The sequence below is a fragment of the Argopecten irradians genome, chromosome 9 (genome assembly GCF_041381155.1).
Source record: "Argopecten irradians isolate NY chromosome 9, Ai_NY, whole genome shotgun sequence".
Taxonomy (NCBI): domain Eukaryota; kingdom Metazoa; phylum Mollusca; class Bivalvia; order Pectinida; family Pectinidae; genus Argopecten; species Argopecten irradians.
In genome coordinates this window covers 34,148,843-34,220,538 of record NC_091142.1, presented here as the reverse complement: position 1 = coordinate 34,220,538, position 71,696 = coordinate 34,148,843, and the positions used below count along the sequence as shown (strand labels likewise).

General features: G+C 35.8%; 7 protein-coding genes and 1 long non-coding RNA gene across 9 annotated transcripts; 5 read left to right on the top strand and 3 right to left on the bottom strand.

The window, feature by feature from the left end:
• Positions 1-18,783: 18,783 nt before the first annotated feature.
• Positions 18,784-21,676, top strand: LOC138331050 (uncharacterized). The gene is made up of 4 exons (XM_069278506.1): positions 18,784-19,453; positions 19,777-20,211; positions 20,400-20,538; positions 20,798-21,676. Exons 1-4 carry the CDS (start codon positions 18,857-18,859, stop codon positions 21,469-21,471), a joined length of 1,845 nt encoding a protein of 614 aa, XP_069134607.1. The 5' UTR covers positions 18,784-18,856; the 3' UTR covers positions 21,472-21,676.
• Positions 21,677-22,638: 962 nt separating this feature from the next.
• Positions 22,639-30,596, top strand: LOC138332142 (uncharacterized). 2 transcript variants are annotated; one of them, XR_011209783.1, is made up of 6 exons: positions 22,639-23,260; positions 23,588-24,022; positions 24,211-24,349; positions 24,609-24,668; positions 26,580-26,701; positions 26,977-27,109. XR_011209783.1 is itself a non-coding variant. In XM_069280123.1 (5 exons), the coding sequence occupies exons 2-5, from the start codon at positions 24,666-24,668 to the stop codon at positions 28,447-28,449; spliced, it is 1,170 nt and encodes a 389-aa protein (XP_069136224.1). In that variant the 5' UTR covers positions 24,270-24,349; positions 24,609-24,665; the 3' UTR covers positions 28,450-30,596. The 2 variants fall into 2 exon arrangements, 1 of the variants encoding a protein (XP_069136224.1); XM_069280123.1 differs by lacking the exons at positions 22,639-23,260; positions 23,588-24,022 and adding an exon at positions 27,605-30,596 and having other exon boundaries at positions 24,270-24,349; positions 26,977-27,176.
• A 14-nt stretch (positions 30,597-30,610) lies between these two features.
• LOC138332140 (ATP-dependent DNA helicase RecQ-like) lies at positions 30,611-33,101 on the bottom strand. Its single transcript, XM_069280122.1, has 2 exons — positions 32,574-33,101; positions 30,611-32,043 (listed from the first exon to the last, which is right to left on the bottom strand). The coding sequence occupies exons 1-2, from the start codon at positions 33,011-33,013 to the stop codon at positions 30,855-30,857; spliced, it is 1,629 nt and encodes a 542-aa protein (XP_069136223.1). The 5' UTR covers positions 33,014-33,101; the 3' UTR covers positions 30,611-30,854.
• A 2,932-nt stretch (positions 33,102-36,033) lies between these two features.
• Positions 36,034-38,504, top strand: LOC138330952 (P2X purinoceptor 7-like). The gene is made up of 4 exons (XM_069278422.1): positions 36,034-36,301; positions 36,805-37,050; positions 37,521-37,769; positions 38,079-38,504. The coding sequence occupies exons 1-4, from the start codon at positions 36,272-36,274 to the stop codon at positions 38,340-38,342; spliced, it is 789 nt and encodes a 262-aa protein (XP_069134523.1). The 5' UTR covers positions 36,034-36,271; the 3' UTR covers positions 38,343-38,504.
• A 3,035-nt stretch (positions 38,505-41,539) lies between these two features.
• LOC138331048 (uncharacterized) lies at positions 41,540-49,669 on the bottom strand. Its single transcript, XM_069278505.1, has 12 exons — positions 49,599-49,669; positions 48,932-49,150; positions 47,472-47,534; positions 46,619-46,702; positions 45,942-46,242; positions 45,238-45,520; positions 44,214-44,450; positions 43,687-43,763; positions 43,347-43,451; positions 42,829-43,046; positions 42,387-42,551; positions 41,540-42,123 (listed from the first exon to the last, which is right to left on the bottom strand). Exons 1-12 carry the CDS (start codon positions 49,667-49,669, stop codon positions 41,853-41,855), a joined length of 2,094 nt encoding a protein of 697 aa, XP_069134606.1. The 3' UTR covers positions 41,540-41,852.
• A 431-nt stretch (positions 49,670-50,100) lies between these two features.
• LOC138332139 (uncharacterized) lies at positions 50,101-51,299 on the top strand. The gene has a single exon (XM_069280121.1). The coding sequence runs from the start codon at positions 50,316-50,318 to the stop codon at positions 51,156-51,158; it is 843 nt and encodes a 280-aa protein (XP_069136222.1). The 5' UTR covers positions 50,101-50,315; the 3' UTR covers positions 51,159-51,299.
• Positions 51,300-53,185: 1,886 nt separating this feature from the next.
• LOC138332138 (ATP-dependent DNA helicase RecQ-like) lies at positions 53,186-55,780 on the bottom strand. Its single transcript, XM_069280120.1, has 2 exons — positions 55,187-55,780; positions 53,186-54,656 (listed from the first exon to the last, which is right to left on the bottom strand). Exons 1-2 carry the CDS (start codon positions 55,624-55,626, stop codon positions 53,468-53,470), a joined length of 1,629 nt encoding a protein of 542 aa, XP_069136221.1. The 5' UTR covers positions 55,627-55,780; the 3' UTR covers positions 53,186-53,467.
• Positions 55,781-64,698: 8,918 nt separating this feature from the next.
• LOC138330951 (uncharacterized) lies at positions 64,699-68,531 on the top strand. The gene is made up of 4 exons (XR_011209634.1): positions 64,699-64,902; positions 66,330-66,440; positions 67,395-67,505; positions 67,999-68,531. It is a non-coding gene; the product is annotated as an uncharacterized lncRNA (long non-coding RNA).
• Positions 68,532-71,696: the final 3,165 nt, after the last annotated feature.

Sequence of the window (71,696 nt, the reverse complement as noted above, 5' to 3'; positions counted from 1 at the left end):
TACACTGAGAACTGGTCTTCCACACAACAAAGTTCATTTTGTTTCCACAGTTCTGGTAGAAGCGATTCGCCAAGTACAATGGACTTCAAAATTGTAGGCAGAAATAAAAATGACATCGATTGCTCCATGCAAGAAAGTTCATCTCTTCCATACTACATAAGATAAGCGATTCACCAGTACTGGCAGACGACCACTTATGTACTCAACAATACTGTATCCGTACGATTACCACGCAAGTTTTATGACAATAAGGTAATTTTCTCATAGAAGACACGGTTGTGCCGATTTCAACAAAAAATGTTGCATGCTATGGCGAAAACTCCACTGGTCGTCTGCAAGTAGGACTTTCAATATGGTAGGCATAAATAAAAATGACAAACTACTGTAGCTAACACAAAATACCAGTAGATCCTACTGAGTAGGCATTGGATCATCATAACTACAAAGGTGTCCAATTACCTTAAGTTGTATTACCTGTTACGTAAATTATCTACTCTTGTGCTGGAATCTTCACCCTGCGAGTACGACGAGTGAAATGTCGTCTGCTCTCACACCATCCGGAACTTCTCGGGGGGAAAATATTATATCTGCGATAATATCCGATGAGTTCGCATACTGCTGGTACTATACCGGGGGTAGCTCACAATCAAAATTTTGTAGATATTGATATTAATAAATATGAAATTCCAAATATACAAACTATTTTATTTGTTATCGTCAAAAATGCATCATTTAAAATATTTGTTTTCTAGTACTTATACGCATGTAGGCGAAAATATTACACTGTGTAGCTCTACCACCCCTCCAATTTGATAATGACATCTTCCAATTTTACATCCACAGTCGTCTGACTCGCGATTATCAAATTTAGAATTTGGAATCAAATCACAGAAATTAAACATTTATTTACCAAAATCATAATATTTTCCTGTCGCAACTGTTTAAGGATATTCTTATTGTCTAGTACTGTGTTTTATACCCAAGTAATGTCGATATTAGTGCTGAAAATGAATTGTTTATTGATATTGTTCCGCTTCTTTTGTGAAGTTTAAATTCGCAAATTCGAAGGGCGTCAGAACGCTTGTTTTCAACAGGAATTAACACTGTAGTGATAAAGACCTTCCAAGTGAATATTTGCGCCAGGGAAACGGGAACACAAAAAGTTGATTTTCTCCAAAAGTAAGTAAGTTACACTGCATTAATTTTGCTGGAACACTAAAAAAATCATTCTGATTTCAGAACAGTTGGAATTATGAAGATACCTCCCACAGTATTTTTATTATTATTATTATATATTATAAAAATTTAATATGCGTTGTACGACGCTCAAATACAGGTACAAGTGTTTGTACTTCTCACAGACGTACACAATCACCTTGACAATTTTAATTATATATGGTGTCACTTTGTCAGGATCATTCAGGATCAAATTTCTTTCAACAAATTTTATTTCAAACAAATTGGCCCAAGGGCCTTATAGAGATCTAAGAAATGTATACAAAATTGCCACGCGCGTGATGCATGCTGGAAAATGTCCTTGTGACTGCATATCTGGTGCGACCTAACGGTGTAGTTTGCCAGTGAACATTTATTCAATTTAACGTAAAAATTATTTTTGATTATCCGAATGTAAGTGGCCTTGAAGAAGAAGATAAACCTGAGAGTCTGGAGTTGAAAACTAGAAATGTGTTAAACTCTAGAGAAAGACTGCGAACAAAAAGAGTATATTTTAGCGTCCAATGCATAACACTGGGATCCGAGATATAGTTACAGTTATTACATACATATATTTAGACACACCAGAGTGTCCACACTCCCTTTTTAGATGTGTAGGAGTATAGATAAAAATCAGGAAATTTCATTCTCTTCGTGGTGTATTATACGAGTACAGTGTACATGTCGAATACGAATTTTACCGATTTTTATCTAGATAAATGATATATGGACACTCTGTTAGGTCCAAATTGATATACATTGTACACTGTACTGTTTCTCAGACCCCTGCGATTCATAACTTCAGGCACGCCATTTAAAAAGCGTGATTAGAAATCGATCTGCAATAAAATTGAAAGAAAATTTATCAATATCGGTCATAAGTGCTTTAATATTTATCAAATCCGCGACGACGACGCGACGATATTACAGGTATGTCCCGATCGGTACACCTTAACCACTCGGTCATCGCGGCTGCGTAAGTTCCAGTAAGCCTCAATAAAAATAGTGAACATAGTCATGAGGAAATTGAAATTAACTCCTACATGTATATGCATAGCCTAGCCTGTACATGTTCGTTATTTATAATAGTGTATCATTCTTTTATTAATGGTACATGTATATTTTGGATAACGGTAATACATGAATTATAATGTTAACACGTCAGAATAACACCGTCAAAACGACGTCATTTATGTGTTACGCAATATGTCACCAACATCGCGCGTTACGTCAATATATTATATCTGCGATAATATCCGATGAGTTCGCATACTGCTGGTACTATACCGGGGGTAGCTCACAATCAAAATTTTGTAGATATTGATATTAATAAATATGAAATTCCAAATATACAAACTATTTTATTTGTTATCGTCAAAAATGCATCATTTAAAATATTTGTTTTCTAGTACTTATACGCATGTAGGCGAAAATATTACACTGTGTAGCTCTACCACCCCTCCAATTTGATAATGACATCTTCCAATTTTACATCCACAGTCGTCTGACTCGCGATTATCAAATTTAGAATTTGGAATCAAATCACAGAAATTAAACATTTATTTACCAAAATCATAATATTTTCCTGTCGCAACTGTTTAAGGATATTCTTATTGTCTAGTACTGTGTTTTATACCCAAGTAATGTCGATATTAGTGCTGAAAATGAATTGTTTATTGATATTGTTCCGCTTCTTTTGTGAAGTTTAAATTCGCAAATTCGAAGGGCGTCAGAACGCTTGTTTTCAACAGGAATTAACACTGTAGTGATAAAGACCTTCCAAGTGAATATTTGCGCCAGGGAAACGGGAACACAAAAAGTTGATTTTCTCCAAAAGTAAGTAAGTTACACTGCATTAATTTTGCTGGAACACTAAAAAAATCATTCTGATTTCAGAACAGTTGGAATTATGAAGATACCTCCCACAGTATTTTTATTATTATTATTATATATTATGTAAATTTAATTATTTCCCCGAAACCTTCTTAACACTTTTTCTCACGAACGGAACAAGGTACGACGCTCAAATTTGGACACGTTATGTATGTACATGAGAGCTTGAAACGTAAGTTCGAGTTTGTACGATAAGGTTCAAGGTCACAGACGTAAAAAACAAATTTTTGGAACGAAGTTTAAACGCTCATTACTTCATTACCGTACGCTGTACAACACGAACATACAGTACACTCACCTCGCACAACAGACACGCAACACACCGCATACATGGGAGGCCGTCCTTACATGACCATAGCTGTTAATAGGACGTAAATAAATCAAACAAACAAACAAACAAACAAACATGGTTCACGTTTAGTTATTCAGACAGATCTTGACATTGCGCGTGCTTTTCCCATGCCATGTTATCAGATTATGTCAAGGTCAAGAGTTCGCTACGGGGTCAAACAAAGGTCAAAAACAAAATTTGTCACAGAAAAGTTTTGAATAGCGCATATGACAGATCATGCTCTCAGGAACATAAAATGACCAATTTCAAGGTCATATGATCAAAAATGGCGGAGATATAGGACATCAAAAATCGAATTTTTAGTTTATATTTGTCCTTGCCCGAGACGTTTCAGCGCCTTTAAACCTGTATGTACAGTGTTGATTTTTCATACCTATGTTGTATGAACTTTTGTCTTCAAAAGTTATTTATTTTTAAGGGGTTATAAAGAAAAATGGCGAAAATATAGCTCTCCAAATATGGCAATTTGTTTCATTTTCTTATTTTTGTCCGTTATTTGTGAGCTCGTAGGGCCTTTGTCGTCTCATGTAGGGTGTTGATTTTTTGTAAATGTAAACTTTAGCCTATTGTCTGTAAAGGTTTTTAATTTCAAAGACAAGCGGAAATATAGCCCTCCGAATATGGCGTTTCGTTCATTTTTTAACGTAAAATTTAGCGTAATTCATGAAAATTCAAAGAGAAATGTTTTGAATTGGATGTGAAAGAGCATGCTCTCAGACACATAAAATGACCAAGTTCAAGGTCATAAGATTCAAAATGGCGGAGATATAGGACATCAAAAATCGAAATTTTAGTTTATATTTGTCCGAGGCACGCGTTTCAGCGCCTTTAAACCTGTATGTACAATGTTGATTTTTCATACCTATGTTGTATAAACTTTTGTCTTCAAAAGTTATTTATTTTAAAGGGGTTATATAGAAGAATGGCGGAAATATAGCTCTCCAAATATGGCAATTTGTTTCATTTTCTTATTTTTTTTCCGTTATTTGTGAGCTCGTAGGGCCTTTATCATCTCATGTAGGGTGTTGATTTTTAGCTCACCTGGCCCGAAGGGCCGGTGAGCTTATGTCATGGCGCGGCGTCCGTCGGCCGTCCGTCCGTCAACATTTCCTTTAAATCGCTACTAGTCATAGAGTTCTGCATGGATTGTAACCAAATTTGGCCACAAACATCCTTGGGGGAGGGGGAACAGAACTTGTATAAATTTTGGCTCTGACTCCCTGGGGGCAGGAAGGGCGGGGCCCAATAGGGGAAATAGAGGTAAATCCTATAAATCGCTACTTGTCCTAGAGTTCTGCATGGATTGTAACCAAATTTGGCCACAAACATCCTTGAGGGAGGGGGAACTGAACTTGTATAAATTTTGGCTCTGATCCCCAAGGGGCAGGAGGGGCGGGGCCCAATAGGGGAAATAGAGGTAAAACCTTTAAATCACTACTAGTCATAGAGTTCTGAATGGAATGTAACCAAATTTGGCCACAAACATCCTTGGGGGAAGGGGAACAGAACTTGTATAAATTTTGGCTCGAGTTCCCCGGGGGCAGGAGGGGCGGGGCCCAATAGGGAAAATAGAGGTAAATCCTTTAAATCGCTACTTGTCATAGAGTTCTGAATGGAATGTAACCAAATTTGGCCAGATACATCCTTGGGGGAAGGGGAACAGAACTTGTATAAATTTTGGCTCTGGTCCTAGGGGGGAGGAGGGGCGGGGCCCAATAGGGGAAATAGAGGTAAATCCTATAAATCGCTACTTGTCCTAGATTTCTGCATGGATTGTAATCAATTTGGCCACAAACATCCTTGGGGAGGGGGAACAGAACTTGTTTAAATTTTGGCTCTGATCCCCCAGGGGCAGGGCCCAATAGGGGAAATAGAGGTAAATCCTATAAATCGCTACTTGTCATAGAGTTCTGAATGGAATGTAACCAAATTTGGCCACAAACATCCTTGGGGGAAGGGGAACAGAACTTGTATAAATTTTTTCTCTGGTCCCCCGGTGGGAGGAGGGGCGGGGCCCAATAGGGGAAATAGAGGTAAATCCTTTAAATCGCTACTAGTCATAGAGTTCTGAATGGAATGTAACCACATTTGGCCACAAACATCCTTGGGGGAAGGGGAACAGAACTTGTATAAATTTTGGCTCTGGTCACCCGGGGGCTGGAGGGGAGGGGCCCAATAGGGGAAATAGAGGTAAATCCTATAAATCGCTACTTGTCCTAGAGTTCTGCATGCAATGTAACCAAATTTGGCCAGTATCCTTGGGAGAATAAGAACTGAGTTTGTATAAATTTTGGCTCTGGTCCTAGGGGGCAGGAGGGGCGGGGCCCAATAGGGGAATTATAGGTAAATCCTATAAATAGCTACTTGTCCTAGAGTTCTGCATGGTTTGTGACCAAATTTGGCCATAAACATCCTTGAGGGAAGGGGAACAGACTTTGTATAAATTTTGGCTCCGACCCCCTGGGGGCAGGAGGGGTGGGGCCCAATAGGGGATTTAGAGGTTATTATTAAAATTCCTTCAGAAAAGAAACAATGAACCTGTATTCAAAACATTACTTGGCATTACAAACCAGGTGAGCGATACAGGCACTCTGGGCCTCTTGTTTGTAAATGTAAGCTTTAGCCTATTGTCTGTACAGGGTTATAATTTCAAAGACATGAATTTGAAAATGTCGGAAATATAGCCCTCCGAATATGGCGTTTCGTTCATTTTTTAACGTAAATTTTAGCGTAATTCATGAAATTTCAAAGAGAAATGTTTTGAATTGGATGTGAAAGAGCATGCTCTCAGACACATAAAATGACTAATTTCAAGGTCATATGATTCAAAATGGCGGAGATAAAGGACATCACAATCGAAATTTTAGTTTATATTTGTCCTTGCGACACGCGTTTCAGCGCCTTTAAACCTGTATGTACAATGTTGATTTTTCATACCTATGTTGTATAAACCTTTGTCTTCAAAAGTTATTGATTTTAAAGGGGTTATATAGAAAAATGGCGGAAATATAGCTCTTCAAATACATGTATGTCAATTTGTTCCATTTCCTTATTTTTTTTCAGTAATTTGTGAGCTCGTAGGGCCTTTATGATTTAATTTAGGGTGTTGATTTTATGTGAATGTAGACATTGATATATTATCTGTACAGGGTTATAATTTCAAAATCAGGAATTTTAAAATGGCGGAAATACACCCCTCCGAATATGGCGTTTCGTTCACTTTTTTAACGTAAATTTTACCGTAATTTAAGAAATTTCCAAGAGAAAGGTCTTGAATCGAATGTGAAAGGGCACGCTCTCAGACACATATATTGACCAATTTCAATGTCATATGATTCAAAATGGCGGAGGTATAGAACATCAAATGTCCTTTCAGCGATTTTATTTTGTGCGTTGGGTGTTGTGGCCTGTGGCCAAAGGGAGCTAATCCGTATCTAATACTAAAACTCTAATTGTACGAGTTATTCCCACGAGTTATTCCCATTGGTCCATGATCTTCATAAGAAAAGGAGAATTTTTGCACTTTAAAAAAAACCCTGAAATTCTAATGTTGTTACCTAATCATTATCAAAATTGATATTTTGAACCTAAATCTCAATCTGAATTACCACATTCATATCATGGTTATCAATGAATAATTACCTTTCAGAAATAATTTTTACTTTTGAAATTGAAGATTAGCCAGCCAATCAGCGGCCGGGTTAAAATTATATCCTGGGCTCAATCTTCTATTCACACGGGCCGTTTCGAAGGTCTTTTTTTCATTTGGCTGGTTGTTACCTAACCAAACTTTAAAACTTTAATTTAGAGATGTTTTAAGTTCTACATGAACAATGTACACAATCGCCATGTTTGCGTTAATACACGTACATGTACAAGTGAAGCTACACGGCATGCATGGGAGGCCGTCCTTACGTGAACCTAGCTATTAACAGGACGTACATTTAATCAAAGAAAGGTAATGCACAAACCCAATTACTGACAGGTTCAAAAACTTTTGTGTGTGGCAGAGCTGTCACCTGTGACACCGGATGTTTAAGCAAAACCGTTGCTATGTTGGGGAAAATACCCGGCAGTTTTGAAACCACAGAACCAAACAAATTCACATCAAAAGTCTTATTAAGTCAAAATTAATATTGAGTGAGATCGTCCGTTCGTTCAATCAATCGTCTGTTCGCTAACATTACTTATATCATTACATAGGTGGAAATCCCGTGTTTTGATCGCGATCAAATCTAGTTTTGATTGAAATTGATTTAAATTCTGTTCCAAAATCATTTATAATATATTTTCACTCTATGTTTTAAAGATGATATGTGGAATGTTCAAGATATGTTGTCACATGATCAGTATGCTTCTCTTTTACTGAATCTAGTATATCTGTATTTTGTGGTGGACACTGATATGCATTGGCATTCAAGATTTCAGTGAACTGTTCTGGCACTCCCAGATAAGTAAGCTTTTTTTAATAGTAACGGTCGAGCCGAACTTGCACTGAGTTGAGCGTTCCCCCCTGTGATGAAGGCTTTGGATTCTGTCCCCTGGCCGAGACACACCAAAGTAGATAAAGGTGGTACTTTCTGCTCCTACTCAGACACTACATGAATATACTGCAGTCTCCCAAAACACGCACCTCACGCACCTCGCGCACATACACGCAACACACAGCATACATGGGAGGCCGTCCTTACATGTCCATAGCTGTTAATTGGACATTAATCAAACAAAACAATATTGCATATCGTCTGCTGCTGCCTGGGGCGATGTTTACAAATGAGGGTTTCCACTGACCAATAAACGTGAAAGGCTTTACGACTGCATGTATGCCACTTCAAAGATGAACAACGAACATGACCTAACCCGCTATCTGGAAATTTATGCTGACCATAAGGCGAAGCTGGCAACGCAGGACCTGGTGAGAGCACCCTTGGATAATACCAACTACTGCAGGAAGTCCTTTAGTCCAGTATACACAGAAGAAGGTATTCACTATGTCAAACTGTGGACAGTGACGGTGACATCTGTATGCCTACGTTAGACGATATTGATTTGGATTGTTTTGATATGACCGATTTGGAAGACGTCAGGCAGGTGGAGGCAGTTGCACATACCATGGATGCACAAACGCAGACGGAACAACAGGACAGCATGTTTAAAACTGTATCACATCTAGCAAGTAGACGCCAATAACACACAGATGCTAATGGAAATGGAAAAGAACTTCACTCAATCAAGAGGAACCAAGAAAGGGTAAAACAGGAATTGGTCAGTTTGATTTTGTTTGTTTGTTTGATTAATTAACGTCCTTTTAACAGCTATGGTCATGTTAGTAGGCTCCCCCGAAGGCTCTGGGTTCTGTCCCTGGCCGAGACACACCAAGTCTAAAAAGTGGTAGTTTCTGTGCCTAGCGCTCAGTGAGTGGGACGACTGGTTCGCCCGTTGTCATATAATGTGCGGTGTCTTCGGCGGCAGGTGATATAGCACTGGGCAAAAGTTCCACTTGGAACAACATGAGCACTCCCGAAACGCACCTCGCACAACATACACGCAACACACCGCATACATGGGAGGCCGTCATGACATAGCTGTTAATTGTGTATGTGGTGTGTTGTGTGTATGTTGTGCGAGGTTGTTTTGGGAGACTTGTATAGTTGTGTCTTCTTGTAAGTGGAACTGTTGTCCTTTTTATAGTGCTATATCACTGAAGTATGCCGCCAAAGACACCAAGCAACACACCCCACCCGGTCACATTATACTGACAACGGGCGAACCAGTCGTCCCACTCCCTGTATGCTGAGCGCTAAGCAGGAGCAGAAACTACCACTTTTATAGACTTTGGTGTGTCTCGGCCAGGGGACAGAACCCAGAGCCTTCCTCACAGGGGCGAACGCTCAACTCAAGGCCAAAAGTGAGGCGGTGCCAAGGGAGGCATTAGGGAAAATAAAGTCAGTTAGGAAGAAGAGAAAAGATAAGGTCCTAAATTTAGTCGCCTTTTACGATCATGCAATAGGGGCAACAGGTACAATTCTAACGCCCTACCTGCAGGGCTGGGTCAGTTTGATGATTTATTTGTTTGTTTGATTCATTGTTTGTTTGTTTGATTATTTAACGTTCTATTAACAGCTATGGTCATGTAAGGACGGCCTCCCATGCATGCTTTTTGTTTGTTTGATTAATTAACGTCCTATTAACAGCTATGGTCATGTAAGGACGGCCTCCCATGTATGCGGTGTGTTGTGTGAGGTGTGTGTTTTGGGAGACTGCGGTATGTTCATGTTGTGTCTTCTTGTATAGTGGAACTGTTGCCCTTTTTATAGTGCTATATCACTGAAGCATGCCGACAAAGACACCAAACAACAAACTCCACCCAGTCACATTATACTGACAACGGGCGTGTAGCGTGTGTGTAGTGCGAGGTGAATTCTAACGCCTTGTTTGATTCATTAACGTCCTATTAACAGCTATGGTGATGTAAGGACGGCCTTCCATGCATGCGGTGCGGTGTGTTGAGTGTATGTTGTGCGAGGTGCGTGTTGTGGGAGGAGACTGCGGTATATTCTTGTAGTTTCTTCTTGTATAGTGGAACTGTTGCCCTTTTTATAGTGCTATATCACTGAAGCATGCAGCCGAAGACACCAAGCAACACACACCACCCGGTCACATTATACTGACAACGGGCGAACCAGTCGTCCCACTCCCGGTATGCTGAGCGCTAAGCAGGAGCAGAAACTACCACTTTTATAGACTTTGGTGTGTCTCGGCCAGGAGACAGAACCCAGAGCCTTCCGCACAGGAGCGAACGCTCAACTCAAGGCCAAAAGTGAGGCGGTGCCCAGGGAGGCATTAGGAAGGATAGTCAGTCAGAAAGAAGAGAAAAGATACGATCCTAAATTTAGTCGCCTTTTACGATCATGCAATAGGGTCAGCAGGTACAATTCTAACTTTGTTTCTTTGTTTGTTTGTTTGATTAATTAACGTCCTATTAACAGCTATAGTCATGTAAGGACGTCCTCCCATGTATGCGGTGTGTTGCGTGTATGTTGTGCGAGGTGCGTGTTTTGGGAAACTGCGGTATATTCATGTTGTGTCTTCTTGTATAGTGGAACTATTGCCCTTTTTATAGTGCTATATCAATGAAGCATGCCGCCGAAGACACCAAGCAACACACCCCACCCGGTCACATTATACTGGCAACGGGCGAACCAGTCGTCCCACTCCCCGTTTGCTGAGCGCTAAGCAGGAGCAGAAACTACCACTTTTATAGACTTTGGTGTGTCTCGGCCAGGGGACAGAACCCAGAGCCTTCCTCACAGGGGCGAACGCTCAACTCAAGGCCAAAAGTGAAGCGGTGCCAAGGGAGGCATTAGGAAAGATAAAACAATTCTAACGCCCTACCTGCAGGGCAGAAACGTCTCGATGATGAAAGTGGTATCGCGAATTGTTTCATCAGAATATAGCAAAATGGCATAGATCGTGCTACATAAAATACAATACAAACGAAGTGAAGCGAGCTGAAAAAAGGCATAAGTAAAAAGACATTGAAGTTAATGGTCCATCTGAGAAAAAAGGTACCAGAAGTAGCATGTCATGTAAAACCACCATTGGCACATCGACCCGTTTCTTTTGTGGTGAAAAGCCTAAAGTTGCACAACTACACCAGGCATCGACTTTCGGAATCGATCAACGTGTTCGCGAGTGTGCTATAGACGTAAGGCGGAGGAAAGAATGGATAATAAAGATACGCAAAGACCCTGGACCAAACTTCAAAGTAAGTACATAACGTCAGCGTGATTACAGTACGTAGCCAGGCCAGTAACACGGTTATTTGGCCTACTGTCTTATAAGCTCAGTCTTAAGGAAGTGTATCCGTGTATGAAGTTCTCTTATTTTTAGGTTTGGCTATGTCTGAAATCCAATACCACGTTTCAGTAATTTAGTGTATGTATGTTGTCTATAGTATGAACCCTTATAACAGGAATATAATCTAATATTTTTAAAGCCACTGTCCAGTTTCGGCAAGTTGATAAAATTCAACTCGCCAAAACAGTAATTTGCTTGCCGCATTGAAAATTACAAATTTAAGATCAAAATTAATATTAAAGATGGTCCACCGCTGACAAATGGTAGTTTTTCACTATCAAAAACAGGATCAGACGATTTAGTATTTTTCTTCAGTTACAAAACTTACTTACTTTACACCATTACCACCATTGGAAAGTTTGAGCTTCTAATTTTACTACAAGATAAAGATATTAGAAATAATTAATTGCATCCCGAAAAAATTCCGTGGCACTATCTTCTATATAGAATGAAGTTCTGACTGCGCATGCACCAACAGCAAAATAAATTATTTTATATTATGTTTTGTGTTTATTAGACATATATATGCACGATTAAACACCAATTGTTGTTCAAATTATGATTGTCATTTATGGTCTGTCGGCGGTGGAGCATCTTTAAGCAATCAAATTCGTTGACATTTATTATTTATAAATATTATATATTGGACATTTTTAGTGTCAATATAATGTAGTTTAACCACAGTTTATTTTCAGAATGTGGCATTTGATGCAAATGGAATTACTTAAATATGATTAAAATATCACGTCTGATTCTCTGACTGTCTATACATATTGAGAAATAACAACTGATGCATACGCTCGCCAAATCAAAAATCCACTCGCATTTGGCCAGTTGACGAGTGTTAATCTCGAACCCTGTTAACATGTTGTATAGGATACAAATTACTTTGTAATATGTTGTATGTATGTACATGGGTGGCACTGAGGTGAGCTGGCCATGGTGCAACCGTGTAGTTGTGCGAGCTGTTCCCTTATACATCATACACGACCTATATGCTATAGTCTAGCCACAGGGTCTAGTTCCTAATGCTGATATATGCATACTAGGGCCCTACCAGTAGTCATGAAGGAGTAGTGGTCGTGATTTTGGTAAAAAATGTGTGTTTGTATCTCACAAAACACTTTATTTCAAAACAAAACAACACCATCTTAAAGCATCTGCAGCAGCTTCAGACATTAATTTGAAAATCTTGACGCACAGTAGAATATGGACACAATCACGACTACTGTTCCGTCACGACTACTGGTTGGGTCCCAGTATATAAATTAATCAAAGATACATGCGTACATATAGAGATTGAACAGTGTTTTGATTGCGTTAAAGGTGGTATGAACGCAATGGGATGCAGACATATTCAATGTCACGCGTTAGAGCTTTTGTTTGTTTGTTTGATCAATTAACGTCCTATTAACAGCTATGGTCATGTAAGGACGGCCTCCAATGTATGCGGTGTGTTGCGTGATTGTTGTGCGAGGTTCGTGTTTTGGGAGACTGCGTTATATTCATGTTGTGTCTTCTTGTATAGTGGAACTGTTGGCCTTTTTATAGTGCTATATCACTGAAGCATGCCGCCGAAGACACCAAGCAACACACCCCCTCCGGTCACATTATACTGACAACGGGCGAACCAGTCGTCCCACTCCCTGTATGCTGAGCGCTAAGCAGGAGTAGAAACTACCACTTTTATAGACTTTGGTGTGTCTCGGCCAGGGGACAGAACCCAGAGCCTTTCCTCACAGGGGCGAACGCTCAACTCAAGGCCAAAAGTGAGGCGGTGCCAAGGGAGGCATTAGGAAGGATAAAGTCAGTTAGGAAGAATAGAAAAGATAATATCCTAAATTTAGTCGCCTTTTACGATCATATGTCTGTATCACATTGCGTTCATACCACCTTTATCGCAATCAAAACACTGTTCAATCTTTATTTTTACATGTTCGTGATCAAATTTAAAACGATGTTGGTTTCTAAGCTGGGTAACTACGGTAGTCAGGATGACCGAAGATATAGTTCCGATTGTTGAATGTTATAGTTGCAATTTGGTTTGAAATATAACAATGACAACTTTCAATTATTTTGAAAATATGGTTTCTTTTTAGCTCGCCTATTCGAAGAATGGGTGGAGCTAATGTTGTCACCCCGGCGTCGGCGTCAGCGTTGGCATCCGCGTTGGCGTCCCATTTCACGTTAAAGTTTTTGAGCAAGTTTCTGTTTCGTCAATTGTTTAAGCTTAAGTCATCATAAATGTTTATGATTTTATTTTCCTAATGTGTATGAATGCTGAACGTGATAATACAACCAATTTGGGGCCCTTTAGGGTTTTTTTTGAGTCTGTTAATTTGTCATATTTCCATGTTAAAGTTTTTGAGCAAGTTTCTATTTTGTCTATTGTTTAAGCTTAAGTCATCATAAATGTTTATGATTTTATTTTGCTAATGTGTATTGATGCTGAATGTGATAATACAACCAATTTGGGGCCTTTTAGAGTTTTTTTTTTTTGAGTCTGTTAATTTGTCATATTTCCATGTTCAAGTTTTTGAGCAAGTTTCTATTTTGTCTATTGTTTAAGCTTAAGTCATCATAAATGTTTATGATTTTATTTTCCTAATGTGTATGGATGCTGAACGTGATAATACAACCAATTTGGGGCCCTTTAGGGTTTTTTTTTGAGTCTGTTAATTTGTCATATTTCCATGTTAAAGTTTTTGAGCAAGTTTCTATTTTGTCTATTGTTTAAGCTTAAGTCATCATAAATGTTTATGATTTTATTTCCCTAATGTGTATGGATGCTGAACATGATAATACAACCAATTTGGGGTCCTTTAGGGGTTTTTTGAGTGTGTTAATTTGCCATATTTCCATGTTAAAGTTTATTTCTTCCTGTACAATTTCAATTTCCATCATTGGGAAATAAGTGAATATTTTCCACAGTATAATTTTTCAGTAAATTAGTTGCATAAAGTGTCTGGCAATTCCTATTTTAAACTTGTGGCAGTCTATTTTTGAGTGCTATTTCATGTATTTCATCCTCACTTGATTGCAAAAAAGATGCCATTATTTTTCACATAGACTAATAACATTGTCTGTGTTTACCATAAAAAATTTCATACTGCAAAAGAAGACATTTCAACTTCTGTTGGAGGCAAAATAATATAGACTGAGGGCACTGTTTTGAATAGGCGGAGCTAATGTTGTCGCGTCAGCGTTGGCGTCCCATTTCACGTTAAAGTTTTTGAGCAAGTTTCTGTTTCGTCAATTGTTTAAGCTTAAGTCATCATAAATGTTTATGATTTTATTTTCCTAATGTGTATGGATGCTGAACGTGATAATACAACCAATTTTGGGCCCTTTAGGGGTTTTTTGAGTCTGTTAATTTGTCATATTTCCATGTTAAAGTTTTTGAGCAAGTTTCTATTTTGTCTATTGTTTAAGCTTAAGTCATCATAAATGTTTTTGATTTTATTTTCCTAATGTGTATGGATGCTGAACGTGATAATACAACCAATTTGGGGCCCTTTAGGGGGTTTTTGAGTCTGTTAATTTGTCATATTTCCATGTTAAAGTTTTTGAGCAAGTTTCTATTTTGTCAATTGTTTAAGCTTAAGTCATCATAAATGTTTATGATTTTATTTTCCTAATGTGTATGGATGCTGAACGTGATAATACAACCAATTGAAGACATTTCAACTTCTGTTGGAGGCAAAATAATATAGACTGAGGGCACTGCTTGATATATTTAAATAGTAAATACATGTACTTGAACATCAACTTCTTCTGAATAGGCGAGCTTTGCTGTTCTCCAACAGCTCTTGTTTCAATTTATTATATATCATTAATGTCTACTTCGAATAAAAATTGAGATAACCGCAGCGGAACGACTACCGGTATGTATCGTTGTCAGGGTAGTGAGGCGGTCCGAAGTGGAGCGAGCCGCCATATTTGATTTTCAACCGAGGAAAGTTACTGTGCTATCTAGCCTATTGATGGTATGACCGTTGAGCTGCTGAATGTTTGTCATGTATGTATCGGTCTACGAACGCGATATAGACTAAATTCTTCATGGTTATGACTTTTATTAGGTCACCTGAGACGAAGTCTCAAGTGACCTATTCTAATTGCCTTTTGCCCGTCGTCGTGCGTCGTATGTCCGTAAACAATTTACATTTTCGACTTCTTCTCCAAAACTGCTGAAGCAATTTCAAGAAATTTTGCACAAACCTTCTAAGGCATAAGGCCAATCAAAATTGTGAATTATATGGTCCCCACCCCCCAGGGGGCTGTGGGAGGGGCCAAAAGGGGTAAAATTGAGTAAAATTTCAAAAATCTTCTTCTCTACTCACAGATGTGGTAGAATCAAATACTCTTCATAGATAGAAAGGTATTAAGGTCCTTTACAAAAATTGTGAATTATATGACCCTTGGGTCTCTAGTTTCCCCCTGGGGAGGGGTTAAGTTTACTATAGTTTATATTGGGAAAACACATTTTTGCGCATTATTTGGTCATTTGTAATAGGAAATGAGTCAAATGGCCATTTAATCCTATTAACACATTTTCTATGACTGACCCCCTGGGGCCTTAGGGGCGGGGTCAAAAGGGGTAAAATAGGCTAAAACTTCAAAAATCTTCTTCTGAAATTCTGGAAATGGTAGAATCAAATACATTTCCATAAATAGAAAGGTCTTAAGGTCCTTTACAAAAAATGTGGGTCTCACGTTTCCCACTGGGGAGGGGGTCAATTTTACTATAGTTTATATAGGGAAAACACATTTATGAGCATGTTTTGCTCAATTTTCATTGGAAACGAGTCAAACTTGGTTAGAATTATTAGCCTTAGATAGCATTTTAATATCATATCCACATTGGTCCTGGCCGACCACCTGGGGGCAGAGGGGCGGGGCTAAAAAAGGGTCAAATAGGCTAAAACTTCAAAAATCTTCTTCTGAAATTCTGGAAATGGTAGAATCAAATTCTTTTCATAGATAGAAAGGTCTTAAGGTCCTTTACAAAAATTGTGAATTATATGACCCTGGGGTCTCACGTTTCCCCCTGGGGAGGGGGTCAAGTTTACTACAGTTTATATAGGAAAAACACATTAATGAGCATTTTTTGCTCAATTTTCATAGGAAGTGAGTCAAACTTGGTTAGAATTTTTAGCCTGAGATAGCATTTTAATATCATATCCACATTGGTCCTGGCCGACCCCCTGGGGGCAGAGGGGCGGGGCTAAAAAAAGGTTCAAATAGGCTAAAACTTCAAAAATCTTCTAAAATTCTGGATATAGTAGAATCAAATAATTATAGATGGAAAGGTCTTAAGGTGTTTTATAAAAATTGTGAATTATATGACCTTGGGGTCTCACGTTACCCCTGGGGAGGGGTCAAGTTTACTTTAGTTTATATAGGAAAAACATATTTGTGAACATTATTTGCCCAATTTTCATAGGAAATTAGACAAACTTGATTAGAATTATTAGCCATTTTAACATCCATATCCGTCCTCGATGACCCCCTGGGAAGCCAGAGGGGCAGGACCAAACAGGGTCAAAATGATTAAAATTTCAAAAAATACCTCTAAGTTCACAGGTTTGATGGAAGCAAATACTCTTCATAGTCTTAAAAAGTCAAATTTATAAATCACTGACCAACTTCAAGGCCCAGCATATAGTGTTTATATGTCTTTAATTTGTTTCATTATATATTCTAACTCAGGTGACCGTTAAGGCCCATGGGCCTCTTGTTTTATAGTACGGAGGATAGACAAGTGTTTGCATGTACGTGTGTGTAGGCCTATTTTGAATGCAAAGACGGGGGTAAAGCTGATGATACTGTTTCGGATAGGCTACCAGTAATGTTTTTTTTTCTGGAATCCTGTAATGACCTGTTAACCTTTTGTTCGCTTAGACGCTCACAGAATTGTTCTCCAACAATCAGATATTCTGTGTACTTAGGCGAGATGAGTGACCGTACACACAATCACACATACTGACGTAACTATGAAATTTCCCGAACATTCCTCAGGAAAGCCCCCGGTTGTAGCCCCAACCAGCGTTTCATTTTGTTGTTTATTACCGTTAAAATGCTTGAACACATTTTTGTTTTGATGTCAAACACGTATTTAATTGGATCTAATAAAAACTCTTTATTGTTAATTTGAAATCCGTCAAGTAATGACGCAAAATATTATCGCTGCGTTTGTATTCATACGTCACTGCAATTACGCTAATTTTAACTTCCCTCCCGAAGTTTCAGGACCCGAGTACATGCGTACATGTATCTCGGGCAACTAGTGCTCAACTAGGGGGGTCAGGGTCACCATTTATGCAAAATCTGATCCCCTTCCCCTAAGGAAGTTTCTGGCCAAATTTGGTTGAAATCCATGCAGAACTCTAGGACAAGTAGCGATTTATAGGATTTACCTCTATTACCCCTATTGGTCCCCGCCCCTCCTGCCCCAGGGGGGTCCGTGTCACCATTTATGCAAAATCTGATCCCCTTCCCCTAAGGACGTTTCTGGCCAAATTTGGTTGCAATCCATGCAGAACTCTAGGACAAGTAGCGATTGATAAGTTTTACCTCTATTACCCCTATTGGGCCCCGCCCCTCCTGGCACAGGGGGGTCAGGGTCACCATTAGTTTCTGACCAAATTTTGTTAAAATCCATGCTGTAGTTTCACTTTATGACAAGAAGCGATTTAAAGGACGGACGGACGCCGCACGCCGCGCCATGGCAATAGCTCACCGGACCTTCGGGACAGGTGAGCTAAAAATGTTCGGTAAAGACAACTCAGAAAATGACCCGGTTTGAATGTATAAACATTACGCGTCACATCGTCCCACTGGATATAACAACACGGATGATCCATTCTACAACGGGACGAGGACTATTCCATTAACTGATAATAGGAGTGAGAAATGGTTCATAAAACAAAGGTAAAGCGAAAAGAAACTCGGCTCTCTAATGAAAACGATGGGACATAAAAATCTAGACAGGGATAAAAATTAACCAATCATAGCGCCAGAAAACACCTAGTTCAAAAATTACGTGATGCGTTCCGATATTATGGAAATCAGAGGATATAAATCATCAATTATAGCTTCTCCGAGTCACAACAAAAATATTATTAAAAATTTGATGGCCACGTACCCATGTCACCGACAGCCTGAAAATCCATCCCGTGGACACACATGTGCTCAAATCCAGTGTAAAATAAGGAATAATTGTAGGGACAAAAATTAGAAAAAATTAGAGCTTATTTAGGGATTAAATTTGGAATTTAGAAATTAATTTTCATCAGTATGAAGCATTAAAAATCATCTAGAAACTTTAGAATTAAAGCTTGTCACCAAGTAATACACAATAAACATGCTGAACGCATGGATTCATTGGTCAAAGGAAACAGTACAAACAGAGCTACATATTTAGCAAAGATAAATTCACCTCAACTTCGCTAGCCAAGGGTATAAGCCGATACTCTGCTTTTACCCTTGGCATATCTCGTTAGAAAATTGAAGTTCCCGCTTTCAAATTCTGATTGGATGCGGCTAGGTTCAAGCGACCAATCAAACCGCGCGTACTATATGTCAACAATAAAGATGGCGGCGCCCGTGGAGGCATGTCGTGTCTGCCACAACCAGCTTCCAGCGAAGTCTAGGAGGTCGATATTTAGCCCGTCTTTTCACATATTAGACCAGCTTAGTCAAGTGATTGGGTATGTAGCCCTCGAAACAGACGGTAAAAGTAAATACGTGTGCGGCAGTTGTTTTACTAAATTGAACAGATTAGCCAAAATAGACTTCGATTTGGTCACAAAATTAGATTCATTGAGGGAAGATAAGAACAAACTAGTGTCGGAGTTGAGAGACAGGTACATAAGTAGTATGCCCCAAAGTCTAATGGCCACCCCAAAAAGTTTAAAACGACCAAAACCTCAACAGCATACACCAACTCCCAGGAAATCAAAAAAGGCTTTATGGAGAACGCCTCAACGGTCGGTTTCAAAGCTGTCTGAACAGCCTCAACAAAGTGAAACGTTGACAGCTGCCATAGAATCACAGACCACCGCCTCACCTAAACGGTCAAAACCACCATCAAGTAGTGTGAAAGTGAAATTGTTCACTCCATCAAAGGTCAAGGTAAGAAAGTAACACACTATATATATAACTAGACAATTATTGGGAAAAATGTAAAAAAAAAAATCACATATACATAGACATATACAAATAGAGAATGAAGAACATAGTAATAATTAATAAACATGTATATTTTATATGATTTATATATATATAATAACTAATGTAAATGACTTAAGAAGTACACAATATTTATAATTGCAAAATGAGTGTTTTCTCAGTTGTTCATGTGGCATATTGATCATCTCATAAGTGAAACTGTGTAAAATTCTCCATATATATATAGTGTCCATGTCGATTAATTTTGATATCCATACATATTGCAGGTTTTGTACAGAATCAAAGACAAAATAAGGACGAAGGTTATGAAGGAAAAGAGTTCAGTCACAATGATAAAGGGCATCATACATGGAAAGCCGGGAGCAGCAAAATCTATATACACAGCACTCCAAGGACCAATTAGAAAATGTGTACTTCAGGACATAAAAAGGGAAATATCTAAATTAACCTCAAGTCTCAATATGTCGCTCTTTAGGCAAATTAATCACAGGAATCTAACAAAATTCTCATTTGAATCTGCCAACACTGAAGTAAAGATATGGGCACCATTTTTCCACAGTGTAATATCAACACTTGTGAAAAACTCTGCAGTTGGAGAGGCAGTGGTGTCAGCCCTCATTCTGAAGTTTCAAAACACGCATATGACAACATTCCAACACGTTATTGGACAGGTTCTTGATCACTGTGGTGCTACTGATGAGGTAAGTTAATTGTAAACAATTTTAACACCACCATTTTACAATTTGATATATTAGTTACATGAAGAACTCATACATTTGCCAATTTTATACCTTTAAAAACTGAAATACTAGTTTTGGAAATGAGAGATATATACTGGAATGTTTCCAAACTTCTAATTCATTGTTTAAGACATGCTGTACCCATTTAGTGTATTACAGTGCTAAACCGACAGGGAGTATGTGTCTCAACATCAGCAATGTCAAAAATGAAATCCCAGATACTGGATCACCAAAAGGAACACATTGAAGACTTGTTAGTCAAGGAGAAAACCTTGCTGGAAAGCAATGGTAAGTAACTCCACATTATTCATTATTTCACTTATTAATATATATTTTCTGGTAATTATACATCCATTTTACTTTGTAATGTATATTGTATACTGGATCTATATCCAATTTATATTTATGAAATTAAGATATGTTATAGTGTATGTTGATTTTATGATGAATCACAAAACAATTACACAGACTAATAGAAAATCTATTCAATATCTTAAAACATTTATTTTTACATTACATGTATTTTAAAACTTAATCTATGATTCAGATCCTGTTAGTCATCGTGTGGAGAAGCAGACCGACATCACAGCTGTGACAAAGTCAAATGGTATGGTCAATCTCAGATCTAAAGTGCGGATTTCATCAGATCTTTCTGATGATGCACCTGACATCACCCAGCTAGAAAACTCCAGCTTTATTCCAAGCTTGGAAGAATGTCAGTCATTAGAAGAAAGATTTATCTTTCACATCATGAGGGTTTTGGTCAAACATGTAGATTGTCTGAAGAAATATGAATGCTGTGTACCGAAGTATCTTGAACACCCATTCATAAAGGAATCATCTGAGAAATCAAATTATGCAATCTTAGATGTATTAGACAAAAGCGAGAACAAAACAGAAGACATGATTAGTATCTTGGAGTATATTCATAACAGATATATTCCACGTGACTCTGAATCCTCTGTTATAAAAAAGAAAGTGTTCGGTGGAGATGTGCTCACTAATGAGAGAGCATACTGGGCTCAGTTAGCAATGCTTAACAGTCCAAGCGATTTTGAGAAACTTGCAGGAGTTGTGCATAGGCCTGAGGGACTTCATAGGATGATGAATCTCCTTTTGGTAATCCTGTTGAAGTTGAATCAGTTCATTGTTCAAGTTTCAAGTTTCAAGGCATGTTATTCAAGTTTACATTTTTCAGTAGCTAGATGTAGTTTTGAATGAAATTAGTTTTGTTACCATTGTCACCTGCCAATATGGCAAGTGATCCCGAGCTTACGCTGTAACAGAGAACACTGAAGTTTGTTCATAATAATGAACTTGCCTTTATTCTAGCTCATTGAAGTGAAAAATGGTTAATACCTTTCAAACAAATTCTGCTATATAGCTGAAAAGTCGGTTAGATCTGATATTATTTCAGATTGATCCTGCACGAAGATGAAGTAATATCAAAGTCTTTCTAATAAACGACCTTGATCTTCATAATCATTACTCATTGATATTTTACCTTGTGGTAATTATAACATTCACAAAAACTGGTTTGTCATACATGCATTTTCATGAATGGGAACTTCATTGGTCAGATGAAAACCAAATATAGTATATATGTTGAGTTTATTTCCAAAACATCTGTACATGTTGGTTACCTAATTGAAATAATTCATGGTACAAGCTCATTATAAAGTTATGGATAAATATCAGTTAAAATGTTTAAATTAAATTGATTTTTAGAGTAAGTGATTTAATGTATCACCTAGCAAGAGCGCTGCAATGAAATGGAAAAAATATCACTAGTTTAATTTGTATGGGTACATGTTATTTAACCATTGTGAAATAATGATATTTCCCTTTTTTGTTTTACTTAAACTATCCTATTTTCAATTAATTTGATAATTCAATGTATCAGTCGGGAAAAATGTATTGTGGTACATATATTGTATTGCATGAAATGTATCACAATACATGTCATAATAAATGTGTCTTTTTATATAATGTCATCACGTAGCTTGTAAAATTAAAGGATACTTCTACTGGGGGTTAATTTTAATTATCTTGCATGGTGTTTGAAGGCCTATGCCAAATGCCATCTTTATGTTTCACTAAAACATTTCATTCTTAGATAATATAGATATTACTGCATGTGTTGCCAATACTAACTAGTAACACTTATCCAGCCAGAAAACTATTATATATCATGATTTTAATGTGTTAAAATTTCCAAGTACATGTACATTTTTATATGTGCTATATAATAAAGTCAAATTCATAAAGGGAAAGCTCAATATCAATGATAACATATTTCAGTTCAGTGATAGTTAAATATCTACTAGTTTTATATCTATTTCTATACTCTGCTTTTACCCTTGGCATTATCTCGTTAAGAAAATTGAAGTTCCCGCTTTCAAATTCTGATTGGATGCGGCTAGGTTCAAGCGACCAATCAAACCGCGCGTACTATATGTCAACAATAAAGATGGCGGCGCCCGTGGAGGCATGTCGTGTCTGCCACAACCAGCTTCCAGCGAAGTCTAGGAGGTTGATATTTAGCCCGTCTTTTCACATATTAGACCAGCTTAGTCAAGTGATTGGGTATGTAGCCCTCGAAACAGACGGTAAAAGTAAATACGTGTGCGGCAGTTGTTTTACTAAATTGAACAGATTAGCCAAAATAGACTTCGATTTGGTCACAAAATTAGATTCATTGAGGGAAGATAAGAACAAACTAGTGTCGGAGTTGAGAGACAGGTACATAAGTAGTATGCCCCAAAGTCTAATGGCCACCCCAAAAAGTTTAAAACGACCAAAACCTCAACAGCATACACCAACTCCCAGGAAATCAAAAAAGGCTTTATGGAGAACGCCTCAACGGTCGGTTTCAAAGCTGTCTGAACAGCCTCAACAAAGTGAAACGTTGACAGCTGCCACAGAATCACAGACCACCGCCTCACCTAAACGGTCAAAACCACCATCAAGTAGTGTGAAAGTGAAATTGTTCACTCCATCAAAGGTCAAGGTAAGAAAGTAACACACTATATATATAACTAGACAATTATTGGGGGTAAATGTAAAAAAAAAAATCACATATACATAGACATATACAAATAGAGAATGAAGAACATAGTAATAATTAATAAACAAAGTATATTTTCTAATAGTTTATATGAATATACATAACTAATGTAAATGACTTAAGAAGTACACAATATTTATAATTGCAAAATGAGTGTTTTCTCAGTTGTTCATGTGGCATATTGATCATCTCATAAGTGAAACTGTGTAAAATTCTCCATATATATATAGTGTCCATGTCGATTAATTTTGATATCCATACATATTGCAGGTTTTGTACAGAATCAAAGACAAAATAAGGACGAAGGTTATGAAGGAAAAGAGTTCAGTCACAATGATAAAGGGCATCATACATGGAAAGCCGGGAGCAGCAAAATCTATATACACAGCACTCCAAGGACCAATTAGAAAATGTGTACTTCAGGACATAAAAAGGGAAATATCTAAATTAACCTCAAGTCTCAATATGTCGCTCTTTAGGCAAATTAATCACAGGAATCTAACAAAATTCTCATTTGAATCTGCCAACACTGAAGTAAAGATATGGGCACCATTTTTCCACAGTGTAATATCAACACTTGTGAAAAACTCTGCAGTTGGAGAGGCAGTGGTGTCAGCCCTCATTCTGAAGTTTCAAAACACGCATATGACAACATTCCAACACGTTATTGGACAGGTTCTTGATCACTGTGGTGCTACTGATGAGGTAAGTTAATTGTAAACAATTTTAACACCACCATTTTACAATTTGATATATTAGTTACATGAAGAACTCATACATTTGCCAATTTTATACCTTTAAAAACTGAAATACTAGTTTTGGAAATGAGAGATATATACTGGAATGTTTCCAAACTTCTAATTCATTGTTTAAGACATGCTGTACCCATTTAGTGTATTACAGTGCTAAACCGACTGGGAGTATGTGTCTCAACATCAGCAATGTCAAAAATGAAATCCCAGATACTGGATCACCAAAAGGAAAACATTGAAGACTTGTTAGTCAAGGAGAAAACCTTGCTGGAAAGCAATGGTAAGTAACTCCACATCATTCATTATTTCACTTATTAATATATATTTTCTGGTAATTATACATCCATTTTACTTTGTAATGTATATTGTATACTGGATCTATATCCAATTTATATTTATGAAATTAAGATATGTTATAGTGTATGTTGATTTTATGATGAATCACAAAACAATTACACGGACTAATAGAAAATCTATTCAATATCTTAAAACATTTATTTTTACATTACATGTATTTTAAAACTTAATCTATGATTCAGATCCTGTTAGTCATCGTGTGGAGAAGCAGACCGACATCACAGCTGTGACAAAGTCAAATGGTATGGTCAAATCCAGTGATATCATTGGGGATAACTTAGACATTAGCAGGAGTACATCTCAGATGACTAAAGATAAGCGTCGTCAGAGTTGGCACTGGTTTTTGCTTGTTGGTGTTGAAAAGCGGATTTCAAATCCAGATCTTTCTGATGATGCACCTGACATCACCAAGCTAGAAAACTCCAGCTTTATTCCAAGCTTGGAAGACTGTCAGTCATTAAAAGAAAGATTTATCTTTCACATCATGAGGGTTTTGGTCAAACATGTAGATTGTCTGAAGAAATATGAATGCTGTGTACCGAAGTATCTTGAACATCCATTCATAAAGGAATCATCTGAGAAATCAAATTATGCAATCTTAGATGTATTAGACAAAAGCGAGAACAAAACAGAAGACATGATTAGTATCTTGGAGTATATTCATAACAGATATATTCCACGTGACTCTGAATCCTCTGTTATAAAAAAGAAAGTGTTCGGTGGAGATGTGCTCACTAATGAGAGAGCATACTGGGCTCAGTTAGCAATGCTTAACAGTCCAAGCGATTTTGAGAAACTTGCAGGAGTTGTGCATAGGCCTGAGGGACTTCATAGGATGATGAATCTCCTTTTGGTAATCCTGTTGAAGTTGAATCAGTTCATTGTTCAAGTTTCAAGTTTCAAGGCATGTTATTCAAGTTTACATTTTTCAGTAGCTAGATGTAGTTTTGAATGAAATTAGTTTTGTTACCATTGTCACCTGCCAATATGGCAAGTGATCCTGAGCTTACGCTGTAACAAAGAACACTGAAGTTTGTTCATAATAATAACTTGCCTTTATTCTAGCTCATTGAAGTGAAAAATGGTTAATATCTTTCAAACAAATTCTGCTATATAGCTGAAAAGTCGGTTAGATCTGATATTATTTCAGATTGATCCTGCACGAAGATGAAGTAATATCAAAGTCTTTCTAATAAACGACCTTGATCTTCATAATCATTACTCATTGATATTTTACCTTGTGGTAATTATAACATTCACAAAACTGGTTTGTCATACATGCATTTTCATGAATGGGAACTTCATTGGTCAGATGAAAACCAAATATAGTATATATGTTGAGTTTATTTCCAAAACATCTGTACATGTTGGTTACCTAATTGAAATAATTCATGGTACAAGCTCATTATAAAGTTATGGATAAATATCAGTTAAAATGTTTAAATTAAATTGATTTTTAGAGTAAGTGATTTGATGTATCACCTAGCAAGAGCGCTGCAATGAAATGGAAAAATATCACCAGTTTAATTTGTATGGGTACATGTTATTTAACCATTGTGAAATAATGATATTTCCCTTTTTTGTTTTACTTAAACTATCCTATTTTCATTAATTTGATAATTCAATGTATCAGTCGGGAAAAATGTATTGTGGTACATATATTGTATTGCATGAAATGTATCACAATACATGTCATAATAAATGTGTCTTTATATAATGTCATCACGTAGCTAGTAAATTAAAGGATACTTCTACTTGGGGTTAATTTTAAATTATCTTGCATGGTGTTTGAAGGCCTATGCCAAAGGCCATCTTTATGTTTCACTAAAACATTTCATTCTTAGATAATATAGATATTACTGAATGTGTTGACAATACTAACTAGTAACACTTATCCAGCCAGAAAACTATCATATATCATGATCTTAATGTGTTAAAATTTCCAAGTACATGTACATTTTTATATGTGCTATATAATAAAGTCAAATTCATAAAGGGAAAGCTCAATATCAATGATAACATATTTCAGTTCAGTGATAGTTAAATATCTACTAGTTTTATATCTATTTCTAATACCTATAGTTTGAATGTTTTGCTATTATACAAGTGTTGGTTATGAATGAAATTTTATTTATTTTGCATTCGTATTTCAGTTGATTTACCAGCTGTTTTATAACAAGTCATCAGCAGCTGATGAAGGAACTCTTGCAAACCTTAGTAATGTCATAAACCGCATTGATGTTCAAGGCGCAGAGAATGTGATTGACAAGTACAGGTAATTAAAGAATGTGTTATATTGTATGTTTAGAGTGTATGACTGAGAAACGATCCGGAATGACAAATAATGTCAGTCTTACCTGACAGGGTTCCATACAAGGCTTTATTTCTTTCCAAATTGTATAATACCTTTATTGCACTTGAAACTGCAATAAGTTATAGTAACTTACATGAAGATTTTTTCATTATTCCATCTATAATTTGACAATTTATTGTCCTGAAATATCTTACAATGTTCAAATGTTTTTTTATTTATGTGTTGTTTTATTACAGAGCTCATTTCGCATTTATGGATGACACTCTCGACTCCTATATTGTGGCAGCCTGCATGCATCTTCTGGGTCAAAAGGAGAAGGATGATGAGCCAAACAGGAAACAACCCTTCTTTGCTGGTTTGGATAACCATTCTAGATACCAGTTCCTTCATCAAATATCGAAAGATATATTGTGCAAATACATCCAAATAGAAAACAGTTGAGTGTATTTTTTTTTTTAATTTTCAAAAGTTAAAATTAGTAATTAAACATATATATATCATTATTTAAAAAGATAATTCTATCAATATTTTCATGTTATGATGTATAATTTTTTTTAAGAAGTGTATTAAGAGTTAATTTTCCTTCTGTCAACAGCAGTCTGTCTCAGTATCACTCTTAACCTTTAATTTGTCTCCATAAAGTAAATGCAGCAAATGCTAAATTATTTTCTTTAAACTTGGTAAATTTCTAAGTCTCATTAAGAGTTTATCGATTTGTAAAGTTTTTGTGTTTATGAAATATTATGATTTATTTATGAAATGTCATATCAGATTGACAGACATGTACTTAATTTATTTTTATGTACGTTTGTATAAATATGTTCTGTTGATAATTTTGTAGGATTTAAATATTTATAATTTCAGACATGGAAGTGATGAATGCACAGTATTCAGAACTTGATGCTCAAAATGATGCACTGAAAGACATGTTCGATCCTGTAATAAACAGGTATCAATGCATAGAATGCAACAAAGTGTACAAAAAGGAAGGTTTCTTAAAACGACATCTGAGCAAGGAGCATGATTGGTTATTTGGTGTTGACAACCAGGATGTCCAGTCACCGGACCATATTGCCATCTACAGATCATCATATATGAAATGTGCTTTGTTGTTGCGCGACATTGAAGATGCTTATAAAATGGCAGATGGTGACAGGATAGCTGCAACAGCCAAGTTCCAACTATTACTATCCCATGTTGGGAGACACACAAAGTATCAAGTTTGGCTGTTCAACTTCCTGGCTTACATCTACGGAATTCTTTCTCCAAAAATGGCCTTTGAGTATAAATGGAACTGCACATCTAATTTGCAAGGTGGCATAGGCAACAACATCCCCAATGACAACCTGGTGGAAATACAGGTGCAGAGAATAAAGAAAAAAATCCAGACACAGGGGTCAAATGCCACATATGAAAGTGCCAGGAAAGCCGCACTGGCTTTGCAAGTTCAAGACGCAATAAAACAAAACATTGCAAAGCAAGGTCAAGCCAAAAAGTCTGGAAGAAAGCGCCCTAAAGTTTCAAAAGCAGGAGATGTTTTCCTGATGGCTGACAAGCTCATCAAAGCTGGTATTATGGAGAACATTCCTGGATGTGAATTCAATACATATCGCGGATTCAAAGACATCTATGCTAGGGTGAAAATTAACGATTTTCATTCTTGGGTGACACAAGCCAAAGAAAGACTGTCTATGGAAGAAAGGCACTAGTTCCAGATATTCCATGACTGTGTCTGCCGAGGAAGTGTATTAAGAGTTCGTTTACATTACATGACTGTGTCTATATAGAAGAAGTGTATTAAGAGTTCATTTACATTCCATGACTGTGTCTATATAGAAGTGTACTAAGAGTTTATTTACATTCCATGACTGTGTCTATATAGAAGAAGTGTATTAAGAGTTCATTTACATTCCATGACTGTGTCTATATAGAAGTGTATTAAGAGTTCATTTACATTACATGACTGTGTTGATATAGAAGAAGTGTACTAAGAGTTTATTTACATTCCATGACTGTGTCTATATAGAAGAAGTGTACTAAGAGTTTATTTACATTCCATGACTTTGTCTATATAGAAGAAGTGTACTAAGAGTTTATTTACATTCCATGACTGTGTCTATATAGAAGAAGTGTATTAAGAGGTCATTTACATTCCATGACTGTGTCTATATAGAAGAAGTGTATTAAGAGTTCATTTACATTACATGACTGTGTTGATATAGAAGAAGTGTATTAAGAGTTCATTTACATTACATGACTGTGTCTATATAGAAGAAGTGTACTAATTAAGAGTTCATTTACATTCCATGACTGTGTCTATATATATAGAAGTGTACTAAGAGTTTATTTACATTCCATGACTGTGTCTATATAGAAGAAGTGTATTAAGAGTTCATTTACATTCCGTGACTGTGTCTATATAGAAGTGTATTAAGAGTTCATTTACATTACATGACTGTGTTGATATAGAAGAAGTGTACTAAGAGTTTATTTACATTCCATGACTGTGTCTATATAGAAGAAGTGTACTAAGAGTTTATTTACATTCCATGACTGTGTCTATATAGAAGAAGTGTATTAAGAGTTCATTTACATTCCATGACTGTGTCTATATAGAAGAAGTGTATTAAGAGTTCATTTACATTACATGACTGTGTTGATATAGAAGAAGTGTACTAAGAGTTTATTTACATTCCATGACTGTGTCTATATAGAAGAAGTGTATTAAGAGTTCATTTACATTCCATGACTGTAGCAGAAGTATATTTTAAACACTTACGTAATTACTTATTGGATTTAAAATATTTATGCAGATTTTGACTTTGAAGAGGCTTCATGACAGTTTGATATTTTCTTTAACTACAGATCTAGAGCAAAAGTGGTGTGATGGGTGGTCTTCATGTTGGCTCTTATTACTTTCCATAAATTGGTTTAGTTCTAGGCAATGATTTGATAAAACATGTCACAAATATAAAACAGAAATATCTGTGATATTTCAGGGATGTCATTATCACTTGCTATTTATATATACTAATAATATATTGTCAGCAGCTGCACAAGCTAAGCTTTATGTCATTATTTGTTACATCAAAGTGCAATATGTATTTTTATTTTGTGAAGAGTAAAAAATAAATATCTTGTTATTTATTAGAAATAAATGTCTGGGCTTTTCACTTCAATTTGTTCATTGAAAGGAATTGGGGCTATATTGGTGTTTTATTATTATCTTGTCAAGGTCATTATATAAAAGTTTGCAGGGAACAGCACTTATAATTAGCAGAGGGCAATTGTAATGAGAAAACCTATTTAACAAGTAATGTCTTGACTTTTATTATATTAGCTCACCATCGTCTAGATAGTGGTCATGGGCTTTTCAAATAACCTTTAGTCCGTGGTCCATCCTTATGTTAACAATTATTGTTACTGCTACATTCTGAATGAATCTTTCTCAAATTTCAAATGTAGGTTCCTTAGAGCCTTATTTAGTCATATATACATATATTACATTATGGAACCGATTGGTCAACAATTAAAAAGAGGGCAACCAGGCAGCTATCTTTGATTTGATAGATAAAGTTTGTTATTTCTCAAAAAGTACTGCACAGATCTTGTCTCAAATTCCATATGTAGGTTCCCCTTGGGCCATAATTGTGCTTACTTCTTTTTAAGACCAATCAGTCAACTACATGACTTCCATCTTTTATTTGATAGTTGAAGTTTGAAAAACAGAGCATACATCTATCTTTGGTGATCACCAAGACCGCTATGGGATTTTTTCTTGTAAATAATGAAACAAGATTAAGTTAACAGTAAATTTAATTTATTCCAGCATAATTAATTTACAAAAAATAATTTATTCATTCAAATGCATTATAAGTAAGACGTAAATTACGGTTAATGAAACAATATGTAGGTACATCAATAACATTGTAAACTCTTGATCTATTAATGATATTCTTAATTTAATAAAAGTTTTAAGCTGTGCCGTTCAGAACTTTAACACAAATATCCAGTTGGAAAAAGTTTTCAACTACCAAATTTATGTAACCACTATATCCTTTTGCAAACACAAAAATAAATTATATTATACAGTCTGACATTTAGCTTCCTGTTATTATTCCGAGTCATCATTTGGAACTACATCACTGTCCGAGAGCATGTCATACATTTCTGTGTCACCAGTAACAGTATTTATTACTTGCATTATCTGTACAGCTATTTCATAAGACCATACTGGGTACATTTTCAAAATATCAGATGTTGAAAAAATTCTTGGACAGTTTAAGACAATACTGTCAATAACTTGGTCTGTAATACCATGTAGAATTTCTGATCTCATCACAATATTACTTAGATTGGATTCAAGTGTGAACTTCAACACTGACAGTTTGTGTTTTAACAAACGTCTGTCTTCATTAGTGACTTCACGCTCTAATTCATTGGTATCTTCGAATTCCTCGGCATCATGGCGTACATATGCTGCATGTATGTCAGGACAAGACTCCTCTTTGCAATCACAATGCTTTTCGCAGACATCACAGCATTTATGTTTTGGTGAAATGGATACATGTTCAGATGCATAAGAGTCACAAAGGGTTTTATGTCTGCATGTTGTGTCATCTTTGATAAGTTTTACCAAATCACTCTCCACTTTACTCAGGTGTCCTTTATGCATCTTATACAATACCAGTTCTTTACTGTAACTTCCCTCACGGCCAGCTCGACCCATTTGCTGCACAAAAGTGTCCATTTCTCTAGGCAACCCATAATGAATAATGTCATTTACACCATAGAAATTAACACCCATACCAGCAGAATTGGTACATATAAGTATTCGAATTTTACCATTTTCTGCCATGTCCTTTCTGATTTCTTCCTTAATTTTCTCATTTGTTTTGCTATGATACATTTGAAAATGATCACGATGTTGTCCAGAATGTTTGAGGAAAGTTAAGTACACTTTGGAAACATTTGCAATGCTTTCACAAAAGATGACATGTCTGGGTAATTCTCCTTTTTGGCTGTTGAAGTCATTGATCAAAAATTTAAACACCTCTGACAGGTTGTCATTGTTGGGGATGCAGACTGTGGTGATCTTTATGTTTGATCTATCTGGTGAATCCAAAACAACATCCGAGTGTACTTTGAAGCACAGACTTCTCATTATTTTTCTTCTGTCCGTTGGTCCTGCAGTTGCTGTCAGAGCAAGAATTGGTACCCTGTTGTCGCACACAGATCTTAATTCTCCAACCCTTGCAAAACTACTGCGAAAAGTTCCTTCCTTCTCAGCTGTACTTTTGCCCCTATTAAAATAAAATGAAATTATCATTAATATAACAGGTACATTCAGCAATTGTTTTTCTTCTTTTAAAATATGTTTGTTTTTAGGGTCGACGTTTCCCGTTTTCATTTCATTCATCAAGTATTTTTAAGTGTGAATGATTTGTCACTCAACGTTTTCGACGTATACGTTGCAGGGCTTTTGTGTTTGTGCACTGACCATGATGTTGGGCAACAAATTATTTTACTTTGGCGTAACCTTTGATGTAGCTTGCGGGTGTCAGACAAAAAAGTGTTTCTTGAGAATTTTTTTTATTCACGGCTCATAGGCGTCTTACATGGTATTTAGTTGGGAGACTGATTTATCCTTCTCGCTTATAAATCATTGTTTTCATGTTTAAATAGAGATAATGAGCAGTAGAAAGAAATACATAAAAATGTCAGTTTCTATTAAGCACCTCAACTTTTGTCATGACAATTATTGTTAGTTTACGTTGTCAAATGAAAATTCTGTTTCGTATATACTCAAAGTGTACCATTCCAGCGATCTTACCATTTCATTACGGTATGCGCTTCGTCCACAACTATCAAACCAAGTTTGCTCTGATAGGGGTCCTGTCCGAGCATCGTTCGCCAAATTGTATCCTCCACTACGTGCTCTGCGTTGCTGAATATAAAATCGTAGTGTCCGGCTAAGATGTTGTCGTTGTCGTCGGTGTTCTTGCCTATATATGTGGCCTTAAATCCTAGTTCGTTTAAACGTCGACATTGGTCGTGCATGATGCTAACAAGTGGCGCAACAACCAGAACCATTTTCCCTTCGTTAAGCAATGGAAAGCTTTCATAAGCTAATGATTTTCCACTTCCTGTTCTCGTACCAACAAAAACATCTTTCCCTGCATTAATGGACTCTATTGCTCGTATCTGTGAAGATCTAAGCTGTGGTATTTTAAATCTGTCACATACAACCTGTTGTTCAAAGGACGCCGCCATTTTCTCAACCCATAGATCAGTGATACGAGCTATTTCATTGGTTGAGTATTACGTAAATGAAAGGGGCGCAACTGCGGTGATCCAGCAGGTGGCGCTGGTATATTTCAAAGTTTTTCCATTTCTTTCATGTACCACCAAAACTGGAAACACAATACAAAATTCAAAATGAAATTCAAAATGAGAAACTAAACTACCACTATAACCTAACAGTACGGAAACACGAAATTCAAAATGAGAATGAGTTATGCAATACAATAATCCAAAAACATTGCAATTCCTTAGATAAATGAATTTGATATTGGTGTACATTATAACCCCCCCCCATACATACATCTCTTGGTAAATTCCCAGTTGGAATAACTATATAAATTCCAGGTAAAAGTGTTGTATTATAAATGCAAAGCAACTCTATCATAAGATGACAATTTATTTCAATATAGATAAACAAATAGCAAATCACAAAGTAGGGTCGACCATGAGTCAATGATTTATAAATATTTTCCTTCTCTCTTTCTTTTGAGAAAAATGGCAAAAAAATGTCATTTGTCACTCCAAGATTTTTGTTATTATGTGTACCTTGTATTTATCATATCCTTTAAATCCCTTTACGGCAATCTTCAATTTACTCTGACAACATCAATTGGATAGTATCCTATATATAACTTATTCGTGCATATGCATATTATTTCTTTCATTCCTGCATATTAAATCGATATTGATTGAAAGGCTTTTTTTTGTATCATTAGCAATGTCAATTAAGCTAGAGCACATCATGAAATTTGCCTCCCTCCAGTTGGTATTCATATTGACTATGTTACGTGGCAAAGTCCAGTACGCTTAAATTAAGGGTGGCAATTTTGTGTACATTTTTGATCGTGAAATATCAGGTTTTATGGTGAAAAAATATAGCTGGCAGTTTTGATAATTCCAATCCATATGCAACAATCAGTGTATATGTAAGGATAAGATAACAAAATAACTTAATTCAGTTTCGCGTAAACATTATTTAAAAATTAAGTAAAATTAAGTATATAAATCCGCGATGAAGGACTTAAGCTAGCAGTCGTGTAATGATATATATAAATACCAGTACGTTTTATTCAGTTTTATTTGAGTAACTTTTTAACATCATCGGGGTATTAAAAAATTATTTGCAAACTATGTGAATCTGCCTAGCATTTTTCAGAGATGTGATGTGGCAAAGTCCAGTAATGAGGGGTGGCAATTTTTTTGTACATTTTTTACCGTGAAATATCAGGTTTTATGGGGGAATATATGTCTAGCAGTTTTGATAATTCCAACCCATTTTCAAAATAAGTGTACTTACTGTGACAAAACTTGTTTATTTGTTTAAATAATGAATCACATGAATATCTTACATCTTAAATCAAATTATTCTATCGGATAGACAACTTACCTGCGGGTTCGCTGTCAACAACAAAAACTTCCAATGAAATCACAATGAATGCGAACGACAAATGAAACAAAAAAAAATCTCAAGGAAATACGTCTAAATTGTAGTTTATATGAATTCTTTCGAAACTTTCGATCGGTTTTGTGGAAAAACATCATAAAAGGTCGTAATTCAGTTTTATATAAACAATATACTGTATCGTATATGGTAATCTTAACAGAATTTTAACTTGTTTTGTCAGAGATGTATCCATTTGTCATAATAATTCTTAAGGTTTATTTTAACAATTTTAGACCGTTCGATTTTTATTAAATATAGTCTTCCGCGTGACTTACAGGTATGTTGTGTCATCTCAGAACTAGACAATACAGTGCTTGCCATCATGATAATTAGTTTTTTTATACTTCATATTTTTTTTGGTTTTTCACAATCAATATGATGTACTATAAAAATGATAATTATGATCAATGATCATGTTTACTGTTAACACTCATCGTGTAAATTATTATTATATCTAATAAAACATATATATGAATGCCACATTTGAAGTATTTTATCGAAAATGTTTCGAAATTTAAAAAAATGAAATAATTTAATAAATAGTATACTTCCTTTTATAAATACTTGATGACAAGACTTGTTCACTTACAACGTATGGTACAGCCATGTCCTGATGGGTCCCCGTCCCATCCATCCTCACAAACACAGCAACGGGCTGTGGCATCGTAGGAAGCATGGGCTCCACAGGCAGGGGCTTACATACACAAAAATAAGTGTTATAAAATCTATAAAAAACTTCTTTTTTTACATTCATTGTAGAACAAATTAAATCATTTTACCCTAGTGCCCGGTGAAACCCTATGTAATTGGAAAAGTGACCCCTGATCGTTTCGCGTCGTGATATTAAACTAAAAAGCAAATAGCGAAAATATTACATCACCCAATCGCTAAATGTACATAATTTATTATGACCATAAAATCCGGGGGTTTTAATTTTCCTAAATATGATACCGGTCTAAAGTTTGTCATATATTTTCACATATAAAGAAGGTGTTTTTCTGTCTCTTGGTGACATAAAAATGTACTCCAAAATGTACTCCATATGATAAATAGAATGGCTTGTACACTTACTTCTTTTTTCTCGTTCTGAACATTGCACAGCTGCAAAATAAATGAATATGTCAACTCCAATACATACATTTTTATTGAAATAAAGCTCAGTGATATAGCACTATAAAAAGGGCAAAAGTTCCACTATACAAGAAGACATTACATGAATATACCGCAGTCTCCCAAAACACGCACCTCGCACAACATACATGCAACACACAGCATACATGGGAGGCCGTCCTTACATGACCTTGGCTGTTAATAGGACGTTAATTAATCAAAAAAACAAACAAACAAACAAACACTTACTTACAGCGAGATAATCATTATTCACTTACATGGAATACAAATATACGACATGATTATGTCTTATTTGTTATATATAAAACATTTTGCGCTCTAATGGATTTTAACAGCAATTGTTACAAAAGTGCGAATTTTTCATTTCACCATCATCATCCCGTTTATATTATACGTTCATTAAAGGGGTATTCCTTAAAATTTAAAGGTTACGGATCGTTTATTTCTTTTTATTTTCTTATTAACGATGTCAATTAAATATGATGTATACCTGTAAGAAACAATTTTAAGCATCGGAACAATTTCTTTGCGCCGCCAGAAAATACGCTTTTTAGCTGTCAGTCTTCGCTGAGCCGCCACCTTGGAGGCGTTGTTTCATGACAAACGCATGCGCAGAGTGAGTTACTTTGACAGAGCGGATCAAAATAAACAAAATGTCGGACTCAGAAGTGCTGGAAAGCGAGGTGAGCATGTGCGTTTTATATCTAGAACAGATTTGGTATTGCATATATCAACATAAAAAACTGGTCAGTATTTGTTAACGGAATGAAACTTTGCGTTATTTGTTGATGATGCATATATTCCGTAGTGGCTATAAGATCTATATCAGGTCGCATATGAAACAGCGGGGCCCATTGGGGGTAATCAAAAGTCGGGATTTATAATGAAACGAATATCATATAGATTTAAAGGGTTGTTCGTTCGTTCACACGTGAAACATTTATCACGGCATATTCATAATTATTTACTATTGTTTAGGTCTACTGCATAAAATCGTCCATTTTGGAATTCATTACATAATGTCACGAACACGACGCATGTAATAGACCTGCATATTTATATAACGGTAAAGCGTTACTGAAAATGCTGATCGAATAGAGCACGTTGGTATTATGAATGAGTTATAAATAGTGGTAGATTTTGGCTATGTACTGTTATAATCTTAATACATGATTGTATTATGCAGTTATCAGTGGACCCTGCAGAGAGTGATAATAGCACAAATGGTAGCTATAGTGATGTAAGAAGAGGAGCTCCTGCAAGAGGTAGAGGGAGACCAAGGTCTAGAGGAGGTACCAGATCAAGAAGGGGACGTGGAAGAGCTCGAGGGTCAACCCGTGGCAGGGGAAGGGGTACACGACGCACTGTGCGATCTACCACCACAACACCTGACCCAGAGGATGTGTTACAACAGAGGAAAGAGTTTGCCAAGGTATACTTTTTATGTATAAACATGTAAATATAGAAAAATGCATTGACAAACATAAAAAGTTTTACTTTATGTAAGCACTTTGGATTATTCTTCATGTATACATATATATTGATGAATAAATAACGAAACTCAGCTAGCCTTATAATTACCAGAGATAGACACAAACTTTTTCCCCATAGTAGACCAGAGGCCTAAGGCAGCCCTGATTCTGTTGTGGAGGCCCAGACTTTTGCCACATATGTTAGGGGTCCGGGGGATTCCCCACCCACCACCTCTCACTTGTAAAATTTTTAGTTCCTAGATGCAATTTCCTGCATTTTAGTGAAATTTTTGCTACCTTTTTTCATCTCGACACAGCAAATATATAAAGCCACATTGAACTAATTATTTGTGGTGCTGATAATTATATGTAAATACTTGTGAAATGTTATCATTACCAGATAAGTAGAAAGCATATTTTATAATTACAGGATAAAGTAGAAAACATGTCCGAAAGAGAAGCAAAGGACTTTCTGTTGGAAGTAGTAGAACGGCATCCAACTTTTGTGTTGGATGTCATGGAAACAACAGATGTCCAACCACAAGGACACCATCCACCACCTGCAGCTGGAGGCCAGAATTTGCCATGGTGTTCCTGTGGCAAGTGCCGGGATATGCCAACCCCTGAAGAGAGGGTATGCTGTGGCAGGAATCCTAATACGTGCCTTTCATTAGTACCGGTAAATATAATTGATTTTTAATGTGATATTTTTTCGTAAATTTATACAATATCTGGCATATTTAATTTGAATTGGATATGTAGGATACAATTTATACACATATTTTTATCAACATGACTAGTATATATATTATATATATATATATATATATATATATCAGGTATATAGTATTATTGGAGAATTTTTGTGTTCACAGACTCACAGTGTAGATATATATATACTGAAATGAAGTAGATGAGTAAAGATGATTTCGTAATAAAATATAAGGTTTTGAATTTACAACTTGGTTTAATTTTCATATCATTCCAGGACTTCAATATTCTTGTACTTGATGAGGCAGTACTTGCTCTGGGAAGACTATATCGACAGGATGCATTGGTCTTTCCAGAGGATGAGAATTATAACAAAGCAAATCGCCACCAGGCTTACCGACAGTATACACTTTGGGTCCATGGACGCCTGAGAGTCGGGGAAAGGAAGGTGGTGCCAAGTTGCTGCACATGGAAAATCAGGGATAAGTACCCTGATCCGTATGGACAGTATGTTGGATATTCAGCTGGTAGATTAAACTAAATGAAAGAAGTGCCAACGGAACTGAATGAAAGAAGTGAAGTGTAGGGTGTTACTGTGTGTAGAGCAAGATGTAATTTTGATAGATTATAGTGATGTTGACGAAGAAGTTGTTGATGGAAGAGCTAAGGTAAATGAGCAGTAAGTGAAATAAAAAAGAATTAGAAGTCATTTAGTAGTCTGTTTTCTTTGTGGAATACCCAGTATACAAGAAACCACCTGTAACATACACTTGGTATTCTCTGCTGATCACTGCAAGCTATTGCACCTTACCATAACTTGACAATAGTAAAATCTTCAACTAGCCACAAATTCTTTTTGTAGCTACAAGCTGTGTATTGAAACCTATGAATAAAGGACGTCGCATAGGTCCAGATTAAAACTAGCAATGGTCAATGAATGGAAATTTCACCTCTGTACTTTACCTATTGACTACCAAATTTTAATCTCGACTATACTAATAAACTACAATAGTATAAAAGTCAATAAATCTTTTTCAAGTGAAAATCTGGAAATATGAAACATATTTTTAGTAGCAGCGACCTTTGTTGTTGACCTTTTGACCCCCAATTCAATTCAGCCTGTATGATCTAACATTGTGTGAAGTTATAGCAAAATCCATCAATCTGTTTTGAGTTGTCTGGAAACCAGCATTTGGATAGTCAGATAAAGAGACTAACACTGAGATGTATCACTATTGTTGATATGACTAATTAGAATAACATAGCAAATGAAAAACACTCATATGCACTGGTCATATTACACTAATGCATTGTGCAGAATAGATATGCAGGCAAAGTCACTTTGTTGAAGTGATATAATTCTAATATGTTTGTCTTTTTTGTTGAAATTATTAGCATTCAAAATATCTCTTGAAATGACACAATTAGTGTTCTAGCCCGATTATTATGGAACAGTCTTTGACCAAGTGTAAAACAGTTTATTTTGGACTTGGCATACCTCAGATGATGATTAGAAAACTTCAGACATTTATGATAGGCTTTGCAAAAACTTATTTCACACCGTTTCATTACTCTGAAGTTAGAACAATGACCCTCAAACATAACTAAAACAACAATTAAAAAATCTATCAATTTATTTTTGCTTTTAATAGATTCAGCATACACTCTCCTGATTACTTGCATGCAATAACCTAAACTACTATTGCATTTATATATATACCATATTCGACCCAATAAGTCCCCGGTGTGCTTAAAAATTGAGGCATATAAGGGGGTGCTTATAGAAACAAATTCGGACTGGCCCCTTCATAAAAGTATTCAACAAATAAAGTCATAAATCAATTCTGCTAAAGAAAACAGTGGGGAAACCAACATAGATTTCATATGTTCAGTCTACATAACATTCAAAGTACCAGTAACTTTTTAAAAAAGGGGAGGTGTGCTTATAGGTTTGGGGGCGCTTGTTCAGTCGAATATGGTATTACATATTTTATATGGATAGTTGAACTTATTTACCATGGCATAAACAACATATCAACAGTTGTATTTTATAGAATATGTAGATCAACATACACACTTGCATATACGCACATAAGTGATAAGATAATCAATTATATCAAATGTATTGTAGTAACAATAAACTATAAGAAACTGCACACTAAACAGTCCTGAATGGAGTTCACTTATAATAAAGAATGCCACAGTCTATCACCCTAACTCTTCAACTGCTGTGGTTCAAACCACTGTAACACCAGTATACAGTTGAATCCTATACACTGTAATTCAAATACATTGTAATTCAATATAGTTATTACTTATTTTATAAGAAAGGAAACAAAAGACAAACACTTTATATACATCCATCTGGCTTTTCAGGTCAGTCTGCACTAATGTGAGCATATAATATTATATAGTGCCAAATACGGCCCCAAATGTCACAAAAAGAACTTTTGGTTATATAAAAAAGCAAGAGGACCTGTATTGCTCATCTGGTTTGTTATGTCAAAAAAAATTATGAATACAGGTTTCTCAGAGATTTACCTGAAATTTCCCTGTTTGGCCTCACCCCTCCTGCCCCAGAGGGGTCAGAGCCAAGATCTACATAGGTAAACGCTATTTTCTTTTCCCCAAGGATCTTTTTTACCAAATTTGGTTACAATTCTATCACTAGAAGTGATTTCGAGGAAATGTTGATTGACGGACGTCGTGCGATGACAAGCACATCGGGTCTTTGAGTTAGGTGAACCCAACTTTGGAAACCTTTACAGAAATAATTGATTTATAAATTTGACCTATCATTCTATGAAGAGTTATGATCTTCCTATCTTTTCCTTTCAATTTTATCATTTTGATCCCTAACACAATCAACAGGGAATCAGGGCCATATAATTTACAAACAATTACCTTAAAATCTTATTGAATTTACTTCAGTAGTGTTGAAGAAGTCTAAATATATAAATTGTTTATGGATATACAACATTTGACATAAGGTGACCGAATAAAAGGACTAAAATTATATAAATATAATGTTAAAACACTCAACAGGAATAAATACTGTGTGTAATATACAGTGGATCAAGATGGACCTTTCCTCTTCTTTACTTTTCCATTGAAACCTTTGATAACATAGGAAACTTACACGTTCACACTTACAATTGTGTCAGTACTTCAAGAAGAAAATACCTATACATGAAATAATGAGAAAATCAAAATTGAAAATGGCTGCCAACTGGCAATGTCTTTCCCTATCTAATACAACAAAATAATGCACAAGAAGCTATATAGACCAACGAAAAGCTACGTATGAAACAGAGCAGTAGCAAACAATCACATTCAAAGATAGATGCCTATGTTGACAGACCTGTCCCCAAATGCAAAGCCATATATGTAACTAGAGCCAGAGGGGAGTCTAAATATTTATGAAACTTTATATATACATATCCATCAACAAGATATATCCCTTTTGTACTCAGAAAAAATAGCGATAACAAACTCCAGCAATCAAAATCAAAGATGGCTGCAATCAATCTATGGACTCAAAATACCCATCTGCTACCTGGTGATTATGGCACATAATACTGGCCCAAAACATTGTCTCTATATTTGGCCAAGGAAATTTACATAAATGTCAATACCTTGTATTACCATGGTTACTGAGCATGCCACAGGCCAACTATATCCTCTCTTAGTTCTAGAAAAGAGTTGTAGAAAAGAGTTGTGAGTTGTCGAGTCAAAGATAATAGCAAATATATGATTCCCGTAACCTTTATGAAAATAAATTTCATGGCCCCTGTAACCTTGAATGAAGGTCAACATCATTTGAACAAACATTGCAGCTAGTCAACTCGGCATGCTACAAGCACAATATCAGGAAACATACCTTCAAAGTAATAAACAAATCACACACACTCACCAACCTACCTCCCAACACCTTTCACAACCACAACATGGCACAAGCTCAATATAAAATATCTCAACATCATGGCTTATATTGAAATGTTGACAGAAAGTTGTAAAAACAAAGACTAAAAACTTTGTCTCTCTCATTTGATTACATGTCCTTCATTGCACTTTCTTTTAATCTGCTTTTTTGCGTTTCCACAAGTTGTGCAGTTGGAGGTGGTGTCACAGGAGCGATGGTTTTCCTGATCTTTCTGGGATCAGTGGCTGCAAGTACCACTTTCTTTCCCATCCCGGCTTTATCTGCCAATCTGTTTTCTGCAACAGTCTCTAGCAACTGCTCCACATGTGCATAAGACTTCTTTTCTTTGACTGGGTGCACAGCCCATCTCCCAGACTTCTTGTTGAAGTTTCTTTGGTATCTACAATAATGATTAAACTGTCAGTCAAATAGAAATATTTGCAGTAATAAATTCAAGCAAGGAAACAATATATGCAATGTAACCACACTAGGTAATAAATGAACATGAAACAATAGATTTCTTAGATATATGTTAATATTGCCAAGCCTTATGTTGGATATGTTGCCGTCATAAGAAAATATATGTCATAAAGTCATATGAACCACTGTACTTAGACTACAAATAGAACTTTATTGAATAGTTTTTCTTACTGAATAACATACCTTATCGAACCATCTTTGTTTCTTTTCACAGGCTTTTCCACATTTTCGTTGTAGTCCATCGCAGCTAGTAAGATTCGAGCATTGTAGACTGGCGGTGTATATGAGAATCTTTTGGCACAGTACATCAGGACTAGCTGGTGGAAATTCTCCAATTCTGCAGTACTCCTACAAAAAAATTAATGAATTTTGTTAGTGTATCATTTATTACATGACAAGAGCAGGAAGAGGCAAATGAATTAAAAAGTAGTTTAAAGCATCTATTAAACACTTCTAAAAACCTCTATGAAATAAAATCTGGCTTGACCACTACCCCAGTAAAAATATCACCTGAAAAAACACTTTCCTGGGGGCAAAAACTGCTAATTTCAAGCAATCAACACAATGTTACATGTGCATACAGAGCATTCTTTTATATTTAAGCAATCAATGCCATAATACTAACCTAAAGTTCAAAAAGTAAGACACTTTGCCCAGAAATCTGACATCGAGCACAAGTTTCCTCAGGGCGTCATGTGCCTGACTTCCCTTCGACAACCATTGTTTGGTTCGTTCCTCTTCAGTGAGGGGACCGTGAAGACATCTGGCTTGTCCGTCAATTGTGTATGGCAGAATCCATTCATGTTCATTGACAACATGATGCAATATACTAGCCCATAAGTCCTGAAAACAAATCAAAGGGGAAAAGTACAATGATTGTATTGAAACCACTAGACATATCATGATTTTTGTCCATTCATGAATGTTGGCCATTTTGGATTTCTTTTTAAATCTACACACGAACACAATAAGCTATTACTATTAGCAATGGTTCCACAACTGTGTTATAGAGGAATTATTCTTTGGAAACTAATTTTGGATGGACAGACAAAAACAATATTCATTATTCAAGAATAAGGGGACAAGTATCACAGTAATAACCAGGATTTATTCATATAAAGCACTTATTTTCATCATACTTACAATGAATTCATCATAGGTGTTTGCATGTTGGCAGCAATACCAGAAATGGTTGACTATGTCATGGCTCCATTGCTGTAAAGGTTTACACCCTTTCTGCAGTCCTGCCTGTAAAGAACACAAAATTTTAGCTGATTATTTAAAACATAATCACCAACACCAATCCATCCAAATTAGTGATCAATTCAAATCAATTACAATGTATTTATATTTTAATCCAAGAGAACAAACATAGTTGTGAGACAGAGACTCTGATGAAAAGTGCTTAAAACACTGCTATATAAAAAGTGAACTATTTTTAAAAAATAACGAATAAGTAATGATGGAAATCTGAAATACTTACAGCAACAACCTTTTTCCCAAGATTTTTGGCAGCATGCCATATGTCAAAAGAGTGTTTGATGTCTGGATACTCTTTCTCTGCAAACGAAATATTATTGGAATGAATATGTATAGCCCTGTTAGTGACCATAAAATCAAAATAATATAAAATAATTTAGTACAAGTAGCAGTTATCGAAACAATTATGAGGAATAAAATACATACATTAGACTATAATTTCTCTTACCCCAGACAGGGATATCTGCAATTTTACTGTAGTGAAATTTTCCTATCTCGCCCCAGGGTAAAGACAAGCTACACGAGATCTTTGCACCTCGGGATAAGATTCTAAGCTGTCAAACACTCGGCACAGCCTCATGTTGGACAACTTAAGAATCATACCACTCGGGTTGAGATTATCCTGTCTCACCCCAAAGGGGGTAAACGATTCTATTAATCTAACACATATTAGTTCATGCACTGGCCCAAATTGTTGTCTGCATATGACCTACAACCAACACCTACCAAAGCATACATACGAGTACTTACTCATAAGGGCTCCAATACCTATATGGGCATCAGTGACCACTTCGATCACTTTGACTTGTTTGTCTTTTAACTCCTTCAGGACCCGTTGGAAGCCCTCTTTTTCCATTGTAGTACTCTTTAGTTGAGTTTCCCTCTTGTCCACTGTCTTAACAGTCAGTATCTTTTTGCTGCTGTTGTCCATGGCGGTGTAAGAGCAATACTGAGCAGAAAAACCGGGACTGTCCATTCTACCGTCCCCTGTAACAATAATAAATCACTGTAAGAACTAGAACTGTATGCCAATGGCTTATTCGTCTCCCATCAAAATACTATGACAACCAAATGATGTAGTTTATACAAGAGGTCCAATGAGCCTTCAGGTCTGTCATCTGACAATCACTGCATTACATATAATATAACATATAATACAAGTACACAGTTATAGAACAAATGGCTATAATATAAAAAAAAATTTTTTTGACAACACATTATAAGCCATTGCATACTAAAAACTTTTCAAAAGAAATCGTCAGTTTCTATGTATTTCACTAAGTAGATCAAGGTCATTTGAGTGAACAAATATGAAGTGCTTCATCCAGCACGCTAATTAATCCCAACATCTGTTTCTAACTTAGTTACTGAAAATTTATCTACATGTATTTGAACTCTGGGACCTTGAAAAAAGGGTAGCCCTTTATCCCAGCATGCTACAAATATCAGTACACAAGCCTTTATCCCAGCATGCTACAAATATCAGTACACTAAGCCTTTATCCCAGCATGCTACAAATATCAGTACACTAAGCCTTTCTTTCATGAGAAGTTATTTGAATGAAAAGTTTACACATGGCACAGATGGCACACTACATTCATTTGATGAATATCTTCAACTATTTTTTTCTAATTTAAAAAAAAAAAAATTTTATCTCTTTTTTCCACCAAATATTGCTTTGATTTATTTGGATAAACAACTAATATTCATGTATATATATATATGATACCATGCATGTAACATAAGATTGTAAAAGGGTACAAATGGTACCTACCAAGAATGACCACATCCTGATTTTGAAATGTCCTGATGACATCTTGTTGCTTACTTTCCCATAACTCTTCGATACTTGGGACCACATACTGTCTTTGGATATTGGTAAAGGTGTTTGATCCCAGGAAGTTCAGCTTCATGAACTTTGCAAAAAGAGCAATTTTTGCAAAGTTGTTTCCAGAGGCAACAATAGCTGCTGCAGACAGCAAATCCCCACCATGCAGGCCTCGGTTCAGAACTGGCTGCGACACCCATTTGTAGACAACGTGGCCATTCAAGCATTTCTGAAATTTTCGAAATATATAATATTTACAAATGTTAAAATTTCAATAAGTAACATAAAATGTGACAATCCTTATATTTTCATTTCTAACTGGAATGCTGCCAACAGCAAGTAAGGAATGGCTAACCACCAGGATATCAAACTCTACCATAAAATATGATTATAGTATAGTTATCATTTAGAGATGAAGGAAAAATGTCAAAAAGTAGTCCTTGTTCTCTGATCCAATGTCCTTTACACATCATTATCGGGGCCAAATAAATGTTTCTGCTTCTCTGTAGTGTGTTTTGGGGCTGATATACTATTTATAGTGCCTATTTCCATTTGAAAATGGCCATATTTCCAACAATGAAAAACTATATTTCCTACCTGATAATTTCAATTTAGATATAAAAGTATACTTTTGAAATAGTTTTGATTACCCAAGTGAGGTATAATGCTGATCCTACAGTTGATGTTGTCATCTCCACCTCTTGTTTGCAGCCTTTTCTATTGCATATGCATTCAATTCTTGTGCTGGCCAAGTTCTTTAAACATTCAACATAAACAATACAACAGGAATCACGAGTCAAATGGAACAACTCAGTTTGTTTGTATATTCTCCTGATTCCAGGACCCCCAGTATCCTCTTTTTCCTTGTCATCTTCATCGTCAGAACTTTCATCACCTCCAAATTCAACATCTCCGACAGCACTATGTAGAATGTTTTCAAAATCTTTTGGTCTGCAATATGAGATAACAAAAAATAAAAAATTGCTTTAAATTAAATTTTTTAAGTGTTATACAAATATTACGGGATTAAGCCACAAAAGTGTGGAATTATACATCCCTTGTTAGTTTTGTTAGTTTAAGACTTTCAATATAGTTGCTTTATTTATCAGTTCCACTTGAAATAAATGCATTGTCTATTCAATATCACACTTTAAAGAACTGATTAAAGTCAGTTAGATATTACATAACTATATTGGATACCACAGTGAAGATCCATATTCTGTCTTTCGTAATATTCAGTACACTCAATCACAACAGTTCACATTATAATCCTTTCATGAACTGTATATTTATCACATCTGTTGCTGAATAAATACATCATAATTACCCTAACGTGATGTTAATGCTTGGCTCATAATAATCATCTGTCTCCTCTTCTTCATCTTCTTCAATGGAAACATCCAATGACAATCTGAAGGATAAAAACATATTTTCAATTATGGGATCTGTTAGCTAGGATACCAGAGAGATATCTATTGACACCCAATTGAAAATTGAGAAATGGATCCTTCCTCTAGATCTGCACTCCTCTTTTAAATATTTCATAACATGAACAAGAGATCCCACTGGATCTTGGCGTCCACCAAAGATTGATCTATGTCTGACAATTTTAAGAGTGACCTTTTCTCTACTTTTCAACTTCATTTATCGAAATCCATGATGGCTACCTGGCGACCATCTTGTTGACAGATCAGAAACAAATTTCAATATGCACAACTATGGCCCTAGTGAATACTATTTTTACAATGAAATTTGAGAACAATCCCCTCACTACTTTCTGAGAAATACCGGTAACAAATGTTAGCTGTCAAAATTCAAGATGGCTGCCTATAGTGGCCATCTTGTTGACCGATCGGTCTCGAAATGCATAGGCCCAACTAGGACCCGAGGAGAACCTACATATAAGATATGAGAAAGGTCCCTTTAGTACTTAAATTTCTGAGACTGTCAAAATAAGCCGGCCAGCTGCTAGTGATCCATGTGGTTTTCAAATAAGTCCCAAACTAGAGAAAAATAGGAATCCTACATATATTCTACTTAGAATGAACTCTCTATTAAAAAATTCAAGGAAAAGATCATTATATCTGCCTAATGACAGTGGAGTAAAACATGCATGGATACAAATGTTTATACAAATGCAATTTACCAACTAATGTATGTAATTGTGGCATTTAACTTACTCAAATGGGTTGATGAAGGAGCTTTCCTTAGTTCTACTAGTGACCCTCTTTAATTGCTGGCTTCTGGAAAATGAAATAAAGAGATTCAGTTTAGTTTATATATACTGACGGTAATACTTTGTCTGTAACAGTCCTTGTGCTTTGATGTTATTGAGTTAGTTATGAATAATAGATTTACTCTAATGGTAATATAACTCATCACTTTATAAACAAAACACATACCGTATTCGACCCAATAAGCGTCCATGTCCCTATAAGCGCCCCTCCCTTTTTTTGAGGCTTCGATTTCAATTGCCCAGGCATAAATAAAGACCAAAACTGTATAGATTTGCAAAATTTCTTAGCACCTTTTCGTTGTTTTTTTTTCCCCAATTTTTTAAACGCCCTTGGCGCATATTGGGTCAAATGCGGTACTAAATATCATATTCCAATAATAGCAGCTGTCTTATCTTTACTAGCATCCCTGTTATTACTGTGCAGTAATTAAATAATACTGTGTCACACTGAAAGAAAAGCGAAATACATTCTTGCACTTTAATGCAAAGTTTTACACATGTTTACAAAAAAACAAGCATATGTTGCTGTTTATTCATCTTGGCTTATTGATATAGGTGTTCAGAGAATCATAACCAATAGTATCGGGTCTGGTATATTTGTTTTATACATGTGTGCATGAATGTACAGTTCATGTGTGTAAATTGTAAAATGTGTATTTGCATGTTTTTATTTCTACATAACACTATCTAAATTTTCATATAACTATAACAAATAAGTTACAAGGCGTTTGTTAATTATTTACCTTCCTGCTTCTTCTGCTGGTTTTTTTTTGCGGTGATAGCTCGGTTACTCCAGATATACCAGAACCTGATGCACTGAAAAGAGCAAATAATACCTACATGTAAAAAAATCCAATATACATAGCACACAAAATTAATTACTTCAATATAGATATAAATATTTTTTTTTTATTTCTAAATTTTTGATCACTGCCTCCTCTAGGGATCAATCTTGCCACCTCTTGAATTACTAGTCTTTTTCTCACCCAATCATTCTGAAGAACGGCAAGAGCCGGGAAAGCGTTAGGGCAATACAAAAACTGTTTTATTGTTGTGTTTTTTAATATTTGGAAACCATCCCATGGACATGTTACTTTTTTACTTATATATATATATATGTGTGTGTATTCCGCCTGAAGATGCCTATGAAGGCGGAAAGGCCTTGCGAAAAAGTCTTAGTTTTTCTTTGTTTTTTAAATACCTTCGCAAGGAACCTTTGAGTATATATCCACATGCATGATGCGTACAAATGTATCAATTCAACAATTTAGGTTAGCCTTCCGTTTTGAAAAGGGTGATAATGACATGTACACATCATACTGGTATATATGCTGATGCAGTTGAAAATTATATTATCATTAATTTACATGCAGACCAATCATTCACTTCTGGTAATTAAAAAACCTTGCATGCCCTTCTTCAGAAGAAATTTCTGATATATCTGTGAGACCAGAAAGCACAACTTGTTTTGATGTCTCTTGATCAATAGATCTTGATAGCGGATATGGAATTCCAGGTGTAGACGTTTTAGTTTCTTTAGAACTCTGTGATGTCCTTGACATCCCTGGAGTTGCCACTTCTATGTGTTGGCTTGCTGTTGCTCCTTTAAACATGTCATCATATCTGTCATATAGATCATATAAAAAATTATATGTAATAAATTATAATATGGATACAGTAAACTTCTACTAGCACTTAGGTAATAAATCGGTTAGTATGTTTTAATCACTAACATGTATAATAAAACACAACCTACGGTCATTGGATTGATGAAGAAAACTTCAATATGACCAAGAAGCTTATAGCTAAATAGACCGAATAACAGATATATCAGGTACGACTAGTACACTGAATACTGGGAGAAAAAACCCCTTCGGGGGCCCCACTATTTTGACATCGTACATTTTACAAATATACAGAAAATCAACAAATAACACGATAACTGTGTAGATATATAATCATGAACAATCTGTATGTTTATACCATGAACCAATTACGTAATACATGCTGAGGATACATTGTTGTAAATCACATCTAGGCCAAAGTACATGCACTTTCATTTTATACTTACCGATCGAGAAGAAAATGTGCCACCTCGCGCTGTGAAAATCCAAGCCTTTTTCCTCCTTCAATACATTCCATCGCTCCATTGCATCGCCTATGCTTATTCTGGATTTCCCTCTTTTGAAATCTTTACTAATTTTTCTACGTTTCCTCTCAGAAGATGTAAGTATACTCGGCCTCCCTTTCTTTCGTTTTGTGCCTTGCTTGTCCGCCATTTTTCGTATCTTCTTTTTCAAGCGGTCACGCATGCGCAAACTATACACTTCTCATCAGAATATGGGCAGGGCTAAACATATAGTGGCGGACCGCCACAATATAATTTAATTAATTAATCAAACGGACAATTTACTTCTCCTAACTTCTAAATTTTGTTATTCACGCAAGGGCCATGAATTCCAAGGTACGTTAAAAATTCAAATGGCCGAGCTTTTTTATTTTACAAAAGTTTTGACTACAGTTATAAGGAATACCCCTTTAACCTTTAATTTGTCTCCATAAAGTAAATGCAGCAAATGCTAAATTATTTTCTTTAAACTTGGTAAATTTCTAAGTCTCATTAAGAGTTTATCGATTTGTAAAGTTTTTGTGTTTATGAAATATTATGATTTATTTATGAAATGTCATATCAGATTGACAGACATGTACTTAATTTATTTTTATGTACGTTTGTATAAATATGTTCTGTTGATAATTTTGTAGGATTTAAATATTTATAATTTCAGACATGGAAGTGATGAATGCACAGTATTCAGAACTTGATGCTCAAAATGATGCACTGAAAGACATGTTCGATCCTGTAATAAACAGGTATCAATGCATAGAATGCAACAAAGTGTACAAAAAGGAAGGTTTCTTAAAACGACATCTGAGCAAGGAGCATGATTGGTTATTTGGTGTTGACAACCAGGATGTCCAGTCACCGGACCATATTGCCATCTACAGATCATCATATATGAAATGTGCTTTGTTGTTGCGCGACATTGAAGATGCTTATAAAATGGCAGATGGTGACAGGATAGCTGCAACAGCCAAGTTCCAACTATTACTATCCCATGTTGGGAGACACACAAAGTATCAAGTTTGGCTGTTCAACTTCCTGGCTTACATCTACGGAATTCTTTCTCCAAAAATGGCCTTTGAGTATAAATGGAACTGCACATCTAATTTGCAAGGTGGCATAGGCAACAACATCCCCAATGACAACCTGGTGGAAATACAGGTGCAGAGAATAAAGAAAAAAATCCAGACACAGGGGTCAAATGCCACATATGAAAGTGCCAGGAAAGCCGCACTGGCTTTGCAAGTTCAAGACGCAATAAAACAAAACATTGCAAAGCAAGGTCAAGCCAAAAAGTCTGGAAGAAAGCGCCCTAAAGTTTCAAAAGCAGGAGATGTTTTCCTGATGGCTGACAAGCTCATCAAAGCTGGTATTATGGAGAACATTCCTGGATGTGAATTCAATACATATCGCGGATTCAAAGACATCTATGCTAGGGTGAAAATTAACGATTTTCATTCTTGGGTGACACAAGCCAAAGAAAGACTGTCTATGGAAGAAAGGCACTAGTTCCAGATATTCCATGACTGTGTCTGCCGAGGAAGTGTATTAAGAGTTCGTTTACATTACATGACTGTGTCTATATAGAAGAAGTGTATTAAGAGTTCATTTACATTCCATGACTGTGTCTATATAGAAGTGTATTAAGAGTTCATTTACATTACATGACTGTGTCTATATAGAAGTGTACTAAGAGTTTATTTACATTCCATGACTGTGTCTATATAGAAGAAGTGTATTAAGAGTTCATTTACATTCCATGACTGTGTCTATATAGAAGTGTATTAAGAGTTCATTTACATTACATGACTGTGTTGATATAGAAGAAGTGTACTAAGAGTTTATTTACATTCCATGACTGTGTCTATATAGAAGAAGTGTACTAAGAGTTTATTTACATTCCATGACTGTGTCTATATAGAAGAAGTGTATTAAGAGTTCATTTACATTCCATGACTGTGTCTATATAGAAGAAGTGTATTAAGAGTTCATTTACATTACATGACTGTGTTGATATAGAAGAAGTGTACTAAGAGTTTATTTACATTCCATGACTGTGTCTATATAGAAGAAGTGTACTAAGAGTTTTATTTACATTCCATGACTGTGTCTATATAGAAGAAGTGTATTAAGAGTTTATTTACATTACATAACTGTCTATATAGAAGAAGTGTATTAAGAGTTTATTTACATTTCATGACTGTGTCTATATAGAAGAAGTGTACTAAGAGTCCATTTACATTACATGACTGTGTCTATATAGAAGAAGTGTACTAAGAGTTTATTTACATTCCATAACTGTCTATATAGAAGAAGTGTATTAAGAGTTTATTTAATTTACATTCCATGACTGTGTCTATATAGAAGAAGTGTATTAAGAGTTTATTTAATTTACATTCCATGACTGTGTCTATATAGAAGAAGTGTATTAAGAGTTCATTTACATTCCATGACTGTAGAAGAAGTATATTTTAAACACTTACGTAATTACTTATTGGATTTAAAATATTTATGCAGATTTTGACTTTGAAGAGGCTTCATGACAGTTTGATATTTTCTTTAACTACAGATCTAGAGCAAAAGTGGTGTGATGGGTGGTCTTCATGTTGGCTCTTATTACTTTCCATAAATTGGTTTAGTTCTAGGCAATGATTTGATAAAACATGTCACAAATATAAAACAGAAATATCTGTGATATTTCAGGGATGTCATTATCACTTGCTATTTATATATACTAATAATATATTGTCAGCAGCTGCACAAGCTAAGCTTTATGTCATTATTTGTTACATCAAAGTGCAATATGTATTTTTATTTTGTGAAGAGTAAAAAATAAATATCTTGTTATTTATTAGAAATAAATGTCTGGGCTTTTCACTTCAATTTGTTCATTGAAAGGAATTGGGGCTATATTGGTGTTTTATTATTATCTTGTCAAGGTCATTATATAAAAGTTTGCAGGGAACAGCACTTATAATTAGCAGAGGGCAATTGTAATGAGAAAACCTATTTAACAAGTAATGTCTTGACTTTTATTATATTAGCTCACCATCGTTTAGATAGTGGTCATGGGCTTTTCAAATAACCTTTAGTCCGTGGTCCATCCTTATGTTAACAATTATTGCTACTGCTACATTCTGAATGAATCTTTCTCAAATTTCAAATGTAGGTTCCTTAGAGCCTTATTTAGTCATATATACATATATTACATTATGGAACCGATTGGTCAACAATTAAAAAGAGGGCAACCAGGCAGCTATCTTTGATTTGATAGATAAAGTTTGTTATTTCTCAAAAAGTACTGCACAGATCTTGTCTCAAATTCCATATGTAGGTTCCCCTTGGGCCATAATTGTGCTTACTTCTTTTTAAGACCAGTCAGTCAACTACATGACTTCCATCTTTTATTTGATAGTTGAAGTTTGAAAAACAGAGCATACATCTATCTTTGGTGATCACCAAGACCGCTATGGGATTTTTTCTTGTAAATAATGAAACAAGATTAAGTTAACAGTAAATTTAATTTATTCCAGCATAATTAATTTACAAAAAATACTTTATTCATTCAAATGCATTATAAGTAAGACGTAAATTACGGTTAATGAAACAATATGTAGGTAGATCAATAACATTGTAAACTCTTGATCTATTAATGATATTCTTAATTTAATAAAAGTTTTAAGCTGTGCCGTTCAGAACTTTAACACAAATATCCAGTTGGAAAAAGTTTTCAACTACCAAATTTATGTAACCACTATATCCTTTTGCAAACACAAAAATAAATTATATTATACAGTCTGACATTTAGCTTCCTGTTATTATTCCGAGTCATCATTTGGAACTACATCACTGTCCGAGAGCATGTCATACATTTCTGTGTCACCAGTAACAGTATTTATTACTTGCATTATCTGTACAGCTATTTCATAAGACCATACTGGGTACATTTTCAAAATATCAGATGTTGAAAAAATTCTTGGACAGTTTAAGACAATACTGTCAATAACTTGGTCTGTAATACCATGTAGAATTTCTGATCTCATCACAATATTACTTAGATTGGATTCAAGTGTGAACTTCAACACTGACAGTTTGTGTTTTAACAAACGTCTGTCTTCATTAGTGACTTCACGCTCTAATTCATTGGTATCTTCGAATTCCTCGGCATCATGGCGTACATATGCTGCATGTATGTCAGGACAAGACTCCTCTTTGCAATCACAATGCTTTTCGCAGACATCACAGCATTTATGTTTTGGTGAAATGGATACATGTTCAGATGCATAAGAGTCACAAAGGGTTTTATGTCTGCATGTTGTGTCATCTTTGATAAGTTTTACCAAATCACTCTCCACTTTACTCAGGTGTCCTTTATGCATCTTATACAATACCAGTTCTTTACTGTAACTTCCATCACGGCCAGCTCGACCCATTTGCTGCACAAAAGTGTCCATTTCTCTAGGCAACCCATAATGAATAATGTCATTTACACCATAGAAATTAACACCCATACCAGCAGAATTGGTACATATAAGTATTCGAATTTTACCATTTTCTGCCATGTCCTTTCTGATTTCTTCCTTAATTTTCTCATTTGTTTTGCTATGATACATTTGAAAATGATCACGATGTTGTCCAGAATGTTTGAGGAAAGTTAGGTATACTTTGGAAACATTTGCAATGCTTTCACACAAGATGACATGTCTGGGTAATTCTCCTTTTTGGCTGTTGAAGTCATTGATCAAAAATTTAAACACCTCTGACAGGTTGTCATTGTTGGGGATGCAGACTGTGGTGATCTTTATGTTTGATCTATCTGGTGAATCCAAAACAACATCCGAGTGTACTTTGAAGCACAGACTTCTCATTATTTTTCTTCTGTCCGTTGGTCCTGCAGTTGCTGTCAGAGCAAGAATTGGTACCCTGTTGTCGCACACAGATCTTAATTCTCCAACCCTTGCAAAACTACTGCGAAAAGTTCCTTCCTTCTCAGCTGTACTTTTGCCCCTATTAAAATAAAATGAAATTATCATTAATATAACAGGTACATTCAGCAATTGTTTTTCTTCTTTTAAAATATGTTTGTTTTTAGGGTCGACGTTTCCCGTTTTCATTTTATTCATCAAGTATTTTTAAGTGTGAATGATTTGTCACTCAACGTTTTCGACGTATACGTTGCAGGGCTTTTGTGTTTGTGCACTGACCATGATGTTGGGCAACAAATTATTTTACTTTGGCGTAACCTTTGATGTAGCTTGCGGGTGTCAGACAAAAAAGTGTTTCTTGAGAATTTTTTTTATTCACGGCTCATAGGCGTCTTACATGGTATTTAGTTGGGAGACTGATTTATCCTTCTCGCTTATAAATCATTGTTTTCATGTTTAAATAGAGATAATGAGCAGTAGAAAGAAATACATAAAAATGTCAGTTTCTATTAAGCACCTCAACTTTTGTCATGACAATTATTGTTAGTTTACGTTGTCAAATGAAAATTCTGTTTCGTATATACTCAAAGTGTACCATTCCAGCGATCTTACCATTTCATTACGGTATGCGCTTCGTCCACAACTATCAAACCAAGTTTGCTCTGATAGGGGTCCTGTCCGAGCATCGTTCGCCAAATTGTATCCTCCACTACGTGCTCTGCGTTGCTGAATATAAAATCGTAGTGTCCGGCTAAGATGTTGTCGTTGTCGTCGGTGTTCTTGCCTATATATGTGGCCTTAAATCCTAGTTCGTTTAAACGTCGACATTGGTCGTGCATGATGCTAACAAGTGGCGCAACAACCAGAACCATTTTCCCTTCGTTAAGCAATGGAAAGCTTTCATAAGCTAATGATTTTCCACTTCCTGTTCTCGTACCAACAAAAACATCTTTCCCTGCATTAATGGACTCTATTGCTCGTATCTGTGAAGATCTAAGCTGTGGTATTTTAAATCTGTCACATACAACCTGTTGTTCAAAGGACGCCGCCATTTTCTCAACCCATAGATCAGTGATACGAGCTATTTCATTGGTTGAGTATTACGTAAATGAAAGGGGCGCAACTGCGGTGATCCAGCAGGTGGCGCTGTATGGAAACACGAAATTCAAAATGAGATAAGCCAAGGGTAAAAGCAGAGTATCGGCTTACACCTATGAAGTACACATTTCATGTTGAATTTCGGCTTACACCTATGAAGTACACATTTCATGTTGAATTTCTCGTTGTCCAGTTGGCATTTATACTAAAAGCAATTAAATGCTTAAATTCATATACAATAACAATTTTGCAATAAAGTAACGAGAAATATATATGGAATAATCAATTCATTATCGCCAAGGGCGAATATGTTAACAGCTATTTTAATAGCCATCTTCTGTGGCAATTATGATTTTACAGTTATGATATCAAAAAAATAAAACAGCAACACATCCCACCCGGTCACATAATACTGACAACGGGCGAAACAGTCGTCCCACACCCGGTATGCTGAGCGAAAAGCAGGAGCAGAAACTACCACTTTTATAGACTATAGTGTGTCTCGGCCAAAGGATAGAAACACAGACATTCCCTCACAGGGGCGGGCGCTCAACCGAAGGCCAAAAGTGAGGCGGTGCCAAGAGGAAAGTCAGTCTGGAAGAAAGAAAAGATAACATCCTAAATTTAGTCGCCTTTTACAACATTACCAATTAGCTTGTGGTCTGTTGATACTTGGTATCTTCATTGATCTTAAAGTAATTATATACCAGTCCCCAAAAACACGCACATGGGGGGTCGTCTTTACATTAACCTGTCTGTTTACCGTAATTATATATCAGTCCCCAAAAACACACACATGGGAGGTCGTCTTTACATTAACCTGTCTGTTTACCGTAATTATATATCAGTCCCCAAAAACACGCACATGGGAGGTCGTCTTTACATTAACCTGTCTGTTTACCGTAATTATATATCAGTCCCCAAAAACACGCACATGGGAGGTCGTCTTTACATTAACCTGTCTGTTTACCGTAATTATATATCAGTCCCCAAAAACACGCACATGGGAGGTCGTCTTTACATTAACCTGTCTGTTTACCGTAATTATATATCAGTCCCCAAAAACACGCACATGGGAGGGCGTCTTTACATTAACCTGTCTGTTTACCGTAATTATATATCGGTCCCCAAAAACACGCACATGGGAGGTCGTCTTTACATTAACCTGTCTGTTTACCGTAATTATATATCAGTCCCCAAAATTACGCACATGGGAGGTCGTCTTTACATTAATCTGTCTATTTACCGTTATTATACCAGTCCCCAAAACCACGCACATGGGAGGTCGTCTTTACATTAACCTGTCTGTTATTAGGACGTTAATCTTATCAAAAAAATTCATTTTCAAATGTGTGCACAGAATGCTAGTAATGTATTAATATTTATGATGAAAAATCAAAGAAATGCCACCGAGTACCCTTTTCCATCGTTATTTGTTTCCCCCATGAATATGTGTTGGGAGGCATAGGAATTGTACCTGCTGCCGCTATTGCATGCGTAAAAGGACACTAATTTTAGGATCTTATCTTTTCTTTCTTGCATTACTTTTTCCTTCCTTACACTTAGCACTCAACATACAGGGAGTAGACGACTGGTTTGCCCCTTTTCAGCAATGTGACTGACTGGAGTGTTGCCTTGGGTCTGCTTTCTCCCAAAACAGGCACCTCGCACTTCAGACATGCAAGAGACTACAAACACGGGAGACCCTGACTGTTAATAGGAGGCTTATTTAACAAACAATCGTGTATTGAAAATTTACACGCACATATAAGTCATCGATTTTTAAATTATTGTTAAAACTACACTAATTTGCGCTTGAAATGAAAATTTAGAAATACATTACAAGTAATTGAATTTTGGTTTCCGTTTTACAATAACATAAATACATCTTTTGAATTTTATTGAACTTTAAATAACATTTTATTGTTGAATTTGGTTGTATGTATATTTGTGCGCCAAGTACTAATTTTAGGTCAGTGGTTTTTAGCTCACCTGGCCCGAAGGGCCGGTGAGCTTATTTCATGGCGCGGCGTCCGTCGTCCGTCCGTCCGTCGTCCGTCCGTCAACATTTCCTTTAAATCGCTACTAGTCATAGAGTTCTGGATGGATTGTAACCAAATTTGGCCACAAACATCCTTGGGGGAAGGGGAACAGAACTTGTATAAATTTTGGCTCTGACCCCCTGGGGGCAGGAGGAGCGGGGCCCAATAGGGGTAATAGAGGTAAATCCTATAAATTGCTACTTGTCCTAGAGTTCTGCATGGATTGTAACCAAATTTGGCCACAAACATCCTTGGGGGAAGGGGAACAGAACTTGTATAAATTTTGGCTCTGACCCCCTTGGGGCAGGAGGGATGGGGCCCAATTGGGGAAATAGAGGTAAATCCTATAAATTGCTACTTGTCCTAGAGTTCTGCATGGATTGTAACCAAATTTGGCCACAAACATCCTTGGGGGAAGGGGAACAGAACTTGTATAAATTTTGGCTCTGACCCCCTTGGGGCAGGAGGGATGGGGCCCAATTGGGGAAATAGAGGTAAATCCTATAAATTGCTACTTGTCCTAGAGTTCTGCATGGATTGTAACCAAATTTGGCCACAAACATCCTTGGGGGAAGGGGAACAGAACTTGTATAAATTTTGGCTCTGACCCCCTGGGGGCAGGAGGGGCGGGGCCCAATAGGGGAAATAGAGGTAAATCCTAAAAAATTCTACTTGTCTTAGAGTTCTGCATGGATTGTAACCAAATTTGGCCAGAAACATCCTTGGGGTTAACAGAATTCGTATAAATTTTGGCTTTGACCCCCCTGGAGGAGAAAGAGTGGGGCCCAATAGGGGAATTAGAGGTAAATATCCAAATTTCTTCAGAAAAGAAACAATGAACTTATATTCAGAACATTACTTGGCATTACAAACCAGGTGAGCGATACAGGTCCTCTGGGCCTCTTGTTCTTCAGGTGCTACTGCTGCCCTACACATACACATTGTAATCCTTAAATGACTTGTCAGTTTCCATTGATGTATCGGGATATATCAGAAATGATCAAAGTAGAAACTGTCCAATAACAACTTTATTCGTTGCCATTTCACTACATTAAAGTGAATCCTTTCCTTATGATATTCTTGTCTGCATTTCACAAATAAAGTTACAACACATAAGTTCTGTCAACCCTCGATGACTTAGTAATAGTACTGATGTACATGCTTAAACATAGTAGATGTTAACCTATGCCGACGAGTATCATGCCATAGCTAATTTGAGCTCTGATGGCTTGTTTGTTTGATTCATTAACGTCCTATTAACAGCTATGGTCATGTAAGGACGGCCTCCCATGTTTTCAGTGTGATGCGTGTATGTTGTGTGAGGTGCGTGTTTTGGGAGACTGTGGTATGTTCGTGTTGTGTCTTGTATAGTGGAACTGTTGCGCTCTGATGGCCATACACCCGCACCTCCTCGTACTCACAAAATTGCGCAAACATGGGAAGACATTGATTAATAAAAAAAAACCTCTGATGGCGGGACGTTGCTCTAATCCAACAGACAGTGTACATTCCTGTATAAACGTCATGCTCAGCAATTTCAACACAAATACATACTGGTGAGTCTGTTCTGGCAGAGAGAATCATGGAAAACTCGACTCATAAGTATGATTATGTTACCATTTGATGTGACAGGTTTCTGCCGGTAAGAATTACAGGCCATGTGAACCTGTGATTGTAAGTTATACATTATCTTGTTCCCAGGTTATGGCATTTGCATGCAAGTTTACAAAAACAGGTGTATATAAAATAACTTCAAAAGCAAATCAGTAAGTTTGAAACTGGTCAACAAGACAATTCGATTCAGTTCAACCAATGTTTTTTTTTTTTTTTTTTTTTTTTTTGCTGTGTCAGCAGTGTCACCCTGATACGGTCCCAGGTGATCATGATGGACCACTTTAGGCTTTAACCTAGGTGTCTCTTGTAAAGTTGTATATAATATCATTCAACATATTGGTAATAGTATATGGTCCGTGGCATAGTTTTTGTCATTTCCGACACTTTCCTACATACCTATATGTATTATTTAACCAGAATAAGTCACCTCTACTATATGTAGATTGTTTACTTTTATTGCCATACTGTTTCTTAATTCTGGTGTGCGAAATATTTAAATTTCGTCTTGCTATCTCATGTACATTTAACATATGATCTAATAAATTTCTAGTGTAATCTGATGTTTGACTTGTATAATTTTCTTTAATAGGACTGCCATAGCACAGATCTACTGGAAGATTTATCTCCCTTCCCATCATCCGTGTACATGGACTAAACCCTGTGGCCTCGTGTTCCGATGACATATATGCCATCATCAGCATAAGAATATACTCGTCCCAATCGGTTTGATTGTTAGAAACAAATTTCTTAAATATTTTCTATTGTCTGGTTTGCTCGCACAACCATTCCAACAAATTGGGGTCGATAACCCGTGGTACGAGTCTTATAGATCCCAATAATCTGACACATTTCTTTAAACAGGTAGGATTCAAAATTGGTTCCCTTATCTTTATCGAGTTGCATAGGCACTACAAATGCACAAAATACTCTTTCTACCAATTTACTGGCTATCGTTTTAGCCTCTTCATTCGGAACCGGGAAAGCATCCACCCACTTGGTGAAGTAATCATCTACAACAAGAAGATATTTATTGCCTTTCTTGCTGCGGGGTAGAGGACCTAGTATGTCCACAGCTGTTCTGATCGACCTGAAAAATAACAATACTTGGTCAATACCATGTCAGAATTATTTCATGCAAGTTTCAGCCAAATCGTACTGGTAGAAGAAGTTCAAAATGGGAAAAGTTTACTCACGGCACACGGCGGACGACGACGGACGAAGCATGATGACTATAGGCCAAGGTGATCCTGACTCTTCGGGTCAGATGACCTAAAAATGCAATTATCCTTGCAAATTTTATTTAAAAAACGTCTTCAAATTTTATGTAAATCATTTTTCAATAAGATTTTGTAATTAAATTCTATTCCTCTTAGAAAAGCATCGTGAAGAATTTCGTAAATAAGATTCGTTCCGGTTGCCATTTTTCGTGTTAGTCTTACCTGAAAAATCCCAGAGAAAAGAGTGGAAAAAAATCGGACGAAATATGGATTTTTCACTTTGGCCGCCCTGTTGGAGCAAAATTCAACATGCTTAAATACATGTATTTTAAAATGTAAAAAATAAAAATCTAAATTTAAGTTGCTCCACGAAGACGGTCAAAGTAAAATATTGAAAGGAGGTGTGGAATTCAGCCATGGATGTTTCAACAAGACGACTCAAAATTTAGCTTGTGTACGGGGGCTTGGTTGATGTGAATTCAGGGATGAAAATGTTCAGGCGATTGGCTGATTTCAGCCTTTTTGACTTTCAGAAAATAGGTTCCTAGTACCTGTAATTTCATATAATTTTCCACAAAAAAATAAATTTCAGCCTTTTCCAAAATTTTCCATTTTCATCATTGTGTGATAAAGACGATGTACGGGGGATTGGCATCATTAAAATGACAACCTTCACAATATGTTTAAAACAGATAATGTATAGTCTTCCAAACGACAGATGTAAAGTTTTCTTCCGACGTCTATGTGTTCGTAGATCTCATGTAAAGGTGTCAATGGAAAAGTAGGCCTACCAGACGAAGATGATGACTGTTGGTTAGTCTGTAGATTTTGTATACACGATCAGTTTGTTTATTTGCTGGCAATTTTGTTAAATTCTTTTAAAGAAATACAACTGCACCTGGTGTGATTCAAGTGCAGATGTCATAATATAATAGCAATATTAAGTTTTACTTTTGAATTGTAAACCATGGCTATGAATACGTTTTTCCATTGACCATTTTTTTTTTCTTTGCGTTTACAGGTGATGGCCGTTCATATTTGTTTTTACCGCCCGGAAAATTTTGATACGTTCCGCGGGGCTACCTGCCACCGGATTGAATGTCATACACAGCCAATATTCCCTAACCTGAAATTGACCAGAATTTCTGGTTGAAATTTTGACCTGAAATTGACCTGAAAGGAGCAGAACAGTCAATTGCAGGTTAAAAAACTAACCTGAATTTCACATTAAAATTCGCTGAGGTCAAATTCTGGTCAAATTCATGTGAAATTCTTGTCAATTTCAGGTTAGTTTTTTAACCTGAAATTGACCTCAAATTATATTCTGGTCAATTTCATGTGAAATTCTGGTCAATTTCAGGTTAGACTTTTAACCTGAAATTGACCTCAATTTTCTGAGGTCATTTTCAGGTGAAATTCTGGTCAAATTCATATGAAATTCTGGTCAAATTCAGGTTAAATTTTTAACATGAAACTGACATTTCTGCTCCTTTCAGGTCAATTTGACCAGAAATTGACCAGAATTTCAGGTCAATTTCAGGTCAAGTTTTCTTCATGTCATTTTCAGATCAATTTTACTGTCAATGTCATTTCCAGGTAAATGGTTCACTTGCATCAGGGTATTGTTAGAATTTGTAGCCATTTCTGAGCATATCAGGTGTTGCAATCACACTACTGAGGAATGTTTGGTGAATTTTGTCATTAAAATGTGACCATTGAATTGTTTTTTTCCTTGACATTTTCAACTTTACTGACCATAAGGAATGAGCGTGACCAAAAGTAGCAGAGGCGGCTTAACTACTTCTAAACCATGAACTTGGTGGATATAAAGGACCGCATCCAGTTCATAGCAAGGAGCTTATGGCCCTAAACATTCCAAATGATCAGGTCACGAGGCTACTAGGTTGCAGCATCCGCACATGTTTATAACCTCCTTCAACACGTACAGTCGGGTAATGCTACCATCAGGAGACAACCTAGCGAGGTCTTATAGAAATTACAGAATAGAAATCAATATTGTCTGACAAAAAAATCACATTTTAACAAGTATTCTTCACCATAGCATATTGTTTAAGTTTTATATACATGTACATGTAGATATACGTACATGTTGTAAATACATTTATCTATTAAAAGAAGAAATGACAATCACAGATTGTTTTGTCACTTCATGATAGCTTTAAACGATTCACATTCAAAGAGGTTCACCTTCTTCAACTCTTTTTTTCTAGGAACTTCGACTTTAGTGGGTCGATTTTTTTCGTAGAGGATCTGTTACACAGCCTAGAACCCTCCTCCCCTCCCTCCCCCTCCCCATCCATAGGAAAACAATGACAAAGTCTGTTTTCTGCTTTTTGTTATTTATCTTCCAAAAGTCCTTTACTTGATCTTCTTGCCACTGCAATCCCTGAAATGTAAAAGAGAAACATTTACATTTCAACTGAACATGATCTACAAGTTATTTAGCTGAATCTACGTCAAAATAAAACTGCATGTAATATACTGGAGATGGCATACTGTGTTAACACTTTCATTAGAAGTCGGAATCATATTGTACACTGTTCTGGAAATAAAGAACACTTTGTCATCAAATGCATTGGTTTTTTCCCTCTAAAATAGTCATAGTAAGATAAAAAAAATGTTCAAGTTTCTTTTAACATTTTTTGGGTTATATATACAATAAATCAGATGACTCAGCATTACCAGTGTTTAATTAAATTAAATTTTAAAAGTTTCAGGAAAAATCATATATACATGTAGCATCTGACATGTTTACTGTATATAGAATTCTACATAATTCTTTCATAAAATAAGTTATTGCAAAAGCTTAAGGATGTCGTATGGAATTGTTCTTATGAAATAAAGTCAGTCCCTTATTTTCCACGTATGGTTCTTCATAAAGATATTGTGTGCGTGTTATATTTGATACTTTATTAGAAACCATTTAATGTATCGTTGTAACTGCAATAAGGTAATATTAGTCAGTCATGTCATGATGTACTTCATGTCCAAATATATATACATGTATTAGCAACCTGCATAGCTAGAGATACCAACAGGCATGCATTTACACTACAATTACAATTATTAAATATCCCCAAATAACACGAATTTCATCACAAATATCAATACAGCAGTCAGTCAATTTTATTATACACAGCATAGGCCTACATGTACAAATGTAGTTGCCTGTTACAATATTTTACTCAACATGTAATTAACATAATAATAAGAAAACCAACAAATCAGAATAAATTAACAATAAATCTGTGTCATTATGACACTTAGAATGTTTTATGAAAGGCGTGATGTTTTACATACAATGATAATTATTCTATATAGACAATGCAATTTGTAACTTGGGTTTTTTTTAAGAACTTGTATCTTGACTTTAGTTTTAATAGGCCTAGCATAAAGTACAAATGTAGTTCTACATTGTACAATACTTGTCATTAGCTGCAACAAATTAGCTACTGTTTTAGCTAAAAGATATCACCTTCTGACTGATCTTTTTTTTATTCTTTTTCTTGTACAGGTACCCCTATACTTAAAACCACTTTTAAATATGGTACTGAAAATCAATAGGAGTAGTTTATATATGTATATTGTATATTTACATACCGTACATGTACAATTGACAAAACGTCAAGCTCCTGTGATTTACATGTACTGGCTAGGCTACTTAATAGTCATATTTTTTCTGTATTTTGACAAAATTTCAATTTACTGTCATAATTCTATTAAATTTTTCCTAAATTGCCAATTATTGCAGTTATGGGCTTAACGAATCACATTCCTAGGGAAATCTAATAAAATAACCGCAAGGAAAAAATATCCCAAGGGCCGGGTCAGGACCCCAATGAAACTTTTCACAAATATTGTCTGATCAACAAAACAACAACCTCGTTTGTTTTATGAGAGAGAAAAAATTCGTCTAAATTTCATATTCATATCGACGGATTACCTGAAACAACTTCTTTCGCCTCTACTCATTTTCTACGGAAGATTGTCAACATCCCGGCCTCTGTAGTCAAAACGCGCACGTGCTGTTGTTTACGTCTGCTCGATATAGATGGCGCTCTAGTTCAAATCTTGATCATCGATATGTTTATCATTTACGGATCGGCGGAGTCAAGCATCTCATCAACCCAGATTGGATGGAGTCTGTGACAACAGATCAAGACGGTGGCCTATGATATTGTCACAATATTTTGATTATATCGTCAATATTAGTGAATGTGGTGTAATACATTACGATATATGATGTTTGCCGGTACACTACGACTAGGATGCCTAACTGTCAGCGATATTACAAGCAGCTTAACTATGTTATCGAACAAAATACGACAATCACAAAGTAAGTTTGAGAAGCCAACATCTGATGAAAAATAAATCCTGTGCCGCCCGGAAGCGGAGAGGTTCTGATTAAGACAGTAGTTTTAGTGTGTCTTTTTATGACTCCATGTATTTACAAAGTACCTAAAGTTAAAGCCAAAATAAATCCGTAAGAAAGCCAAGTCCATCTGACCCAATAAATAAAGGTGTATACAATATGTCCGATAGGCCTACTGTTTGTTGGTCTACTCTATGTAGAGTCTAGTAGTTTGTGTATCATCAGGTCCTGTATGGAGTGTATTCATATCCATATTCAGTGAATTAGATTGTCACAACCCATACTGTAATGAATCCTTCAAATTACCTTTATAATCATGATTGGCATGAAGAAGTATACATGTACATTAATTGTACCCTACATGTAGACTACATAAATCTACATATAATATTTATAAGATTCAAGACTGTCATCATTCTCTATTGTCCATAACCTTGCTTAAATAGGCTTATATAAAGAATAAAGGTTAAATAAGAAATCAAATAAAACAGGAAATTAGAAATCAAATAAAATATGAACACTAGCTGTTAGTGTTATCACAACTTCAGTGTGGTAATTGTATAAATTCCACACCATTATGGATAATGTTTATATATGTTAATGGTGAAGTTTACATTGGTATACATTCTGCAGCTTCACAAATTAATATAGTGCATAATTATGTACATGTACCTACCAGGAAAGGATCCCTTCATGTTTTCGACACAGCTTTTTTAATGAAAAAAAATCACTAGACTAAGAAAATAGAAATACCAGAGTAGTGTTTAATTTAGATACAATAATAATGTTATAATTAATATAATCCTCACTCCTGATTCAATGATGGCATGAATGTTTTGTAAACATTCTTTAATTTGTTCTTAAATTTATCTATGGTACATATTGTGTCAACTGAATATTAATACAGATCCAACATTGATGTTTTCTTTGTGAATCTTATCAATATGCAATTTTGAAATGCATAGATTATTTATATTAAATAACTGGCAACCAATGGCTAAATATAATTATATGATTATTTAATAATATATTTCTAATATTTTGCTATCATGAAAATATAGAATATTGAAATTAATTGTGGATACTTATAATTACATTTTTTATGTTTAGTCTTTGATGAGGACATTTATAGAACTTTTAACTGATTCGATAGTTCTGTAAAAGTTTATTTTAAGAGAACAGTTATCAGCATGGTGTAATAGGGAAAAGTAAATCTTTAAAGAACCTTACTTGCAATATTGATTCAATAACCCCAAGTAAATACGGGTAGTTAACCTATAGGTACATATAGTTACATATACACAAAATGTATACATGTACATACATGTATATGTCAGAGATACAAACATGCTAATTTGCCATCATTAGTTTATTTTTCATTAATTTTCCAGATTTGACAGATTGATGTCTTTGAAAGTAAATACCGGAGATATAAAATTGATTTTAATCAAGAAAATATTCAAGGACTGGGCAAGAAGAACTTACCCAAACTTTTTTATTTGGTAAGCAAACAAAATGTGGTAAAAAAGTTTGTATGATATTGTACATATGAATGTCACTGTATTGATAAGTGTATTGGGAGCAAAGTTTTTATTCATTGTAAGTTTTATTCCATAATTAACTTTAAAATCAGATTGCTATAACTCATGTGGTATATTATACAATATACATGTATACTTCATAATATCTTCCCTTTGCGTTAGAATTGTACCTGCTGCCCCTATTGCATGATCGTAAAAGGCGACTAAATTTAGGATCTTATCTTTTCTCTTCTTTCTAACTGACTTTATCTTTCCTAATGCCTCCCTTGGCACCGCCTCACTTTTGGCCTTGAGTTGAGCGTTCGCCCCTGTGAGGAAGGCTCTGGATTCTATACCCTGGTCGAGACACACCAAAGTCTATAAAAGTGGTAGTTTCTGCTCCTGCTTAGCGTTCAGCATACAGGGTGTGGAACGACTGGTTCGCCCGTTGTCAGTATAATGTGACCGGGTGGGGTGTGTTGCTTGGTGTCTTCGGCGGCATGCTTCAGTGATATAGCACTATAAAAAGGGCAACAGTTCCACTATACAAGAAGATACAACACGAACATACCGCAGTCTCCCAGTACACTCACCTCGCACAACATACACGCAACACACCGCATACATGGGATGCCGTCCTTACATGACCATAGCTGTTAATAGGACGTTAATAAATCAAACAAACAAACAAACAAAATCCCTTTGAATGAGTTGAGATATATTGTATAAGAACTGGCTCTTCATCCTCTTCTTATCTAATAATATCCTACAAAGCCCTGCATTTCTGAAGTGTTAAATATATGACTTATGGTGATGAAATTTGAAGGATACATATGTAGTTCAATTCTGTCTCGGCATTGATCATAACAAAAAGGCACTAGTATTGTAGCCTCTTTGTTGTAAAACTTTATTAATGACAACTGTTGAATATTTCAGACTGACCACATTAAAATGCATGGCCACAAACAGCACTTTTCTCCAGACGTGACAGTGTTTGAAAATTGAAGATCAGCAAACTAGCCATGCCTCTTCGGCTACGAAGTTCATGTATTTTTTCACATCTGCAATGATTTCATACTTAAATACGAGTCGCCTTTCTGAAATTTATGAAACTTACTTAGTCAATATATTTCTTTTGTGACATTAAGTTCCCGCTTGTAAATTTTAAATAATGTGGTTAACATTTACCTTGTTTGAAACACATACATTTCTAATGTAAGAAATAAGGACTTTTTAGTTGTAGAATTTTAAATACATGTTGTAATACCTTCGAATGGGTCAAATGTCCATAATTAATTAACTTGGTAAAAGACACACAAATGGTTTTCGGGATGAATAACAATGGGTAATTTGACGAACAAATAAACAAAATGTTTTTTTCTTTTTTACTTGCGGTTAATTAAGACCAATATTCATATTTTATGCATTCCGGCAAACCACAGAAACATCTAGTAATACATACGTGTACATGCTATCATGATATTTACTTAGTCAACATCATATTCATTGTGGCATTTGTTTTTTATTTCTATTTTTTTAGGTTTTCTTTCTCCCTAAATGGATGGACTGCTGCCTTCTGTTGGTATGAGATTGCAGAAATCTGGGGCCAGTCAGTGCCTGTAACCCCTAAATTGGAGTGAGGAGTCCATACTCTGTTTGTCTGAATTATTGGTTAGGTCAACAAGCGACGGCTACTCTCAAGTAACAGGCTTGACCATGGCAACAAGGGATTTGATTGGCTACAAGGCAACACCTCTGGCCATATACACAGCTCCATATATATCACACTGACAAAACCCACGTCATTCTTTGTACAAAGCATGGACATATATGTAAAAAGTTAACTTAATCAGTGTATATACCAATTATTACCGAATTGTGTAATTATAAGTACAATTGCTATGTGTCAGAGCAAGAACTTTTGTACATACCGGTATATATATCGTGCATAATCTGCATATTTCTCTGTCCAAAGTGATGATCAAACAAGATATTGGTAAAGAGTTATCGCTCTTTGCTACAAATGATAAGCAAAACATTTGCTTAAGTTTTATGTAGCAGGGTTTTTTTTCTTAACTGCAAAATAAATACTGCTTTAAAAACACTTACAATGTCTTCTCTTCATTTTTCAGACGTTTTTATACTGGAGGAATCATTTTAATAGACCATTTTACAAATTATTTTTAATAGAAAGTAGATCTATGAAAGCCATAACAGTATCCAGTAAATGATCCAAAGAAAATTTGAAAATTTTTGGGTGACCTGAAAGTCACCCAAGGAAATCTTAACCAGAATTTCAGGTCAAGATTTCTTGACCTAAAATTGACCTGAAATTGACCAGAATTTCAGGTCAAGAAATCTTGACCTGAAATTCAGGTTAGGAAATATTGGCTGTGTAGTGACTTGACATTAAAGCTACATTATGTACGTCGCCGGAAAAGTAAGACGGAGCGCATGCATCACACCCGAGCTCTGTAGAGGAGGACAGAACAATAACTATTCAAGGTCGAAAAAATCCAGATTTCCAGGAGAAATGTTTTACCGAAAGATAGCCAATTCAAGCAAATTATGAAGTGTTCAGGTGAGGGCTCGGACGATGCAGATCTTGGGATAACACATGATGACGAAGAGTCGGAGAGATGCGGAGGATATGAGGAACTAATTTCCTTGGTCCCTTCTGTAAATGGGGAACTTAAGCGAGTAAGGAAGCTCGAGGACTATGTGGCGTTTAATCATCTTGTGTGTGCGGGTAGATTCCCACTGAACAACATAGCGTACTTGTTGTTCAATGACGTCGTCCGTTGGTTCAGTCTAGACAATTCCTCAGATATGAGATATTCTGACGTCACAATGCTCTTAGTAGGCAACGCAATATTGGTCATAGCGTTGTTTCGACATCGCGTTTGTACAAGAAAAACTACAATCTGGTATTTTCCACAATGCTCCAACACAACGAAGGTGAGAAGTATATTTTAGCATAGTTAATTGTAATATTTAATGATATTTACGGTGCAACGTTTGACGGAAATTATGTGACCATCAGCAGCTACAAAACTCGTAATCATAGTTTCATGCACTATTTATCATGCAATACGGTCGTGTTTGATGACAAACCAATGAACACTATAATTCAAGAATACAGCACGGAATATACCGCAGTCTCCCAAAACACGCACCTCTCACAACATACACGCAACACACCACATACATTGGAGGCCGTCCTTACATGACCATAGCTGTTAATAGGACGTTAATTAATCAAACAAACAAACAAACTTCAGTTTAATGCACACTTGTCCAGATGTCACCCTTTACTGATATTGTTCCGTCTCTTATATTGTCTGTTTTTTATCCTATCCTTAGTTGTCAGATTTATTGTTTATCATTTGCTGTTATTTATTTTTATCTAAAGATAATGTTTTCATACTTTAATACCTTTAGTTGCCCAGACCATTGGTCGGGAGGATATTGCAACGACAGACAACGGCATCCAAAAACCGAAAGTTGTAAAGAAGGTAATTAAATCTAAATACGAACGCTGGTTGGGGTCACTCAAGCGCTTCTGACCAGACGACAAAGCACAAGGTCCTGACCGTACCACATGACCACGTGATCATTGAGAGGTGGGAAACATGGCGTCGTCGCAGCAGAGTGGAGAAGATATGCAGACATATGCGTAAGTGAAATGTAAGTTTGTCTATCTATCAAATGAGTCGATGTGCATCACATTGTCACAATCTAAATAAATCTAATGTCGGTTTTTAAGTGAAGCGAGGCCCTTGTGGCGGTGTGCTGTCAAATTGTGCCCCGATTTGATTTGGTGCCACATATCCCTTTCTATCTAATAATGACATTGTCACAGAAATATACAGCATTACCACCAATATTGAAACTATTAAATACAGTGAAACTCAGTAACAGTGTTAATAAATTGTTTCTGCAGTACTGGGTAACCTATCAATCTTGTTTTCTCATTGAATGGGGAGGGGAGGGGGTCGCGGATCAACTGGAGTAGACTCACCTGACCAGAGCTCGAACACCTATTTATTTGTCGCTTCTCATTCCTAAAATCAGTCGATTCTTTTGTTCATGGTGCATAATAATTATGGTTTGTGTTGTCACTTTTCTTCTGCCAATAAGAAAAGTTCGCTTAGCAGTTCCGTAATTTGAATATGAGCAGACGACGTCTGACGGCAAATCACAAAATTGACGATCGCCAATATAAACAGCATCGCATGAAAGGTAGAAATATTCTAAAAATGTTTAATTATGCTATAATGATAGCAATTTTTTTTTCATAAATAAAAATAACACTTGCAACACATTTTGGCATAAATAACGAAAAAATGTGATTTTCTCAATTTTGGTTCACTTCCCGCCCCGTTAAAACGCGTGTAAGACCATTATTTCCGGTGTATTATCCACTTAGATTTTTGTCGAATATGAACAGGTTGTGGATTTAGAAAATATTTTTGTTGCTATTTTGAGAAATATTCGCCATAAGTCTGTCCAAAGTTACAAAACTAAAAAAACTAAAAAAAGTTACAATAATACAAACATCAATTATTGCTTACTATTTTAATTTCAACAGCCAAAATCCGTGTTTTTTGTTCGAGCACTGGTCAGAGGAGTCTATACGGAACAAATAGGTCCTGGTGTAAGTTGAAATGAGATAAAATGAGTTAACATGCTTCTTTCTCCATAAGATTGGCGATGACAAATAGTTCCAGACACATACACTGCGTAAATTGGTTTATGGGACTAGATCTAGGCCTAGTCACTTCATTTACATATGTATGCATGCATGTTAATGTGAGGTCGACTTGTGTTGCAAAAGCATATTGGGACTAATTTTATATTGCAATAACGCTAGAGCGTCTACGGGTATATTCGGCCCCTTTACAAAAATATCGTTTTCTCAGATTTTCCCAATACCAATTCAGGAAACAGTGTGAACGCAGAATAGTTTCCTATTAAACAATAATCGGACTTCAATGGTAATTGGTGCCAATTAATGAATCATTATAAGAGTGTTCATGGTTTTATGAACGTAATACCAATGTATATTGGATCGATGTTAAAAAGTTACAATGCCGATTTTTTTCTATGAAATATTTAATTAACTGCAGCTTCGGAATATTCGTTATTAATTTTTTTTTCAAATGTGGCCAGAAAACATTAATTCAAACTTTGAAGAAATTATTAAAATCGGTGGAAAATAAAAGTAGGTGATGTCGC

What these genes read in the sequence shown, in the direction of transcription:
- LOC138331050 (XM_069278506.1), top strand. Translation starts at nt 18,857, where the DNA reads ATGCGGCTAGGTTCAAGCGACCAATCAAACCGCGCGTACTATATGTCA. An exon ending in TCACTCCATCAAAGGTCAAG is followed by an intron (nt 19,454 to 19,776) that starts GTAAGAAAGTAA and finishes TACATATTGCAG; the next exon opens with GTTTTGTACAGAATCAAAGA. An exon ending in ACTGTGGTGCTACTGATGAG is followed by an intron (nt 20,212 to 20,399) that starts GTAAGTTAATTG and finishes GTACCCATTTAG; the next exon opens with TGTATTACAGTGCTAAACCG.
- LOC138332142 (XM_069280123.1), top strand. An exon ending in AATGTGATTGACAAGTACAG is followed by an intron (nt 26,702 to 26,976) that starts GTAATTAAAGAA and finishes GTTTTATTACAG; the next exon opens with AGCTCATTTCGCATTTATGG. An exon ending in ATACATCCAAATAGAAAACA is followed by an intron (nt 27,177 to 27,604) that starts GTTGAGTGTATT and finishes TTATAATTTCAG; the next exon opens with ACATGGAAGTGATGAATGCA.
- LOC138332140 (XM_069280122.1), bottom strand. Translation starts at nt 33,013, where the DNA reads ATGGCGGCGTCCTTTGAACAACAGGTTGTATGTGACAGATTTAAAATA. An exon ending in GCGCATACCGTAATGAAATG is followed by an intron (nt 32,044 to 32,573) that starts GTAAGATCGCTG and finishes TTATTTTAATAG; the next exon opens with GGGCAAAAGTACAGCTGAGA.
- LOC138330952 (XM_069278422.1), top strand. Translation starts at nt 36,272, where the DNA reads ATGTCGGACTCAGAAGTGCTGGAAAGCGAG. An exon ending in CAGAAGTGCTGGAAAGCGAG is followed by an intron (nt 36,302 to 36,804) that starts GTGAGCATGTGC and finishes TGTATTATGCAG; the next exon opens with TTATCAGTGGACCCTGCAGA. An exon ending in AGAGGAAAGAGTTTGCCAAG is followed by an intron (nt 37,051 to 37,520) that starts GTATACTTTTTA and finishes TTATAATTACAG; the next exon opens with GATAAAGTAGAAAACATGTC.
- LOC138331048 (XM_069278505.1), bottom strand. Translation starts at nt 49,669, where the DNA reads ATGGAATGTATTGAAGGAGGAAAAAGGCTTGGATTTTCACAGCGCGAG. An exon ending in GCACATTTTCTTCTCGATCG is followed by an intron (nt 49,151 to 49,598) that starts GTAAGTATAAAA and finishes TCTATATGACAG; the next exon opens with ATATGATGACATGTTTAAAG. An exon ending in TCCTTCATCAACCCATTTGA is followed by an intron (nt 46,703 to 47,471) that starts GTAAGTTAAATG and finishes TTTATCCTTCAG; the next exon opens with ATTGTCATTGGATGTTTCCA.
- LOC138332139 (XM_069280121.1), top strand. Translation starts at nt 50,316, where the DNA reads ATGGAAGTGATGAATGCACAGTATTCAGAACTTGATGCTCAAAATGAT.
- LOC138332138 (XM_069280120.1), bottom strand. Translation starts at nt 55,626, where the DNA reads ATGGCGGCGTCCTTTGAACAACAGGTTGTATGTGACAGATTTAAAATA. An exon ending in GCGCATACCGTAATGAAATG is followed by an intron (nt 54,657 to 55,186) that starts GTAAGATCGCTG and finishes TTATTTTAATAG; the next exon opens with GGGCAAAAGTACAGCTGAGA.